A 63,658-nucleotide genomic window follows, 5' to 3' on the forward strand; every position below is an offset into this window, starting at 1 on the left:
TTTATTTAATTTGAGAACTATGAGCAGTGGAAGTTTCTCTGTCAAATTTGTTTGACTCTACTATTGCTTTTCCTGCATGCATTCATGTTTTGCAAAATGATGTAGTGAAGAACCTCAGCTTTTCCCTTCAAGTTTTCCCTACCAAAGTGGGTGTGGAAAGTGTGATTTCACCTGTTGAGACTGTTTGTAACAACACATTGAGGCCGCAAACCACTGGTAGGGTAGTTTGTTCATGAATACCCCAGTAACAGTAGAAGCATATCATTGGACTGGTAGTTTCTCACACCACTGGTTCTCTCTTATAAAACTCAGACTAAAAATCTCTTGAAAGGGATGTACATCTATAACTGTAGACAGTAGCTCACACATGCACAAAGCCATGGACCTGTGCCCACAGACTTCTTCCAAATGCCAGTAAATGCCCCAGTCTATGTGCATCTATCTTAGAGTTACTTCTGTAATATTTTTCAAAAGTGAAAATCCCTGTGAATGCTGGTTTTAAATCAATCAGCTATAATTTTCAGCCTCAATAGTGGTACAGTGTGATAGATACAAGACATTGCCAATCCAAATTGAATTTCTTGATCACAGTTGACTGTCTCAGACAATGCTGTGAATAGTAAGAAAACAAAGCATTTCTATTTCACAGTAATGCCATGGTATTTTAATGACAGTAAGTGTTGTTGCTGAGAATCCTGCATTTAAAGCTGACTTCATGCAGTTCCATCCAAGGATACGTTTTTCACATCATAATTATCTAATCATGCATTCATTCAACATGAACTTTGTCTTCACATGAAAAGATAAAATATTATTTGGTTTAAAATAAAGGGTGGAACTGCAACCATGTATTTTAGTCTTGCTCACAATAGTAGCGTGCAGTCATGCTAGCTCTCAAGAGGAGGCACAAATTAAAAAATGTGTGTTATGAAATGCATTTCATGTGAATAGATGTTGGAATGGCACAGTTTCACCTCTTGACTAAACCAAACTCATTTAAATGAAACCGCATATATTACAATGGAGAAAATATTAGCAGAGTATCAAATTCAGATTATTACCTGCTGTCCTACAGAGACTGTCTAAAAATGAAGGCTTCCATTTTCTTGTTTTTTCTATTTCAACCAACCATTCATTCTGTTCACTTTTAGGAATCACGTAGTTTGAGAAAGCTGCAATGGGGTGGTGGGTATAGCTCACAGATGCCTATGGGTGAGCTAGCAATGCGGAGTTCTTAAATCAAGAGAGCAGATCTTAAGAGCAACACTGCGCATTACAACCTCTGCATTACACAGACTGTGCTGTGACTGCAGGGAAACTGCAGGGTGAGAGCATACCAGAGGTGCAGCCCTGTTTACAAGCCCTTTGCAGTACTTCACCGATGTAAAATATAGTTAGATTAGAAGGAAAAAGAAAATATATATTACCTGGTACCATATTAACAAAATTTCCAACAGCAGTGCATTTTTCCAAGGGTTAGCAGACTCTGAGATCTGCAGTGCTTTTTAAAGGCAAGGGGAATCAGCTGAGGCATCTGAGGTGGTACAACAAATAGCTATTTTGGGGATCTGTTTCCCCCTTCTCCCTACCCATATCTGGGAAAGCCAAACATCAGTTCTCACAGTAGAAGTCCCACTTCGTAAGCTTTTTTCTGCCAAAAGGAAGCACATCATGCTATCTATCCCTGTATGACCCTGAGTCCTGTTGTATATGCTAGGTAAGAGCACAAAGGGTTAAACAACAGCACTTTCTGAAGCCTCAGGTGCTCAACTTGCCCAAGGGCAATATGGGAGAAACTATCTCGGCCAATGGCCTTTTATGCCTTCCTCCTCATCTACTTACTGAAATGTTTTTCCCTGCTGCTAGAGGCAGTTAGGCATGATTTTCCATGCACCTGCTTTGGGGACTTGCACAGCTCTGTAGTCGGTCCAGCTGCACAGGGGAAAGCTGGAAGAAACTTGGGTTGCATTGTTTACATTTTTAAAGCGTTCATCAGAGTAGGTGAGATCAGATCCTAAGAGCGAGTGAGACCATATAATGGCTGACAAATGACAGGAGCCTTTAGGAAGGAACGGACTTCCTTACAAGGAGGAAACGATGCAGACAGACACTGCTTTCTGCAGGGGAAAAAATGTGTCACATATGCAAAATTAGAAGATGCCTAGGGGAAAAGACAAAGTTGATATCAGTGTGAGTGGCATCTTGGGGAAAACCCCAGCTGACAGAAGGAGGCTGCATAGAGGGACAAGTGCTGGGAACTACTAGACAACTGACTGGCACATATGTGGTTTCTGGTGATTAAAATAAGCCATTTAAAAACAGACCTGCTTGAAAAGCAAAAAAAGTAAATGACATTATAGCGGATGGAACAGCTACCAGATGGTCCTGTTAGCAGCAGCTACTAGATTTTGTTTTTGTTTTTTTAAATACACACATGTACTCACACGAGCAAACGCTCATGGGCCAAACCGGACTGTAAAAGCCATCTGGCACCTCCTGCACACATTTACTACCCTGCAAAACCTCATTCTCTCTGACATTATCTGTGGTTAGAGGACTAATTCTTGTTTCAGCCAGGCAACTAGGCTGCAATCTGGAGTAGGAGAATCAGAGGGCAGGGAAACAAAGCGGAGAGCCATGCTTCCAAGAGGAAAATGAACTTTACGTTCTCTGTTTCTAACATGAGCAATAGGATGGTAAAAAGAAAATTCTGCTCATTCTTTGCTATAAATCAGAATGTATAAAAGTCCCCACAACCGTATTTTATACACGGCAGAGCTTCAAAATCCTTTTCCAGCTAGGATATTTTTTTCAGTTACCCATTACTTTCTTGTCTTCTCCAACACCTGTCCATCAGGACTTCCTAACAGTTAATGACTTTTCAATTCCACTTGCACTTTAGGAGGGCTGAGAGCACCTCTTGATGTACCCTAAAAAGGAAACAATATCTGTCACCCTGCAAAAGTGGCATTTGATATGTCATCACAAAGCATTAATAAAACACACTCCCATTACATCTAATGCACATCCTTTTCTTAAACGTTCCCCTTAATGATATGCACTTTTAAGGGAGGTCATTCTGGACATTATTTTCATAAAACAGTCAAAGCAGTAAAAAAGAAAAAAAAAATGCTGAAAACCTATGTGATGTTGTACTAGAGAAAATATCCTTGCCCTGGGGTCTAATCTGGCAAGTGACTCCAAGTGACTTGATATTGTCAGAATTCAGCTTTATTAGGTAGGCTCCTTAGCTGCAATGCAGAGTTGGGTGTTTTTGGTTTGGGGTTGGTTATTTATTTATTTATTTACTTACTTACTTACTTATTTTGGAGTAAAGAATCTAAAAAAGAAGCACAAGCAAACTACAAACTTCAGGTCTATAAGCAAGCATCAACAATCAGTAAAGAACTAGTTTCAATCAAGCTCTATGTCTGCATGAAATGTTACTTGCCTATGCACTCACAGATGAGATTTCAAGATGAAAAAGCAGTGCTCTAACACAATCACTCTACTAAAGCCCTGGCCCCAAATGGAGACATAACACACAGTACAGAGCACAAAGTAATGTTTAGCCCACTTTTACCTTGCACTCCTTGAAATTCACTGGCAAAGCTTTGAAGTTGTGGCACTGAGGGACACAGTTTAGTTGGCATGGTGGTGATGGATGAACAGGTGGGCTAGATGATCTTAAAGGTCTTTTCCAGTCCTAGTGATTCTATGTCTCTGTTTTAACTATGTGAGCATGAACTAGGTCTTCTCTGTAGGGCACCTTGACAAAGCCTGGGGCACTGCAATCAATGTCCAAGGTATAGCATTACCATACAGACCACCTCTGAGGGCAGGGAGCCTCAAATTTATGGAATTTATCTACGCAGAATTGTCCTTGCTGTTCTCCATCAAGAAAACTCAAGTCTCTTAAATTGTGGCTGAGGGCTTTTACACAGGAGTGGCACGTGTTTCCATTTGTTTTCAGTGTTGTGAAATGGCAAAGTTGAACTCTGAATTAGGAGGTTACAAAATCCATGAGTCTTCAAGGTAAGAAGAAATAAACTCTTGAAGGAGATGGTGGAATCTGCAAGTTCTCCTTTAAAAATCTGCTAACAATCTGTAGCAAACTCAATCCAAAGTGTTCCTGGGAGAGTACTACATCAGGTGAAATGTTATAAGGGGCAAATTATTGCCATATATACTACTGTAAAATTCATTCAGGTTACAAATAAAAACCCAAAATGCTCTGATCCCAAAAGATGACACCTCTATAGGTTTCTAGTCATTTTCCACACAAAAGCACTCTGGAAAAGCAAACCAAATAAGCTAATGTGAAATCTAGGGTGGCTCACTGGGATTTTCATAATCCCTTCCCCTCTCCCTCCCATGTTAGATGCACTGTTTTGTGCTTGAAAACATCTGGTGAGGAGGCTGATCCACAGAGCCTCAGCCCACATCCCTCCAGAGGTCAGGGACGATGGTTCGGCCCCACCTCTGGCAATGTGTTCGAACGTAGAAATAGCTGTATTTTGTATGATTGCCACTTGAATGATTATAATCAGGCTGACAGAGTTTTGGTTTATAGTAATAGAAACACTAAGCTTCTAGCATTGTAATTCTGTGGGTTTTGCAGAAACACATCCATCCTCAAAGGCCTGGGCATCAAGCTAACAAATTTTAGAGCAGAGTTCTGAATTCTATAGGACAATCTGAAACTCACAACCCCTTCACATTTACTTACAATGTCTTTGATGGAATTTCGCTCATGGAAGATAGCTCTTCAAAACTTCTCATTATAAGACTAGAAGATGACAAATGTATTTCTTGTTCTAATTCCCGAGCAGCTGCACACAAACATGTTCATGAGTCCGACTGTAATTTTCCAGCACTTTTCCAAACCCACTGTAATCAAAAAACAGGCTGGATGTCTCACTTCTTGAATTGATATCTCACTTCTTGAATAGTAACCATTCTGCTTAAAAACAGTGCCACTAAGAGCACGCTATCAAATTTGATGTATTTTAATTATTTCTGTTCATTGGGGCCCAAACAAAAAAAAAAACTTTGACAGTACTGTCACAGGTAACTGGTCATATGAATTAACAACATTCCTCTGGATTTGTAAGTTTTGAACAAAACTAACTATTGGGCTGTATTGCTAGTCATAAACCATTAGCAAGCCCAATGAAAAAGGTGAGATCTATGAGACTCTTCCTAAGGACGATACTGTCAGACACACCATATCTCTGCATGTGCTGTTCTTCCACTCCTGAATTCCAGGCTACCCTATATGTCACCTCCCACTGGCCTCCAGGTGCTCTCCCTAAAATAAGATATACACATCCACAGCTGTCCGAATGCTTATGCAGGTACCTGTCTTGCCTTTTCTGCTTGCAGTGACAAGGTGCTTCTAAAGAGGGAGGAAGGGGTTAAAAGGAAAACAAACAGAATCTCCATTTGTCACCTTCCCCATAATAGCTGGAGAGTTTGAGCAGAATATGCCATTTGCCTCCGTGACAGGTTAATCCGTTTATTATTCACCCGTTTAATGAAAATGCTGTGTCTCCATGCTAAGAACAAAACAAAATCCCCAACAACAGTGGTGCTCTTTAAATTATATTCATAATCTTGGACAATTTGTCTTCAAATTCAGGTTTATATTTGAACTCCAAGTTAGAAGCAGGAAACCTATTTCTTTCGATTTTGCATTGTTGCCTCTAGCCACATCTGTGGAATGTTTTCTGGTTTTTGCAAAATTATTAGCATTTCATTACCTGCTTCTGCAATAGCCATGTATCTACAGTGAAAAGGTCACCCAAAAGTTAATGTACCTGATGCTTAGCCAAACTGCTCCTCTCTGTGATACAAGAATATTCACAAACCTCTGCAAGGCTCATCTTGCAGCATTTCCTGAACATGCTCCAAAAAGAGAGTGGGTAGTAGCCACTGAGCAAATCTGCTCTCTTTTCCCAGGTAATTGACTCTACTAAGCCGTCTGCAAAAACACTGATCTCCTGTTCCCAATGGCAGCATTTCTGAAAGAAACCTACCACAGTGTTTTGAACCAGACACAGAAGTTTTGTGACCATGTAGTACAGTACAGAAAAATTATAGTCCCTTCTTGTCTTCAATTCTTCTAAAGAATTCCCTGTCTCCAGTGGAAGCACCTCTTTTGGTGCGCAACATACTATTTTACTCACAGATTCATCATTTTACGATCAGATTCACTATCCATTTAGGTAGTATGCCTGGATCTTTCTCTTCTTCAACACTTTTCAACAATAAAAACCTTAGGTACAGAAGAATTACACAATACTGCAGTTTGATCTGTGGGATTTCATGCCATTCCTCTTACTCCAGTCCTTATTTCCACATTATATCCTTTTTCTCTATGAATGGAGCCACCACTCAGCTCTGGTCAGACAGCATGTTCCCCTATGTTTTGTTGAAGGTATTCGTGGAGGTGTGGAAAAGCACCGTGAGTAGTATTTCATTCTCTCTCCTCATACTTCCTTTACCACCACTGATGACTGCTGCTATGTTCTGGATCCTTCAGGTATTCCCTACTCTAGAACTTTCACTTTGGTGCTGTGCTAAATGTTTGCTCTTACCAAGGAGGGACATCAGAGAAGTCCAGAAAAATCTATTCTTAGTGAGCCTGTTTTATTACTCTTCACTTTGCCATTCTTAGGTCTGAGTATCAGAGAAAAATCTTTGGCCATTTATTGCACATTTAGTTGGAGCTCACAATTTCCTGAAATGCCTTTGTGGAACCTGACACTGACTTGAATATAAAACACTACAGTTAGATTTTAAATCTGATCTACTACCTAGACAGAATAACTGCACGAATTGCTGGAAAAGGATGTTTAGAGGATTATTGTTATTTTTATTCTTTTTTTTTCTTATTATTTTTTTAAGGGAATGTTCTTGCACCAAGGAGTACATTTAAAAGAAAAGCAAAAACCATGTGAAAGACAACGGCAGCTGTTTGGGGGTTGTTTTCCTTTGTATTATAGGAAAATTGCTCCAACTAAAAAAGGGATGATTTGTCTTTTTACTCTTATAGAAAGTGATTACAGCATTTGATGGCTGTAGGCGAACTAGAAACAGAGCAAGATACATGAGTTTAAGGGATGTTAATTCAACTGAATGCAAAATCTGCTAAACTCTGTGGTGTCTGGATTTCGTTTACTGATAACCAGAGTCACTAGTTCAAGTGAACTGTGATTTGCACCTACATAAAGTACTCAGTTCAAAGAATTCGTTCCTAAAAGAAAGAGACCATGTTGTCCGATACTCTTAGTTCATGATTACGTGCATCTTTCTAAGTCAGTTATAGGTTATTCCTGGGGTTGTGGAGGGGGTCTTTCTGTTTCCTTTGAAATGCTCTGATATCACTGTAGTCCAGAACAGGAAAGGAATTTGGGATGGAAGAAAAGTCCCTTCTCCATCTGCCTTACCAAATTCTAATCCCCGTCTGTATGGAGGCCTGCCTAAGCCTTCAGCCAGGGTCACCTTTTCCATGGTTTTCCCAGTGGCAATATGAGATAGCCCATAGGATTGCTGAAGGTTATTGCTGTTCGAAATATACAGCTAGATTTGACCAGGTTTGAGCCTTGAGGCACTGCCTGATCTATTTGCAGGATCACAGCTCCTTAGGCTCTGGTGAGGGACCTATGAGATCAGACTAGGCCACTCAGAGCCTTATCCACTTGGGTTTCAAAACCCTCCAAGGATAGGGACTGCACAACATCTCTGTTGTCCAGGTGCTGCCACAGAAGAGCAGGTTTTCTAGGCCTGGCCATCACTCTGTTTTAAGTCAGCAAGTATTCCTACTTTAATCTGTCTGCTTAGAAATCATCACATGGCACCCAAGGAACCTGGAACAAGCACCTAAGTGACCAGATGGAAATTACAAGGCAGCAATTGCAAAGCCTTAAGGACAATGCAGTGCCAAGTGCATCTGCAGGTATCTAGAGTGTCCCTGGCTGACAGCATGCTGTTAATGCACAGTGAGCCCAGGAGACGTCCGTCAGGTATGAAGCTTCCATAATGCACGTTCTGAGCAGCACCTGTCTCTGCATCACAATAACCACAGCAACTTCACAAAGCCACTGCTGGACTTCTCTACCCGAGCAAAAGCAGTGTTCCATATTCTGCTCTCAAACAACAGACATAATCAATCTGTGAAGGTTCATTTCTTCTGGGGGACTGCATGCCCTTAGCATAATTGTTTAACTTAGCTGGAACTTAATTTCCCAATAATCCTCATCAAATTTTCTTGAATTGTCAGAATACAGACCGTATTTAAACAGCAGATTCAGGGTATAAGTGATCCAGAGCAAATGATGGTTAAATAATAGAAAACTTTTTTTTTTGCTAGCCACTCCAATGCACAAGCAAATACAAGGTATTTTAATTTCTTTGTGTCCCACAGACTGCATGGCTGAAATCAAAATAACTTTTGGGAAAAGATTTACTTATGTCTCATGATTTCAAAAAGAAATTCAGATTTCCCACAGAGCTTAGGCACACACATCAGTATTCATTCATTTTCATATGAAACCATATGCTGCTGTACATTTTGGCATACAAAAGAGGTCTCAGAATGGGGCAGGAGAAGGGGATGTCGATAGTGAGATAACCTTATACAGAGCTGCTGTGCAAGACTGGCACTTACACAGCAGACAGCTCAAGGACTTGCTGACCTTGGGTATGATATCGGCCAATCACTCCACCAGGAACAGACACTGCATGTTGGATTGCTTGGGCCTAAATAAGTGAGGCAAAGACTTAACAACAGGCATTCAAATTTGTTTACTTTTTCTTGTTTGTATAATCAGATTCATTTGAAATATTTTAACAAGTCACATTAAGTCTGGGTGCTAGAGCACACAAGTTTATGAGGTCTGGGCACTGGCATATTTAGTAATGTCTGTGGATCACATTAAAAAACTGTAATATACATAAATCGTGTTTTGATTTGGAGTTGTGGGAGTTCCTGCTCGAAATTGAGGGCTGAGGTTTGGAAAGGAGCAATGTCTTGTACAGAGATAGGCTTCCTGAGCTCCGCTTTTAAAAATACTTTGATGACTAAGGAAGCACTTAAATGTTAAAAGAGATTTGGAAGGAGATGTTATCTAGCTCCCAGTCAGCATACCCGCTGCAACAGCTATCTGAACAGTTTGTGTTTGCTCGCAGAACTTTTCCAAAGTTCAGACGAAAAGGAGATATTGCCACCTGCTGACAAAATGGAGAGTAGCAACACAGGCTGGGAAATGCAGTGAAATCCAAGCTCTGTTGAAATCAAGGGGAATTTTGCCATTTGCTGCAGCAGGATCTTAATTAGCCTGGACAACCAAACTAATTAGTGAGGAGAAAAAATAGCTGACATAAAAAGCAACATATTCAGCCAACAGGCCTCAAACTCTGTCAGTTTCAGCTAGTATTGATCAAGTGATGGGAAATATCTGCTAAATCACTCTGCAGTTTGAGGGTCCTATTTGAGGTTACCAAGCACTGCCCACTTACTGTGCTGGGGGCACTCTGCTCAGAGAGGCTGCAAATGCACCCAACGTGGCCATGGCTCTGCTAGTGAGTTCAAGGCCTGAGCTACATTACAACTATTTCCCAAGGCACAGAGGGTAAAAATGGGGAGATGGGGTCGCCATTCAGCTTTCAAGCAGTATGTTCCTCCTCACTAACTACTGCTGGAGTACCACATTGAAGGGGGACCTTGAAAATGCCTCAGTCACTGAAGCAGTTTCAAAACAGAGCTCACATCTTCCTAAATATAGAAGCTCATCACTTCTGTGTCAATCCATAGTAAACCAGATAAGCTTTCCAAGAAGACAACTTCCTAGCCACAGATGTCAGATAATCGCTAGTATATGATCTTAATGGTCTTTCCAGCCTTAATGATTCTATGATTCTATGATTCTGACTTTTTCACAGCCCCGTAAACTCCTGCATAGACTCATCCTAAGCCATTAGCACCTAACCCCTGCATCCATCCATGCCACAGGAACTACAGCCAACTTCTACGTGTGCTAAGGCATTCCTTCTGTTCTCCTGCCTCTCTGCCAAATGTTTTTTTCTCTGTGCCTGAAGCACAACACAGTTTTTTCCTCCTCCACAGTGGTAAACTGAATCAATGAACTGATCCAGGCCACAGAGAAGACTTCTTTAACCTGGTTCACTTCAGTGATTTGGCTTTTACCAGTGACCATCAAAAGATGTGATTTCAGATAAAGTAGTGGTGCAAATGGAGAAATAAGCAACTTGAAATAGAAAGAACTCATGAAACTCCTGAGGTCAGCTTCAGTGCCAAAGCCAGCATATCATGAAACTATGGGATCAAGTGTTTGTGGCTGCTGTCTAATAGTCTGAAGCAACACAGTAAGATTTACCCTGCATTTCCTTTGGGTGAACAGAGAGGCAGAGGCTATTAATAAAGCATTTCAGCAAAAATGCTTTAAGATAACACAAAGGGTAAATTGGGTCAAGTTTATATCACTTATATTACAGTATTAATCTCAAATCCAAAGGGAAGTGAATGAGGAATTGCAATGCCATGAGCTTCACACTTGTTAAGCAAAACCAGGAGTACCCAAATTATCAGAAAACAATTTATTCTTGTGCAAAAAAAATACATTTTTGGAATAATGCTACAAATGAAAAGAAGTTCTCTGTGCTCTCTAGGCACAAGAATATGTACTAAACCTGTCGGCTTCTTGCCACTACCAGCTTATTCCTGACTTTTTAGCAAGTCATTTATTTTGGAAAAGTATGTATTAGTCATTCATTCATCCGCTCTCTTGCTTCCTCCTGCCCTCTCAGCCAGGGGACTTATCACCCACTAAACAAGCTGTTGATGCCTGTCTCTGAATTGCCATTTTGGTGCAAGTGGCACACAAATCTCAAATTGGCCATTGCACGTGTTTTTTATGAGAGCCTAAAAACTCTGCCCACTTCAGAGAATCTAGCCAAAATGTGTGAGTCACACATAGCTGCACAAACAGAACACTTTGCCATGTCAGTGAATTTGGGGCTGAGGAAGGTTGGATGAGCTCTGTGGATTACCGCCTGCTCCCTGTTGCAGGGAATATGGGAACACTTTCTTCAATAACAAATTTAAGTTTTCAGGCTACAGCCATGAATATATTCCTTTATTTAGATACAGGAGAGCTTCTTCTGAAGAACTGAAAATAAGGTTAAAATACACTTAGCTGTTGAGTTATACAAGTATCCCCAAGGGAAGACTTCAAAACAGCCTCTTGGAGAAGTCATAAGGAAAACAAGCAAAGGAGAACTGTCATCCTGGAAAAAACATATGATGACAATTGCTGCAGACCTGAAGGAATGGAATTAAATGGTCCTTGTTTGAAAACCTAAGATATAAGACTGAAAAAATCATACACCAGATCTGAGCATATATGATGTCATAATAAATAGGGTTATAATAGACATGTAAATACTATCAGTATAGACAGCAGCATAAACAAACAGTTTAAAGTTTGTTCCTTTATGTCAAACTGAAGGACCTGTGGAAGGACAGTGAGGTGAGAAAGCACAAGAAAGTAAACAATTGAAAAGTTTTAATGAGTTTTGCAGTTCTTAAAAAAAACATGAAAGACCACTGGAGATTTAAAAATGAACAAAGGCGAGATAGAAAAGGAAATCAGGTGCGTGCTAGAGGAGATAAGAGCAGCATGCAGCCCAATAGCTCATATTTAACGAAAAATTTCATTTCATTATATTTAAACCTTGAAGACAAATTTTGCTCTTTTGCACTATCACCATATGAAGCCTAAAAGTAAAATTGTGCTTTGAGACTTTAAATAGATTGTGTCTCCCTAGCAATTTTAATTAGCATGTTTCCGTTTATACAAATGTGTCTGTGGGGAGCTGGTTTGAAGAATGGAAGAATAAGCCTAAACAAATATATGGAATAATTTCCTCATCCATAATTTTTGTTTCTTTTGTCTGCCTATGAGAAAAATGATCCAAAAAAAGTATAAAATTTGAAATTATCCAAAATCCCTGATCGTTTTATGAAGTATTTACATGCTCATAGTTTGCTCACACGCTAGTGCAAACAGCCATCTCAAATAGCATGGCAGTTACACAGAGCAGTATTTCAATAAAATGTGAGAAGCATGTTCCAAGCGCAATTAAACTGAAGTTAAAGAGAGAAAGGGGAAAAAAGAGAAAAAGAAAGGTGAACAGGAAGGAAGCAGGGCAGGAAGGAAGCAGAGCAGGAAGGCAGGAAGAAAGAAGGGTAGGATGGAAGGAAGCTTAGGGAAAAAGGAGGAAGGAAGGAAAGTTCTTTGAATACTTTTAAGACTCTCTTTCTGCTATTTTGTGGCAGGAAAAGGATTTGAGAACAGCTCTGTAGAGGAAACAGCTGTGGGAGCCCATTCCCTCCCCCCATTTACTCTGTTTTAATATCAGAGGAGTAATCTATAATACACATCCCAGGAGAATCTAGAAATACTTTTACCTACCCCTGAGGTTTGGATTGCTTGTGTAATAAGTTATTTTAATCTATCCCTCAGGCAAAGTGAGAAATTTGGCATATGGCAATTCTGTCCTTCTCTCTTCTGCTATACGTAAAGTCCCACTCTGATTTACATGCTTTACTGTACCAGCACAATTAATGGAACTGCAACAGGAAAAGTCAAAGCACAATCCAGTGCTATATATGTTTTTCAGATTTCGCAAAGTTTCAATATTATCAGCTTTGATAGAGTTCTGAAAGATTCTGTATCTTTCTCCTCACTCCCTTCCTCTCCTGAGACGTTTATTGCAGGCTTTCTTTTGAAGAGATTTATGTTATGTTGTAGAGAGTTTTAGTTTATGGGGAGTGTGTACATCTTATTTGTGATCATCTTGACTCCTTAGAGTCTTTTCAACAAGCACAGAAGCGTGAAATGGTGCCTCAAGACTATTCAGAATTTTCACTGAAACAATCAAAGGCAGAAATATATTTTTATTAAACTACATATACTTACATACATAATGTGCATACATGCATATACAAAGCTTTCCAGGGTAATCTTTGTGAGGGTTCTTAAATAAAATTGATTTTAACAGTAACTCTGTATTCAAAGCTGAAAATAACCCAAGCTCGTATCATGAGTGGAACACACCTGTTTGGAAGCAAAAGCCTTCTGGTACCAGTTCTGAGAAGATTCATGATGACCTTTCTCTTTATTTTAGAAAGCAAGAAGGAGACTAGAGCATTCTCATCCAAAATGGGCAATTATTCATTCTGTCTCAGCAGAGCAGGAAGCTAGTGCTTTTTACATTAATGGACAGAAGTAGGTAGAATAAAAACTCTGGAAAATTTCGAACTACTTTTTCTCACATGAGAAAACAAACAGTCCTGGGAAATGACTTAAGACTTACAGAGAATCAAAGAAAAAAAAATTCCATCCATACTTCATGTTGTGACTGAGAAAACCATAACCATTTTGAACCATTTTCTTTGATGTTAACGTCAAAGATGGAAGAAGATTGAGAGCGGATTCTTCTTCAAGCGTCCTTATAACATGGGAGCAAGGAGAGCTCAAGCTGCTGAGGAGAGCAGACAATTACCAGCAAATGGTTTCTATTTAAATTCTCTAAACATTTAATTGTTTTTTCTAACTGCTTTTCTTGCAGTTTAAATTCTGAGATATTTTGGTGGTGATTGAGCAAGCAGATACTTCTGCTCTGTGACAAGTTTCCACTGTCACATAACACCATACAGGAGAGATGGGCATTGCCCAAAATCTTCTCAACACTCTCCTGATAAAAACTTGAAGAATATGTCTTTTAAGTTAATATATAGAAGGAATTAAAACTGTCTTTAAGTAAAATGTACAGCACAAAAGATCCTGTTAAAAGTTAAAAGAAGTGACAAGATCCTGCAGTGAATGATGCTTCTAACTAGAAAAATAAATCTGTTGCAGTGCAGCACTGCTCTTAAGAATTGCTCTTACAAAAGAAGCTGTATGCTTGGTGTTAACACAGTCAGTGAGGTGATGGTCAATTAACGTGCAGCAACAAAGACCATGGGGTAAAATAAAACAAACAAAAAAAAGACCAGGTTGGTGCTACCTGAGGCAATTCCTGCAGAGGAGGTTGCAGATGAAGCTGTCTTTTCGTGTGCTTGGCAGGGGCTGGTGGACAAGCCAGCTGGGTGCAGCAGCCTGAGGCTAGTGGAGGGCTGTGCTTCAGCAGCCTGTCCTTCTTCCAGCCAGCATACTTAAAACAGGAGAAAAAGGCTTCTTCAAAATTGTTTTCCTCATTTGCAGCCTCAGTAGCTCCTTTTTACTGAGCACAAAAATGTTTTGTTTTATAAAAATCTCACTTCTGGGGCAATATTGCATTTCTCCACTCCAAAAAGGTTTCAAACATTCTTAGGAGCAAGTGAATGCAAAAAATACCTTAGGTGTGTTATTCTCGTACACATTCACAAGAATAAACTTTAAAAAATACTCACTTCCTACTCTAGGATCAAACATGGAACACTTGAATGTTTGGGACTGGTCTTCACAATGCTGACAGTAATCTTCCCTGAGTTTCAGTTTTCTTCCAGATAAATGAATGAAATAGAAAACCTTGCCTTCTCCTATGCCTCCTGTGCACTGGGGAGTGGTGTGCTAGCTGGGATTCTTTCCCCTTGTCTGCCTTCTACATCAGTTCCTATTCAGAAAGCAACTGGTCTCTGAATACATTCAGAGCCAGTTATCTCCATATACAATATATGCTGGCAGACTCAAGCTTTTCTTCATTTATTTTCTTCCTTTTTTTTTTTTTTCCCTGGATAACAACTCTTGGACGATTTATCTTTCTCCAGCCCCTGCCCCATAACTTTCAAAACTGCTGGTCAATTTTAATGAAGTCTGGCAGAAAACTGTAATTTCTTAAAGACATTAAATTCCTATCATCTTTGTGAAAATCAATAGGTGAGAAGGAAAGATTTGGAACAAGTGCCTTTGCTGAAGAAAGGGTACCAGCCTCGGCAAAAGCAATCACCCAGTCAGGGTGCATGCCAACACACATCTCCTTGCTCAAAGAAAAATCAAGCTCTGTTGGTGCTGATGGAGATAAAGGAGTGCTTTAGAGCAGTAAAGCTGGGAGCACAGGAGAGACAAGAGGATGGAGCATTTAGGACTTAAATGTGTTTAGAACTTGATGTGAAATTAGCATTATCATTTCCGCAGTTTTGTTGAAGATTTTTTTCTTCATATCCCACCTTATTCAGAATGAGTTCCGAGGGCTGCACTTGGCCTTGAAGTGTAATGCTTATGGGTCCCAGTCCTCTGTTCAGGCCCACCACAGCCTCATGGACAATGCTCCGCTCCCCTATCCCTGCTCGGTGGAGAGCAAGGCCAGGATCTCAGGCTCAGGTACCCAGCAGTTCCACACCCACACTAACAAGTGGGCTGGGAACAAGGACACACCACCGACCGCATCTTACCCACAGCCCCGACCCAGAGCCAGCAGGACACTGTGTCCTACCAGGTCCCATTTCCTACCAGCTCTTTCTTTGCAGGCTCCCAAGAATCACAGCAAGAGATCTCAATTGCCCAGCTGTACACTGAACCAACTAGGTCAGCAGTGACAAAATAACTCGTCTTCTTCCCTCTATCCAGCCCCACCTCTCCTAAAAGAATGCTGTTGGAAGATGACTCACAGGCCCTTTCTTTTCTGATCTTACGTCACCTCAACACAAAAGAGCAAGCCAAAAGACCAAACTTCCATTTTCAATTTTTTTTTTCCTTCTTTAAAATTCTGTTTTTTAAACATTTTCAATTTTCCACAGAAAACACTTTTTTCATACTAAATATGATAACTCAAATTTTCCCTTGAGGATTACAACCAAGGTTGTAAAAAGATGGCATGAGCAATTTTGAGCACCCTATTATTTAGCAGCAAAGTCCTGCTTTGATCCATCTCCCTGCTGACTTCAATGGAACTGCACTAGGTATAAATTAAAGCAAAATTCAGTCCATCAGCTCTACTTTAGGCTTCATGCATTGCATTTAAGCAGTGCTTCCACCTTGATTTCACCTTGCTGCAGTCAGCAAAGAATGCTGATATAAAAGGTATCATGCTTTTGTGTATCCACTCACTACGCTTTCATGTTTAAGCTATACTGTTTTACCTTACTGTTGAAATTACACTTAGGCAAAAGCGAAAGAGTGTATAATCTCTTGTGCTCTCTCTGGAGAAAAAGCCTCTATTTTTCTTTGTCTCCCTATACACAAATAGAAGCACATATTTTCCAGTCAACAACAAACAGCAAAGTAAAACATCTATTACAGGGAGTGCAGTCGCTCCACTCAATCTAATATTTTTCATGTGAATGGTGAAATAAAGTGGTATTTCTTCAGTGGGCAAGAACCTAGATTTAGACAAAAAAAAAAAAAAGATATACTGAGATCATCAATCAAGTTAGTAGGAGTTAGATGTCCAGTCCCTTAGATGCCAATAACAATCCCAGCCATATTGCATCAATTAGTCATTGATTACTTGTGAAGAAGTAAGAAAGCTTTAGTGCTTGTCTCCCTTTCCTTGTTACCGTGGAAGAGTGCATCGCAAAGTAACATGTCATAAGTCACCACTGCAACCACGTAGATGTGTGCTCCCCTCATGGACGGGTCAAGACTCCATCTGCCATTGAAGATTTCTTTCATGTAACAGAAAAAAATCAAATAACTGTGTGAGCTAAAGCTATTTATGACAGTAATCTTTTTTGCTCTCATATGTCATCCGTTAAACATGCTCTACTCATCTTTGTCACAAAATTTTGGGTTGATGAAATTCTTTTTTTTGGCCTTAGCAGAGACATAAAATGAGAACAAATGGAAAAGAGGCTTAGCTGTACCTGCAAAATAATGTACTTTAAAAGCATGATGTGCAAACTGGATGTCATGTTGAAGGTCTGAAATTGAAAAAAAAAAAACACTACACTTTTAGATGCAGTTACAATCAGAAGCTTAAAGTATTTTTACATCTTAAAAGCTATATAAAAATGAGTTCATTTCTCTTCACATCAAAGAAAAACTATTTTAAAATGTAGTTTTTTGGAATGTGACAGAATTTTTTTAAACTTTAACCAGTCAACTTTCAACCAGCAAATACAACCAAAAAATGTTAGTTACTGAACATGAAAGCCTTGGTATTAGTGTTGCACATTTCAGTTTATCTATTTGACTAGCCACTTTGAGGAGCTACAACGTGCCCTCTCCCTTGAACTATACTGTCACTGACTTCAATCACTCTGTTCAGTTGGTGCATGAGGACTAGGATCTCATGCAGTTTCAGGATTTTTTCTAGGAATCTTTCAGAAATGACTGAAAAGTAAGAGAGGTGTCAGCACCAAGGTCATGATGGGCTGGTTTAAATAAAAGCTTTTGTTCAACATTTCAGAAATTGTTGTCTGGCCACTGTTTTAATTTTTCAGCCTGCCAACAGCTTGCCTTTGGACAGACAGCCTCCTACTGTATAAAAATACATTTGCCATTTCATTCAATAATACACTTAAGCCAGCAAACTTCAGTATCTTTTACTCATGCCTTATTAGTCAGCACCAGATGAAAAAAAAAGTGTTTATATGTGATAGAACAAATAAAAACACTAATAACACTTGTGAAAAACACGGTTGTGAAGGCAGAAAAAGCATTTCAAGCATGCTTTAGTAAACAACAGTTTATCAAAACGTTTTTATGCAGAAAGTATGACAAAATCATATCCTCCAGATTTGGAAGTCCAAGAACACTTCGCACACCAAGACTACTGACGCACTTGGGTATCTATCACATAGCATCACAGCTAAAGATGCAGCACATGTCCTGTCTACATTTCAGTCTTAAAACCTGAGCACTTTATGCAGCTCAGCTGAAGCCAGATTTGCCTTATGGATGTAGCACAGAACCTCAGCAATACTGAGGCACCATTTTTATGGTGTTTCAAAACAGGTTTTGGATTAGACTCTGATTACTGGTGTTGCTCACAGATGTAATGATTTTGACTTTTTGTATTAAGTCCCCCATCAGCAAACATAAGAAAATTGGACACTTTTTTAGCCAGATAATCATGAAATATAAAGTTTATGCATCAGGGATGCACATTTTTACAACAAATCAATTCATCACTGAAGGCTCAGTGGTTTATTGTTCCACAATAAACAATACATAAGCTACACAACAAAAGAAAACAGCCTCACAAAATGGAGCAACAATGATAACACAGATGGTATAAAGCACAGACGTTACCACATATGTAGAAGATGAATTGAGCAATTCAGTTGGGGTGAATTCCTGGCTGGTGTTAGGCAGCTTTAGAGATTTTACTATCCAAGAATCTACTCAGGTATTTCAGTCATTCCTGATGAAACTTGAATTCTTCTGAACAGCTCCTTCTTCTGTGTATACTTATTTGTAAAAAGACTACAGTGATTATAAAGATTGTTTAATTTAAGTTATTGTTTTATTATCAAGAGGCTTTTAGTTTCTGTTACAGCATCTTTGCAAAGGACAATGTACAGCTGGACCCAGACAACAACAAAAAAAGCCATTGTCAGCTAGCATTTAAGATTAAAGTTCTGAAGTGTTGGATTACTTAATTTGGTAAATAAAATATCTGGAAAGCCTGCAACAGCGAGTAAGTTGTGTGTAACCGGGGATGGTAGGAAACTCATAGCACATAACAATCACATTAAAGTGTTGAGTGAATTAGAGCATGGACTGCTTGTTACAATAGTGTCAGACCAGTGGGCATAACTGAACCTTGTTAACTCTAAAATTCCTAAATCTCATTCATGGATTTCTGCTCTCTACTATTTTATGGCACACTGATTAACACAGCTTGAGACGAATACCACAGGTATTCCAGGCTGTGATGTCTTATGTGTGAGTGGTATGCTGTTCAGTGAAGCAAGTATATCACTTGTGCTGTTAAAAGGGTGGGGTTTTTTTCTTTCCATTTTCTGCATTATTCTTATTCTTTTGTGAAAAGAGAAATATATGGATGGATGTATATAAATATAAGTTGCACTGCTTTTTCCTAACAAAAAAAAAAAAAAAACAACCCAAAACCTAAGATGTTGCTAACTTGCCAACAAAGTCTGAATTTTTCATCCTCTATCATAGTCACACACAATTTCTAAAGTTAGCAATGCATTTACAAAAATGACGCCCTTGACTTCTCCACTTTATTGCTTACTGCTACATGACCTTTAGTCAGCAGTGACAGTACTTTTCTTTATTGAGAAAAGATGTAACAGATACAATAGACCTCATGCTGGCATATACCAGTAGGCACTGCACCAGGCTTCAAGCTGCAGACTTCACAATGCTTTTAAACTTTGGTGCTTTTGTCTTCCAGGAGATTCCAGCTTTTATAAATTACTCCAGTAATTATTACTCCAGATAATACTATCACAATACTCTTAAAACACTTGTCAGATTTAGTTCATTCTATGGAAATCTAAATCATCTAGATAGAATCATAGAATCATTAAGGTTGGAAAAGAACTTTAAGACCATCAAGTCCAAGCCTCAACAGATTACCACCATGCCCGCTAACCTTACCCCTCACTGCCACATCTCCACATTTCTTGAACACTTCCAGGGATGGTGCCTCCTCCACCTCCCTGGGCAACCTGTTCCAGCACTTCACTACTGTTCCAAGAAGGATGTTTTCCTAATAGATATAACTTACCTTATAGTAGGACACCGAGAGACAAGCTTTACACTTCTAGCTTGCTTTCGAGTCTGCAGTAAGAATCCTGAGACTCCGGCCTTTACTGTCAGACAGATTTTTAGTGACGATTAACGTTTGTAGTTGAACGAGATCTCCACTCATCACATTATAAAATTTGTGTAACAAGAACATTAAGAGTGTCAGAGACTGCCTCATGAGACTGAATGAGTACAAGTCTATGAGGTTGGATGGCATGCATGCCAGGGTTCTGAAGTTGCTGAGCCGCTCTCCATCATATTTGAAAAGTCCTGGCGGTCAGGTGAGGTCCCGGATGACTGGAGGAAGGGTCATGTCACTCCCATTTACAAGAAAGGGAGCAAGGAGGACTCCGGGAACTACAAGCTGGTGAGTCTCTCCACTGTGCCTGGGAAAATCATGGAACAGATCATCCTGGATGCATGCTTGATCACATGAGGAATGAGCGTGTGATCTGAGAGAGCCAGCATGGCTTCACCAGGGAAGGTCATGCGTGACCAATCTGGTGGCCTTCTATGATGGAGTGACGGCATTGGTGGACAAGGGAAAGGCGACCGATGTCATTTACCTGGACTTGAGCAAGGCCTTTGACCCCACCACATCCTTATCTCCAAACTGGAGGAATGTGGATTTGATGGCTGGACCACTCGATGGATGAGAAACTGGTTGTAAGGCCGCAGACAGAGTGGTTATTAATGGCTCTATGTCCGGGTGGAGGCCAGTAATGAGCGGCGTCCCCCAGGGGTCTGTCTTGGGACCGGTGCTCTTTAACATCCTTATCAATGACATCCATGATGGAATCAAGTGCACCCTCAGCAAGTTTGCTGATGACATCAAGCTGAGTGGTACGGTTGACACAGAAGAAGGAAGGGATGCCATTCAGAGGCACCTCAACAGGCTGGAAAGGTGGGCCCAGGTGAACCTGATGAGGTTCAACATGGCAAAGCGCAGAGTTTTGCACTTGGGCCAGAAGAATCCCAGGCATCCATACAGACTGGAAAGAGCGGTCCTTGAGAGCAGCCCTGTGGAGAAGGACCTGGGAGTCTTGACAGATGAAAAACTTAACATGAGCCAGCAATGTGCCCTTGCAGCTCAGATGGCAAATGGTATCTTGGGGTCCATCAGAAGAGGGGTGGCCAGCAGGGAGAGGGGAGATTGTCCCCCTCTACTCGGCTCTTGTGAGGCCCCATCTGGAGTACTGTATTGAAGCCCCCAGTACAAGAAAGACAGGGAGACAAGGGGAAATGGTTTTAAGTTGAGGGAGGGAAGATTTAGGTTGAATGTCAGGAGGAAATTCTTTACAGAGAGAGTGGTGAGGTGCTGGAAAAGGCTGCCCAGAGAGGTTGTGGATACCCCGTGCCTGCAGGTGTTCAAGGCCAGATTGGATGGGGCCCTGCACAGCCTGGTCTAGTATTAAATGTGTAGATTGGTGGCCCTGCATGTGGCAGGGGGGTTGGAGCTTCATGATCCTTGAGGTCCCTTCCAACCCTGGCCATTCTACGATTCTGCGACTTTCACATTTTTTATTTACTGGCTTTGATGTCCTGATTTACTCACAGTAAGTCAGCCTACAGATCACTAGCCTGCAGTTTATGCTAAGTTCAAAGCAACAGGAGATATTCACTGACGTGAGCAGTCAAGAAATTTAATTTTCAACAGTTGTGACTGTAATACAGAGAAAAATAAAGGTAAGTAAGTAAACTGCAAACAAGAGACAGCATGAAAAATTTCCATTAAAAGAAAAAGCATGGGAATACTGTAAAATCTAAAGCAAATATGCTTGAACTACTTGTAATACTGTCACCCAGTAGCATCTAGAAATCTTAAAGAGCCAGAGTAAATGTTTACACTTGCTAGGGTAACCGCAGAGGCAAAAGGACACGCAACCCTCCTCACATACCGCAGCGGCAGCTCGGCCACGTTCCACCCACTGCCCCTCAGGCGGCCCCGGAAGCAGCGGTACCGGAAGCAGCACCCCCAAGCCCCGCCCCCAGGCCACGCCGTGGCTCCGCCCCCCGCCTGAGGGAGGAAGCGCGCGGCGCTGCCCCCACCATGATGGCGGCCAGCGCAGGAAGGGGCGGCGCGCGGGGCGGAGCGGCGACGGCGCCGGCGGGGAGCGCGCAGCAGCGCGGCGGCGGACGGCAGGCATGGCGAGATCCCCGCAGCCCCCGCGCTGCCCGCGGCGACCGGCTGCGGCTCGGGCGCGGCCGGGCGCTGCAGGCTGCGCGGGCGACGCCGCTTCGACCCCTCTCCGGCCCGCTCCCCGCCGCCGTAGTCGGATCGGGGCCTCGCAGCGGCGGCCCGCCGGTGGCCCCGCCCCCTCCGTCCCCTTAAAGGGCCCGCGGGTGCCGCGCGCGGCTTTGCTAGTGCTCGCCTCGCGCCGATGGCGCCGCTCTCGGCTGCGGCGCTGCTTCCCTTCTGGTCGCCTCTCGCTTCCTCCCTCCGTTCCCTTTCGCTTCCGGGGTCACAGCCGCTGCGGCCGCCGCTCGGGAACCAGCCCCGTCCCGGGGCCCGGCCGGGAGAGCCGGCCGCCGCGCTCCCCGCAGGCCGCGCCGTCCCGCCGTCCCCATGGCCAGCAACCCTCAGCCGCAGCCCCCGCCGCCGCCTCCCCCGCCGCCGCCCCCGCAGCAACAGCCGCCGCTGCCGGGGACTGGAGCCGGCGCGGGGAGCGGCGCGGCGGAGCCGGAGCTGGTCTCCATGATCGTCAGTCACCTCAAGAGCCAGGGACTCTTCGACCAGTTTCGCCGCGACTGCCTGGCCGACGTGGACACCAAGGTGCGGGCGGGCGGCGGTGCCCGGCGGGCTGCCGGCTCCGTTCCCCGGGCGCGGGGCCGGGCGGGAGGGAGGTGTGGGGCGGCCGCGCGGGCCGTTGGAACTCGCGCCTCCTCGGCTGTTATGCGGGGCGAAGCTGAGGCCGCGTTCTCGGAGGGCGGCGGTGCGAGCGCGGCTGTTGGTGCCGAGCCTTTCCGGCAGCGCGCGTTAAATGCGTTACAAGCTCGTAGCAAGCCGGGAACGGCCGCTGCCTGCCGCGGGCCGCCGTGAGGCCTCCGGCTACTCCGGAGAGCTGCGCGTCGTCCAACCTCTCTGTCCTCTTGTGCTTTGTTGTTTTGTTTTTTTTTCTTCAGCCTGCCTATCAGAATTTGAGACAGCGTGTTGATAATTTTGTTTGCAACCATTTGGCCACTCATACCTGGAGTCCTCATCTCAACAAGAACCAGCTGAGAAATAACATTAGGCAGCAGGTTCTCAAGTAAGTGGTACTTCTGGGGTTTCTGTTGGAATACACTTGTGTTCTGTGACAGCTAGCTGAAGCTGTAGGTCAGTTGTAAGCTGCCTGTTTTCTTTCAAGGGACTTCTAGATAAGCTTATTTTTTTATTATTATTATTTTTTTTTTTAATTTAAACAAACGGTGGTATTATTTTAGTTAGCACTTTGTCATCAGCGTTACTCAGAGTTAGGCTTCAAATGTTATTTTGACTGATTGGAATTTATCCGGTGATGGAAGGCTTGTTTCTGACTTGGGGTGTGACATCCCAGCTCAGGATAACCTTTGCTATTTCTTAAAAATAAACGCAGTTGCTATTATCTGATGTTGAAATAAGGATAATAAATAGAATTTGACAGATAAAGCCCTGCAAAGTGCAAATCACAAAAAACAAAACTGGATGTAAATCTGTCTAGAGGGAGAAAAGCTGTTGTGGGACTGCTCTTACATCAAAATGATGTCATGCACTTATCTAATGCTTGATTGTTTCATGTTCCGTTAGTTTTAGTTCTTAAAAAGTAGTCATAAGAAGCATGGGGAAGTTTCTTTAAGTAGAGTGAGTTTTGTGACTGAATTGGGTCTCATACAAAGGATTTGTGAACAAATGTGTTCAGTTACGATTTAGTGACTTTTTGTAACTGGTACAGAGAGAGAGATCTGGGGATTTCTTAATCCAAGCAATGGTGTCAAAAGATACCGTTGTGTAATCTTTTATAAAGAGGGGTCTGGAGAAAACCTTAAGGTAAGAAGTTCTCCATTGTCACTAATTTTGTTACTTAAGATTAAAGGTGTTCTATAAAGCTGTACAAACTCGTAGTTGTTGCAGTGTATTGTGTGAAAACTGAATTGGAACAATGGAGGCTGATTAATCTGTTCCTCATGCTGTCGAAAATTTATTTATTTTATGTCATGGGAGTTGATAAGATCAGATTCCTTCTTAATGTTTCTTCCAAAATATGCTTTTACAGTTAGTTAACATTTGTAGACATAACCAGTACTGACATAGCCACAGGTTGTACTGTTGTGTCATTTCCATGCAATTGGATCACTTCGTTTCTTAGACTTTTTAATTTATAAGGTGTTAGAGCTGTGGAAATACAGCTGACTAAATACACACCTGAGTGATGTTCAGAAAACATTAGTGCTTCACTTAAAGTGTTTAGAAGTGTTTGCATGATATCTAACTGAACATGTCATTAAGACATTCTCCAAGAGTCATTTTCTTATTAACTATGAATGTAACTTTTGTTCTAGGTCTGGAATGCTGGAATCTGGAATTGACAGAATTATTTCTCAGGTTGTGGACCCAAAGATCAACCACACATTCAGACCTCAGGTGGAAAAAGCTGTCCATGAATTTTTAGCAACACTGAATCACAAAGAGGAGGCAGGCCCCAGTACAGCTGCAAGTGAGGAGAAAACAGACACGTCTGTTGCCGTGCAAGGTATTCTACCTCTTCTGTTAGCAGTCTACTATCAAAAGTTTGTTTTCTTTAGGAAAGGGATCATTGACTAGGTTTGTTGCTTGCACAGAATCATTGGTATCCATATTGGCAAGCTGAGCTCCAGGCAGCGTGTGATTATACTTGTCTCTTGCTACAATTATAAAGTTAGAAGGCAAGAAAGATGTCACCATGTATCACTTTGTCACTTCCACTCAGCTTTACAGGGGATCAATTTACTGTGGGGAGGAATGTTGGTCTTACTGGCCCTGTAAGTATTGTATGGTCAAATGAAACATAGCTGTACGAAAGGAATGACTTAATTTTTTTATCCTTTGGTAGATCCAAAGGGGTTATCTGGAAGACATTTAATTCTGTTGCTGTGTGCTAAGATTCTCTCAGGAACTTAAGTTCTGCTGCAAATCAGCTAATCCTTAGTTTGTCTATAAACACATCAGTTTATTTGTTTTTTATTTATGTTGCCCTGTATCAGCTTCTAAGGGCTTTGGCAGGTATTTGTCCATTCTTTCTCTTCCTAAGAGACTCCACTGCAGTTCATTTAGTTGTAACCAGACCCTTTATTTAAATCCTAGCTCTTTTCCTGTGGGGCCCGCTTCCTTTAAAGTAAGTGGGTTAACAAGCCAGCTGCACCTCCCTGTGCTAGTCCAGTTAACCCCTTCTCATCAATCTTCAAATTTCATTTTAAGAGAATAGGAAACTGATATGTTCATTTGATAGCTCTATTATTTTATAATCAGTACACTGAGTTCATTTCTGCTGTCATTTATGAAGATATAAGGGGAAGAGATGTAGAATTCTTGTGGCAGTACGCTTTTCCCTAGCCTACTGATGATAAAGTTGAGCTTCCTTCTCATGGACCATTCTTGCTGTTTCTTGAAGATTGTAACATCTTGTTCTTTATTTTTTTTAATAACTGAAATCTCTAGATGCAAAGTTATTGAAATATTTTGGTTAATCTTATTTATCTTAAATGGAGTAGTAGTTAATTTTTCTTTTGACTTTCTTAATGTCGTTGTCATTCTAGCTAAATGGCTACTTCCCTTCAAACATTGCCATCATGGAAAATGGTAGAAACTAACTTAAACTGTTTTCTTTCTTCCTGTTCAAGGTGTTTCTACTACTGCTCCTAGTGGTAATGTAGCTAGTGATGCAATGTCAATTTTGGAAACAATAACTTCTCTAAACCAAGAAGCAAGTGCTGCCAGGGCTTCTACAGAAAACTCAAGTTCCAAAAACAATGACAAAGCTGCAAAAAGACTGTTATCTCAGCAGAGTGTTGATGGTGGCACTGAGAGAAACATGGAAGACATGCCAGATAAAGAAAAAGCAATTTCTGATTTTTCTGGAGAAGGGGCTGAAACATTTGTGAAGTGTGAAGATTCAAATGAGCTTCCTTGCCAAAGTGAAGAAACGAAAAATTCAACAAAGGATGCCAGTAGTTCATCTGTTACAATTAAAGATGCAAGTAAAGAAATACAACAGGATAGTGAAGATCAGAAGAGTAAACTAATAGATAAATGTGAAAAGAAACCAGAAGGTGATAGGAGAAAAGAAAAGAAAGAAAAACTTGACAAGAAGAAAAATGATGATGCTGCTAAGTCAAAAGAAGAAAAACAAGTGAAAGAGTCAGAACCAGTGAAACAGTTAGTTCCAGAAAAAAATAGCAATAAACATAAAGCATCTGAAAGTGCTAAAGAAGGTATGGTATGGGCAATGCTTGCTCTTAAAATATGGATATGCTAAAGTGTATTCAGGAGCTGAATTAGAAATGTGTGTGGGAAAATATGTTTTCTGCTAGTTCTGACATACTAGCCACAGTTAGCTCATGGCTCATCTCCTTTCACTGAGGTACATGAATCAGGAAATGTAGATCTTTGATTCTTCAGGCATTTTCCTCCTTAGTCGTGTTATTCCAACAAGATCTCAGCAGTTTAAGGTGTTAATTTTTTTTTCCTTTGCTATTTCTTATTCTTAAGACTTTGTTTTCAATGTTAATTTTTTTTTTTGTAAGAAAAGCTTTTCAAATACAATGTGCTGTATTACAGCTTCTCTCTTTTTCTCCTTTGCAAGAACATACATCACTAGATTCAGATACAGATGTACTCAGTGACATCACTGTCAGCTCTGTCCATACGAGTGACCTTTCTTCCTTTGAAGAGGAAAGCGAAGAAGAACCTGTGATTTCTGACAGTACTGAAGAGGGGGAGATCACATCAGATGGTAAATCAGTTAGATTGTTAATGGCAGTGCTAAAATTACAAGAAATAGTATGCAACTCTTTTGTAATTTGAATACGTTCTCTAACAAATTTGATGTTTTGCAGTATTTTGTGTTTACCTGGGAGATTTTAAATTTGGACTGGTAGTATTTGTGCAATCATGAAGGATGAATAGAAGACATATTTTGAGTCTCTTTTTTTGTAATAGTATTATATATGCTAAATGTTGTCACTCTTACTACAGTGTATAATAGAGAACAGAACCACTTAAGTGATGGATATGAGGCTTTGCAGTGAGATTTTTACCTTCCTTTTTGCCAGAAATGTAGCAAACACTGGAGTGATTTGTTAGTTTTCCTGCAGTACTGGATGTACTTGACTTTGCTGACTTTGTTTTCAGAGCTTTAGATTTGCTTGTATTTTCAAATTCTACTTGGTTGCAGCAGAAGAAATGTGAATTGGTCTAGCTTTAAGAGTTGGGAAACACTAAACCTGTTCTCTGGCTGGGTTACATTTTGTAGTTTTCTTTGTCTTGAGCAGACCACAGGTTCTTAATGATTTCTGCAAATATTACTCTGAGCGTATCTTTTCTGGTCTAAAAATACTCTGTAGAAGCACTCAATTTCTTTTATGTTCTCTAGCTTTGATTTTTTCTTTTGATGATAGATTGCATGATGTGAAAACAAGCCTGAAGTATGTTTCAAGGGTGTAAATGCTTCTTATGGTATGAAGCATAAGTGCTTTTGCAATATCTCTGATAGTGCTGATAAATAAAATCTATTTCTGTCTTACTCAAATAATGCTACATTAGTGTAAACAAGTATGTTCTGTTTAAGTATTTTCAGCAAACCTATCTAGTTGAAGATTTTAAATGGTGTACATATTTTTGGCATAGGAATGAAGCTTAGTTTAATACTCAGCAGAAGTAATATTCTGACACAGTCCTGGAAGTAGCTAAATACTATAGATATAATGCAACAAGGTTTCAGGTACAAGGATTAAGCCCTTCATTATAAATTATTTTCCTTTTAACATCTTGAAAATTTTTTTTAAGCTGAGCAGCATACATAAATTAATATACGTTCCAGGTTTCAGTAATTTGATGGTATTTTGAACTTTAACTATGTTTTTGAGGAAAGTAAGTTAAGTTTGGGGTGGCTTGTTTCTTCAAAAGTGATGTTGAAAGTACTGCCTTAATTTATCAATCTCTCCGTGCACTTAAAAAAAACTTTTCAGATGAAGAGGAGAAAAACAATAAAAATAAGGCAAAGCCTCATGCGAATGAACTGAGCGATGGGAGAGCCAAGCCGGTTCGTCATGCTTATGTTCGTAAGCCTTTTTTGTACTCCAAATACTTCAGTGATTCTGATGATGAACGAACAGTAGAGCAACGTCGCCAGTCCATTGTAAGTTTGAGTTTTGTTACTGCTCAGTGTCTTAATTCCTTAAACTTTCCTCCAGCACCAAAATTTCATTTCTTACTTGGCCCTGATTTGTAAGGTGGATTTTAGTTTTGTTTTTGGTGTTACCCCTGTTCCTTTTTCAGACTTTAACCAGTATTGCATGATATAGAGCAATGCACTCCACGGGAACACTCTGCTGGGTGTAGTTAAAAAGGCTTCTGGTAGAGGTAAAAAACTAGAAAATGAAACCACAAAAAAAAAATCCACGTGTAATGGTTTTGACATCTTTTCCCTGACTTTCAAATGAACAGTGCTCTGGTGTTAATAGAGTTTACTAAGTACATACAAGCTCTTCACAGGTGCATTCATTCTTGCTTGGGTCATTAAGTGTGAAGATTAGGAACTGCTACAGACACACACACACACACACACAAAAAAAAAAAAGTCCGCAGTGGCTTTAGTACATGTGATGAGAACTTAAGTGGAAGAAGTAGCCTTCATCTACCTATGGTCTTCCTTCAGTGTGGTTTTGTGTAGTGTGGGCCAAGGATTTCTTTACAAATGCATTTCTCACTGTCCCTGAAGTAGTTGTAAAATTTCTGCAGGCAGTGAGAAGAGAAGTTTAAGTATGTTTCTTCTGGAAGAAAGCACACAAAGCAGGATTCAGTTGTTCTTTTAGACTTTCTGTTATGTCTGAATGCATGTTGCTTGTAACATAGCATTCTTCAATCCAAGCTAATGCTGGGGACTTGTGGGTGTTGAGTAAGATAGGGTCTGTATTTTGTTTATGCATTTGAGGTTCATAGAGCTGAAAAAAAAAAAAAAAATAGTAAATCAGTTAAACCTACCTCCCTTTAATTATTTTATATCTGGGGGAAAAAAAAAAGCTGCAAGGAAACACCTATAAACTATGAGGTTTTTTCTGCTTTTTTTTTTTTTTCTTTTATGTAAATACTTATATAAAGTAGATATGCTTGTTGATTAAGAAGTGTTGGCCTCTATCTGCTGTGTTGAGCAGCAGTGTAACTCTGGGAGTCAGCTAGTTTCACCTTACGGGAGTGTTAGAGGATTCCATTTGCTTTGACGTAAAGCTTTCAAAGTACTATTAATTTTTTTCTTTGCCTCAAGCCAAAGCATTCTGTTTTCTGTATAATTTCTGTATATCTGTAGAATATTCTTTGACCTAATGATAAATTGTCTTTTCTTCCTTGCGTATCTCCAGGCCAAAGAAAAAGAGGAGAGACTTCTAAGAAGACGAATGAATAGGGAGAGACTTGAAGAGAAACGTAAACAGAAAACTGCAGAAAAAACAAAGTCCCTGAAAAGTGGAAGTCAAAATGCTAAAGGTATGAATATTTTAATTTTTTTTTTTTTTTTTTTTTTTTTTTGTCCTGTTGTGGTTTAACCCAGCAGGTGGCTAAGGAACCACATAGTCATTTGCTCACTTCCTCTCTTCCTATTAAGATGAAGGAAGAATTGAGTGGGTAGAACTCATGGATTGAGATAAAACTATATACTGAGAGAGAGAAGTGATGCAGAAGAAATTGCTTACCATCCCCTGATCAATGCCGAGCTAGCCTCCAAGCAGCAGCGGATCAGAGAGAGAGATGAACCCCCACCCTCCTTAAAAACTCCTGCTTGATGTCATAATGTATGTGATATCCCTTTGGCCAGTTCAAGACAGCTCTCCTGATTCTGTTCATTCTGAGCTTGTTAGGCCCTTTGCTGTGAATAGCCTTGGCTCTGTACAACATTGTTTAGCAGCAACTGTAAACATCAGTGTGTTATCAGTGTTGTTCTTCTCATAGAACCAAAATGTAGCATCATACCAGACACTTCGAAGAAAGCAATTACATCCCAGCTGAAACCTAAGACAAGATCTTATTTCAAGGGAAAATAAGGGTAAAATGATGACAATGGGCCTTTCTTCATTTCTCTTGAAAGTCCAATGTTTGTATAATCTGATTTCTTGTTTCAGTATATACATATTTAAATTGCTGGATTATCCGTGATTATATTGCTTGTATGCTCGTATATGTTAGTTTTTATACATTTAGTGTTCTACAGACATAATTATTTCACCATTTGGGTATTATATTTCAGGAAAAAGTGGCTTGAATTTGGAAGAACCATCAGCAAGAAGTCTTGAGTCAAAAGCTACTGGTACCAGCATTAAGGATGTGCTTAAAGAACAGAAATTCTTAGAAAAAAAAGTAGCTTTGAGCAGAAAAAGAAAAAGAGATTCAAGGTATTTGTGTATTTAGTCAAATGAAGTGAAATCTTCAGAAATTTATTTTTGTAGATTGAATTGTTTCTTTTCAACTTTGCTGCTCACCTTACTTATTTAAACAATTTCTTTCTAAGATACTTGGTTAACGTTGTTACTAATAAGTATAAAGTTATGGCTGCTTAATATACAGCAACTCAGCAGCCTTTGTGTGACTTCTTATGCACAGAATAATAAAAGGACATGAGAATGGTCAGCTGTTAGATGTTTGTGCATCTAGTAGAAAAGAAATGTGTGATGTATCTCCGTTAACTTTCGTTTTTGGAAGTGGCAGAGTTCCTAGTACATACTTAACGTTTTCTCTTCTGTCATGTTTGTTTTGTTGTTGTTGTTTTTTTCAAGCTTTTCATTACTACATTTTCATTCACTTACCTTATTTCTTGACCTCATTAAGGAAGTAAGATTTAAAAAAAAAAAACAAAAAAAAAAAACACACTTCAGATCAATAGTAGTGAAGCTTAATTGACTGCTTGTGTATGCTTTTTATAATTTGCATATACATTAAAGAAGAAATGCGTTACACGCTGTCATGCTGGAATGTGCTCTGCAGTTGTTCCAGAAGAATGACTTTACTTGCTTGATGTGAACATCACATTTAACTCACTCTGATCTTTAATTTCATATTTTCTATTTGTACAAACATGCATAGCTGTCTATGTACATGTGTAGATATAGTAAATGAGCCATATTTCTAAAAGATAATATTTTTACAATTTTTCTTGCTTTTAAATGGAGAGCATTAGGTTCTTTCTTTTTTTTTTTTTTTTTTTTTTTTTTTAAGAAAAATGTATTAACTGTTTTACAGGGACAACTGTACTACTAATATTGTCATCCTGATGTTCTCTGATTTAAAGCAGTGTTGTCCAGAGGACAAATATGAAGTCAGTACGCATAATTTGGACAAACTATATAGTCATAAGTTTTGTAACCATGTTCTCCTTCAGTATTTCAGTGTACATTTATCTCGTCTTCAGCTTTAAGAGCAGAAATTTTACTAAGTCATGTTTTGAGTTGCTGTCTTTTTTTCTGATTGCTTGTCCAAATACTTGTTTCAGGCGTGTTGAAGACAGTTGGAAAAAGAAATATGAGCCATCTGAAGATGATTCTAAGGAAGTGCAAAAAACAAATGAGGTATGTGTCTCTAAGGCTAATAAAATTAATTACAAAAAGAAATACTATTATGAGCTTTTTAATTGCAGTAATGCTTGTTCATACATCCATACCAAACTGCATACTATTGCATCATTTGTTCTTATGAATTGTTTTTTTCATGCTTCTAGTGCTCTAACATTAAATCAATTTTGTTTTCTGAATTCTAGTAAACGCTAGGTTGCATTGTTTATGTATTTGGTGCTGATTTGTTTTGTACTGGAAGGAGGGGATTTGAGCAATATTCTGTAAATTATGTTGTACTTCACAAACAGCAGTCTGTCTTACATGCAAAGATTTGATAAATTTGATTTTCTTGAACTTTTCCTTGGGAAGTTGTAACAATGTAGTCTGACTAGTAGAAGACAATTCTTAAGTTGAGTTTTTAGCAACAAAGTTATTACCAAGAAAGTGACAGGCGGAAGTTTAACTGGAAGTCTAGAACTACCTGGTATGAGTTTCTGGATTTTGTTTAAACATTGTATCAGATTTTTGAAGCGACTCATGGAATATTTGAAATGGTTGTTGTCCATTTAAAGATATATTTAAATTGTTTTTAAAAGGAAAGTTCACTTTATAAAGAAGTTCAAGGTCAGGCAGACTGTTAAATTCTGTTTCTTTTGGCTTTTTTACAATAGCAATCAGTTGAAATAAGATTTTTTCTCATCAATTTTTACAATTCTTATTATGATAAGGGTTCCCTACTGCATTGTTTTTAATTTGCCTTCAACAATTGTCAGTCATGTAGTGAAGGAACTCTGACATCTGCCTACATATATTTAACTTTCTTTTGCAGACTTGTGAAAAAAATTCTTCAAAAGAATTAAAGCATAACCATGGCAAAACTGAAACCTCTAAACCACTTCGAAGACTTTCGGAATCAATACATTCAGCTGAGGAAAACAAAACTGATTCTAAAGTGGAAAAAGAACATAAAAGAAAAATTTCCACGTCTCTTCATACTGAAGGAAACCAACAGGACATTGAAACAAAGGACCCAAAAAGACAACTGGAAAGATCAGAAGCCAATACTGATGAACTACAGAAGCAGAAAACCATATTCAAAAATGAAAAACACCCCAAAAAAGATAGTGACACAGAAATTCAACATATGAGAAATGCTGCCAAAAAAGAAGCCAAGTCTTACAGAGATAAAAATGAAAAGGAAGTAACGGCATTAGAAGATAAACTTTCCTTAAAGCATAAATGTAAAGGAGATAATATTCATAAATCAGTTGAAGATGTTGAACTCCATTCTTCTGAGAAAAGTTTGAAAGGAGAGGATGGTGCTCAGAAACATAATCAACAAATGAAGAATTCCTCAGATGACAAATATGAAAGAAAAAGTAAACACCGAAGTGAACGGAAAATATCAGTAACTGGAAAAGATGGAAAAGGTATTTCTGATTCCACTTTAAAAGCTGAAGAGTTACTTCGTAAGGAAAATAAAAAAGACAGGCATCTCTCAACAGAAAAATCAAGAGCAGAATACAAATCCAAAAGATCTCTGAGTGATTCTAGGCCGCAGAAGGATTCTATAAGTGCCTCAAAGCAACTTGCTTCTGCATCGCACAAAAGAAGTGAAAGTTACTCAGAAGAAAAACATGAAATAAAATCCACTAACTCTGACTGTAATTTGAAGCAAGAAGATGGTGTTCATAAAGACAGACGAAGATCTAAGAGCCTTGCAGAAGACAAAATTTTATTGAAGTCTAAGTCAAAGAGTCATAGTAAACAATTGAAAGCATCCGAAACAGAATTACAAGAAAATTTAGCAAAACAAGATACTAGTCAGAAACTGGACAAAGATAAGCACATGGAAGAGAATGATTCGGATAAACAACACAATTCCAAAAATGAAGATAAAATATCTGAAGAGAGCGGTGCTGATTTTGAGTTTGAAAGTGGAATGCAGTCAACTCAGGGATCACAAAAAGACTCCAGTCACAGAGTTAAGTTACACTCTGGAGAAAGAGGATCTGTAAAAGAGAAATGTAGAGGTGATAAAGATTTAAGTAACTCCAAACTAGAAAGAAAGTTATCTGTTGAAAGTCACAAAAGCAGAAGCATAAAGCACGGCAACAAGGAAATAAAGAAAAAGGAAGAATGTGCCAAAGTGGAGGATAAAGATATGAAAGAAATGGATGGTGGACATGAGAAAGTAATGGGCATCACAGTGACAGTGGATAAAAAACAAAGTAAAAAGGTATCCTGTGAAAACAGAAAAGGCAATATATCAAACCACAATTTGCTTGGAGAGGAAAAGCAATCAGTTGGTGTAACTGTAAGCAGCTCTCTTCCTGTTCCTCAAAAGTCGAATATGAATAGTAATGACATGTGTTCTGGTCATGAGGGAGAAGTGATGGAACTTGATTTGGATGAAAAAAAAGTACAAGAAGAATCTAAAATGGAAGGAAAAGACATTTTAAATTCAGTCCAAGTCACAGATGCCAAATACACAGCAAAAGAAAAAATCTCTTTTGCAAGTAAGGAGTTAAAACACACTTTGGCAGATCTTGAAGCTTCTGAATTGAAGTTTCTGGCTGCAGTTGAAAAAGCTAATAAACAAGAAGATATCCCTAATAAGCAAGCTGGTGCCTTAGATGCTTTATCCAAACAAACGTCAATGGATCAAGGACTCCATAAAGAAGGAGCTTATAAAATGGGTATTGTATCTGGAAAAAGTCATGGAATCTTACTGAATGCTCCCAGTAAGGACCGAACTTCAGAAGACAGCAGAAAACCAAAGAATTTTAAAACTGTGGTAAATTCTAATTCAGATAATGTTCCTTTAGCAATTAATTCTCCCAGAAAAGATGCTGCTGATCCAAAGTCCATGGATATGGAGATCTCTGATTTTACACATTTGGGTAGTATGTCTAGTACATCTAAAGAAGAATGCCGTAATTCAGATGGGACTACTTTGTTTGAAGATGACGCAGCTTCAAAGAATGATGCAACACAGGTTATATACATGGAACAAGAAGATAGTTTAGTGTTGAGTTCTATTATGAAAGGTGGTGATGACAGCACTAAGACAAACAATATAGAAAAAGATAATGGAACACCCCATTCTGATGAGCAAGCAATGGAAAACAGTGCAGCTGGCTCACCTAGTCAAGATTATGACAAAGCATCAAAATTAGAAAGCACTCCAAGAAGCAAATTGAAAATAAAAGAGGAAAGCTTGAGGACTGTTGTGACTGAAGACTGTGGAGATGTACCAACAAAAGCACTTCTAAAAAAACTGAAAAAGAAAGAAAAAGAGTGCTTAAATACAGATTATTCCACAAAGGGAGAAAGAAGCACAATGATGGATAATGTGCAACAGAATGAGATGTGTGATACTTGTAATGTGATGCAATCTTCCTCTGTGCTAGCATCTAAAAAAGATCCTGAAGAAACAGTCAAAGACTCTGTTCCAGCTACTGGGCAAGAAAAGAATAGTAGCATAAAAGATAAAGATGAAAGCAGTGCTGTAGGTACCAGTGCAGGAAGCAGTAAACTTAGTCTGTTGTACAGCAGTATACAAACAATTCCAGCCACTCTGATAGGAACTAGCACAGAAAAGATTGAAAGCACTGTAATGGCCTCTAGTACAGGAGAAGAAAGAGCTGAAGGTGCATCACGTTCTGAAAAGGGAAGTGATGCTACAACCACTTGCTCAGAAGAAGAAAGCGAGATGGCATTAATCTGCACAAGCATAGAAGCTGACGAAGGTTTCACAACAGGCTTATGGGTAAAAACTGGTGAGGGGAGTAGTTTCATTACAGGAACAGATATTGGTGAGTGTACAGTTACAGCAGCAGAAGAAGGTGGTGGCAGTGTCGTCACTGAAGGATTAGCAGAAAGTGAAAGCTTTCTAACAAGTACAAAAGAAGAAGAAAATGATGATTGCACTATGGTTGATGCAGAAGAAAGCAGTAAGGATTCAGTCAATGGAAGTGGAGTAGAAAATGAAGATAGTGTGAATAGTGCTGGAGCAGAAGAAAAAGATGATGCTGTAACTAGTGCGGGCTCTGAAGAGAAGCGAAAGACCTTGACTTGTGTAGGTGCAGGCAAATTAGAAAGTTCTGTGTCCTGCTTAGGTGAAGTAGAGAGTGATGGTGCCGTAACTAGTGCGGGTACAGAATCAGGTGAAGGATCAACAAGTGGTGGCAGTTCGGGTAAATTTAGGGGCAATATAAGAGCTGACCAAGTAAAAGAACATGAAAGTACTGTGACTTGCACAGGTGCAGAAGAAAGAAGTCGTAACTTCATTATGTGTTCAGTAACTGGTACAGATGCCCAGGGAGAAGGTTCTGTAAGTGGGGCATGTATTGCAGTGGTCGCAAATAACAGTGCCACAACTGGAACTACTGGTGACAAATGTGAGGATACTATAAATGGTGAAAGTACAGTGACCAGCACAGGCATAACTCCAGAAGATGATGCTGAAATTTCAGTTCTCTGTACAGGACTAGAAGACAGCAATGAAGGTTTTGCAGTTTGTTTAGATACTGAAAAATGTGAAAGTGCAATGGACAGCACAGGGACAAAGGAGGAAGCTAGTATCACTATAGTCAGCATTGGACCCTGTGATGATGAAGGTTTTGTGACTAGTACAGGCTCAAAAGAAGAGGATGAAGAAGGTGAGGGTATTGTGACCAGTACTGGAAGGGGAAATGAAGAAATTGAGCATGCTTCTACTTGTACAGGAACAGAAGGTGAAAATACACTGATTTGTATAGGTGCAGAAGAAGGTGAAAGTTCCATTATCTGCATAGTTGCTGAACAAATGGAAGCTGAGTCAGGGCTGGCTGGCACAAATGTAAATAAGCTTACCGTTGACAGCATGACAGATGTAGAGAAAGAAGCTAATTGTGGCACAAACTGTAGAAGTGCTAAAGGGATAGTTGAAAGCAGTGTAACCAGTGCAAGTGCTGATGATGAGGATGCTGTGGCAGCATGCATAGAAAAACATGAAGGTACTTTGATTCCCTTAGATGCTGAGGAGTGTGAAGGCCCCATGACTAGTGCTATGACTCTGCAAGATAGAGGTCAGCCTGGTGCTGAAGGGCATGAGAATCCCATGACCTTTGGCAGTGGAGCACTTGATGGCTCTATAAGTAGTGCCATTCCAAAGGAAGATGAAAATTCTCTTATTCCTGCTGACAGAGAGGAAAAAATTAAAGGTGATATCATCTCTACCAGTACAGTGGAAGGAAGTGATGCTCCGTTACATTCAGCCGTAGATACTGAGGATGGTCCACTTACCGTTGCAAGAGCAAATGAAAGTGGGGAAAGCTCTATGATCTCAGTCGATGCTGAAGGTACAGAGGTGCCCATGCCCAGCACAGCTACAGAATTTAAAGAAAGTGTGCTTGCTTTTAGCAGTAAACAGGACAAAGATGAGTGCACAATGATTTCCACTAGTATTGTAGAAGAATTTGAGGCTCCTATGTCTAGTGCCACTATTGAATACAATGGTCAGCTCCCCTCTGTGAAAACAAAAGAAATAAATGAAAGTAAAGTGGTTTCTGTAGGTACAGAAATATATGACGTTCCCATGCCCAGTGCATCCAGTGCAGAAGATGATGAAAGGCATCCAACTGCTAGCAATAAAGAAGAAAAAGATGAGTGTGCTATGATTTCCACAAGTGTTGTGGAAGAACAAGTAATCCTGATGTCAGATGAAGTTGCAGAGGAGACAGTTCAACATATCTCAGAAACAGAATCTAAAAATGAAACAGTAATGATCTCTACAAGTACAGCAGAATGTTTTGAAGCTCCTATGTCTAGTGTAGCTGTACAAGATGAAAATAAACTCACTGCTTCAGAAACAGAAGGGAGATATGAAGCTGCTGTGATCACCACAAGTATGACAGAGGAATGTGAAATAGTACTCATCAGTGCAGCACCACAAGCTGAAGATCAACTCCTTGTAGCAGAAAGAGATGAAGAGGATATCTCTCCAAATGCATCTGAGGAATGTAAGATTGTGGAGACCACTGCTACTGTAGATGAACAGTTTGAACTAGCTGCTTTCAATACAGATGCAAGAGGCAAAGGTTCTGTGATTTTTGTGGGAGAATGTGGAGGTCCTATGCTGAGGGTTGCCACCAACAGTGAAGATCAGGATGCTGCTTCAAGTATAGGAGATAAAGAGGAAGGAGCAGTGATCGCTCTGAGCACAATGGAAGAATGTGATAGTCTCTTCACATTTACTGTCATAGAAGAAAGTCAACTTGATGCTGAGAGTTCAGAAGTAAAAGACAAAAGTGAGGAAGTTTTTAATACTGCTAACCAAATTGAATGCATCCTATCAACTGCGGGCCCAGAAAAAAGCAGTAATTCTTTGCTTGTAATTGGTCAGGAGAATGAGACCCATGAAAGTGTTGTGAGGGGAGCATCAATAGCATCTCAGATGACTGTAGACAGTGAAATCACAGAGGCAGATGAAAATTCAGTCAATCTCATGAGTGTAGATGAAGCCCTTTGCGTGGAGATTAGTACAGAGACTGCTGTGAGCCCAAGTCCTTCCTCAGAGGTAAACGAGGATGATGAGCAAGCTGAAGATGTGTTGCATGAGGATGTTGCATCAGAACTCTCTTGCGTCATTTCAGAAGCATCAGTAAAAGGTGAAACATTAAGAGATATAAACTGTAACTCAGACGTGCTTTTAGAAAGTGACTTTTCTGAAATAAGGACTCCGTTGCCTGGGGAACGGTCTCCTTCCTTAGTTTCTGCAAATGAATTAACTGTAAATAACCACAGTGAAGAGACTATAGAAGCAGAATTGGGGGAGAAAAGTGACTGTCCTGTGTTGCATGTAGAAGAGCTATATGGCAGCGATGATAAAATGAACTTGGTTAAAGTAGATGATTCAGGAGTTGAAGTTACTTGTCAGAAAACTAATACAACCTGTAATTCAGGTAAGGATTTCTGTGGGGTTTTGTTCTCTCTTGAGTTTATAGATATCCTCAATAAATGCTTTTTACCATGACTAGAATTAGCAGTAACTTATGCTGTTCAGATATATCAGACTTCTTTGTAGTTTGCCAAATACTTGCTAATTATGAATTAATGAAAAATAGTTAAGCATGTAATTGTGTCTGTATTGGTGTGACTAAAGAAATCAGTATCCGATATGTGTTGAAAGAAATGTTACTGGATTGCAGAATGGTTACTAAAATGTATCAACTTAAAATTATGAGCTAATATGTTGTTTGCAAGAGATTTCATTACCAACGTTCAGAAATTCAAAAATACTTTTATAGGAAGGAGGATATATTTTATTTAGACATATGTTCAGCAGTTTAAAAATGGCAACTTTGTAGTGATCTTTGAAAATCAAGAATGACCATCCTTAATCATAACTGCAGATTTTCTCAGGAGTTCTTATATTTAAAAAAAAAAAAAAAAATTACTTCAGTCTCTTTATAGAGCCATAGAATGGCATAGGTTGGGAGGGTTCATCTAAGGTTGAAGTTCATCTAGTTCCAATCCATCCTGCTGTGGGCTGGGTTGCCACCCACCACATCAGACTGCCCAGTGCCCCATCTGACCTGGCCTTGAAAGCACTGCCAGAGATGGAGCATCCACAGCCTCTCTGGGCATCCTGTTCCAGTGCCTTACCACCCTTTGAGTTTAAAAAAAAAAAAAAGGGAAAAAAAAAGAACAAACCCCTAATGTCTTCTTCCTAATGTCTAACCTAAATCTCCTCTCTTCTATTTTAAATTCCCCCTTGTTCTGTCATTATCAGACTACATAAAAAGTTGGTCTTCCTCCTGCTTGTATGCTCTCACTTCAGGTACTGGAAGGCCACAATGAGATCTGTCTGGAACCTTCTCCAAGATAAACAAGTCCAACTCCTTCAATCTGTCTTTATAGGAAGGGTGCTGTTGCCCTTTCATCGTCTATGTGGTCCTACTCTGGACCTGCTCCAGCAACTTCACATCCTTCCTGTACTGGGGGCTGTGGACTTGGGCTCGCTTACTTTTACTTTTACTTTTTACTTTTTACTTTTACTTACTTTTACACTGAATTTTTGAATTATTTTCTTGCTGATACACTAATACACTTGAAATAGTCATCCTTTATGTTACTAGAGGAATTGGGCAATGATCCTAAATGCACAAATATTTTAAGTCGGCAATGATTTTAGGTATCTATTTTAGATAGAATGCTTGTGATAGCATATGGCACTAAGAATACGTTGGCACTAAGAACATCATGTTTTATTTCTAGTTCCATTTTTCTTAGGAGGTTATTACTTCAAGTGAATTTGCATGGTTGCAAGTTCCTTAAAATACCACCTAACGAGCATTCTTCTGTTTTCAGCCTTTCTTATTCTCCAGATTAGCTGCAACACCAGGTTTAGGAAATAGTAAATTCTTTAAAGATCAAGTTCATTGTAAATTTTGGAGAAACTAAATGGTAGAAGAATCAGTAGAGAAATGTTCTTATCTTTGTGTACACCAATGGGAATGGACTGCTATTCATATATTTATTTTAATAGGTTTTTCCTTTTCCTGTTTGACTTTGCTGTTGTTTCAAAAATGCACTAAAGTTTTATGGTGTAAGTTTGGGTCTAGTTTCTCAAGGGTTGGTTGTATTCTCTAGTTGCCTTTGCTTATAAAAAAAGGTGCCCAAAATAGTTGTATAGATCATACAGAGTTTGTGTCTGCATGGCTTGTTTTTCAGATGTTGAAAGCATGTAGTTCCCATACAGAATTAAATGGGTGGGGTTTTAAGGTTTTGTGAAACAACCATCACTGACAGGAGGTACTGAGTCTATGGAAATTGGATAATTTCAGTGGTTGTGGTTTTAGAGCTTATGGGTTTAGACCTAATTGTCACTTAAAGGAAAAAATATTATTCTTAGTATTAATTTGTACCTGTGGATTCATTAATACAGTAGTAATTTGCTATTTAGAATTGGGTCAGAAAATCTATTGATGTTTTTGAAGGAAAAGCATGGAAATAAGGCAAAGTCAGAAGTCATTAGTAAGCTGGTAAATCCTGACAGCCTATATTCACCACTTCTTGTATTTAAGGAAAACAGAGAAATACGTGTGTTCTTGCAGATGCTGAGTTATTCTTTTGAACTGGTTTGCTGCAGACAAACTTGCTGTAGTTTCCATTGCCTACAAGATGAGGCTGTCTTCGCATGTTGTGTTCATGAGATGATGCTAAAGGATGGTGTTCTACTGTAGCTGAATACAGTACTGAACTAAATACAGTGTAATGTAATTGAATAATTTCAACATGTTTGTATTTCATTAGGCAATAATGGAGCTTTACCAAAGTTGGCAGAACAACTAGAATTTGAAACTAACTTGAGAGCTGAAGAGGTATTTATGATATTTTAAATTTCTTCACTATTTCTTGTATGGTTTTAATTTCTAAGATTTCTTACTTTATTTTATTTCTTTTTTTTTTTTTCTTTTATTTCTGTTCAATAAGAACTACATTTCAAAACTTTCAAAGAGTCATTTTTTTCAGAACTTTCAGCTGTATTCTTTTAAACAATTGGCATTAAAGTTGTGTGATGTCCATGTTATTCTGTGGTGGAACCAATTCCCTTCCTTAGCTGTGTTTTCTTCTATGACAGTGACATCCAAGATTGCTTTTCATTAGAACTAGTCATACTGTATGCTTGCTTGTGATCTTACTTGTAAAAATAGTTATATATGCCTTAATACTTATGTTTGGCAGTCGCTGGTTTAGTGTTTTGAAGTGGTATACAACAAAATGAATAGACGTGCATCTTTCGCTTGATTCAGAGTATGGTTCAGAAAACTCACAAGCATCTCTAATAGGGCCACCTGGGACTTGCATAGGGATGCTGCCTTCAGCTCCAGGACAAACCACTTCAGTTTTTCTGAATCAAGCCTGAAGTGCATTTCAGGAAAACCTGAGTCATTTTTGGTCTAGTGGGGTTTATTGATTTGAGTACCCCTGGCAAGTGGCTGTACTGTTTGCTGGGATAAGATGGTCCTACAGTCATTACGCTCGTATTCACATGGCGTTGTGTTCGAGTTTACAATGTCTGGATTTGACTTAATGCTACGTGGAGTTAAGTATACTTATCTATGCATTTTTAACATATAGCTGATCTACAGCTTGAATTAAAAAGGGAAAAAAAGACCCAAGTTGGGAAGGCTTCACTACACTTTGTTATGCTTTGCAGTTCCATATTTTTCTGTGTATGTGAACATTTCTATAATACTTATAGTGATTGGAACTCCTCTCACAGTAGGAATTTGCACCTTGAATTCCTGAGGTTTCTCTTGAGATCTGGTTATATTAATTTGTTCTTACTGACCAGCTTTAACTATGAAGTCAAGCTCATGGTATTACATTGTTCAACAGTAATATGACTAATCTTCGTCAGTCTGTTATTAATATTTGTATTACTATCTTAAGAATGCTTTTGAAGACTTACACACCATAAAACAATAGTCATAATTATGTGAGGGAGGGGAATTAAATGTGTTTGTACTAGATGTCTGTCATATTTTTTGTTTCCTTTCATCTTGTGTTTAGCCACCACAGCCTGAAAGTCCAAAAAGTGAAGAAGTATATGAGGATCTTCGTATTAAGGAGCTACAGAAAGGTGATTCCATAAATCTATTTCTAGATTTGAAAAATACTCTCTCTAGAGAGATTGAAGTAAAGCCTACAGAAACCTTTTGTGACAGGCTTCTAGGAGTTCATGTTGCTTTGGAACTCATTTGCATTTGGTCTGCAAGAAGGAGGGAGGTGAATATATCTTCTACTAGGAAGTTCTAAAAGAAGGTGGAAAGCGTTGAGTATTTAAAAAAAAATAAAGTAGACTGCTAATGTTTTATTTGACATTAATAAATATTTGAGGGAGGAAAAAAAGTTTGCTCAGCTGAGGTACAGAGACTTCCCAAAGAATGACTTGCTTCTTTCTTACCTAAGAATGTCCTTGTTTCTGGTGTTGTGAGAGGTGCTTTGGGGCTGTGACAAAAGTGCTGTATGATCAAGTCAGAATTAACAGGAAGATTTTTATTTATGTATTTACTTGTTGCTGTTGTTCTGTCCTGCTCTCCAGAAGATTAAAGTGTTTCTGGTCATCCACTGAAGTAAGTAGGTAGTCACCTCACTAGAAATCTCAGTCAACTCTACATCTCTGCTCAGTAATTCCTTTTCAATGCATAATGTTATTCTTAAATGGAGGAAGAAAAGAAAAAGCCCTCCTTCCCAGAAGCACATTATTTTAAAATGTGTTGCAGTTGTTTGGCTTTCTTATTAAAGCAGAAACAAACCCCTGCTTTGTTCCCATCTTGATGGATTCTGTGCTCCAGATGCTTTACAAAGATGTTTACAACACTACCAGATGAGAGTTAATCTTCAGTTGGTGGAGTAAAAAGCAAAACTAAAATGAATTCCAGGAGGTACCAACAGTACTGCTGTATAGAGTCCGAAGAGTTGAAAGATGCATTTCCTATTACAGAATGTTGCTGAAAGCATAATTTGAAAGGACAAACTGTAAATCTCAATTGTAAATTTTTACATGTATACCAAAATAACTGTTTACCAAATAGGGAACAAATTGAGTAAGGTGATACACGTGTTGGTGTCAAGTTTTAGATTCCTTTTTATTCTTGAGGTAGGTCAGATAGCTAGTTTAATTGGTCTGAGCATATTCTTTTAGGTGGTAAGACGTGCTCTGTTCACAAGAAAGAAAATGTAAATCCTGAGAATCAATCAGAAGAATGTTGTCTTGGAGAGACCAGATCCAAAACTACAACCAGTTTTCCTCTACTCTGAGATTTGTTCCAAGGGCCTGAAAAACTGCCACTTTATATCATGCAGTCGTGCAGCAGACAATACTTACATTTTAAAATGCGCAGATTGGACTGGCTGTGATAATCTTGTTCCATGTAAAATGTTTAACAAAAATCCATTTGTTGTGTAAATCATCTTGGTTATGACACACACAGAAGAATAATGCTTCGTAGCTCTTCATGGAGTTTTTTCTTTCTCTTCCACCATACAATAATCTTTTATTTTTATATATATACGTATATGTATATATACATATGGCCCAACGTACGTAAAAGGAAGTTGTTTAAAAGACAAATGTGTGTCCTGTCATGAGTATGAACAGCAGACACAGTAGTTTAGTAGTCCAAGATTCCTTGGAATGTAAACAAATCATTGCTGTTTGAGTGGGTAGGATCTAGCTCTTCATTTGATGCTGCTTTAAAAATTGAAAAGATATTGTGCAACTATGCTCTATAGCTGTGCATAAATTGTTTCTAAAATATGAAGATGTAAGAAATGAGTACATGTTATATAAAGTTGTACATAAATGTTTCCATTGTATTGTAAGTTTGTGTTCTTACTCAAATGAAAGAAAAAATGTTTGGACTGTTTCAGCAGCTTTTTAAAGTAAAAATATTAATTCAGTTTCCTATGTGAATCAGATCTAAAGGATTTGTAGAGTCTTCTTGTAGAACAACCTTTTTATGATTATTTTCTTTTGTACTTACATGAAATAGCTTTAAAAGATGCAAAGGGCTCATTAGTTACTTCTAATTATTTTCCAGATTCATGTGGTATGTAAGGGTACGGCTTTGTTTTATTAGATCCAATTATAGGACAATAGAGCTTAGCAATCTAGTAACTTCTATGTGCACTGTATCACTGGAGTCACTGCTACGGTTATGCAAGCATCAGTTCTCTGCCAAGCCCATTGTTACAGCTTAGTTTTCAGTGTATTTTACTTTATCCTATGATGTAGCATCTAGATTTGTGATGGACAAAACTATGACTTACACAAATGCTAAACTAAATCTGAACTAAATCTGAGATTTTGAAGTTGCAAGGTATTTCATAGGTCCTAGTGTCTCGACTGATTTGTTTTAGCCTTAACGTGATTCTCAGCCATCCTATGCACTGGAAAATCGTATTCTTTGTTTTTTGTCAAATATGGTTAAAGAGGTGATTAATGTGCTTGGATGAATCATTTCCAGTAGTGAAAATAAGTTGCATAGTTAGTACTTTAGGACCCTTCTAGGGAGGCGAAGTAGAAAATACTATCATACTTTGCTATTGCTGAGCATTTCTGACTTTTTTTTTTTTTTTTTCCCTATTTTTAATAGATTCACTGCAGAAGAATAGTGCTGTGGAAAGAGAAACTATTCACGTAAGATTTATTTAATTTACTCTGTTTATGCTGCTTTCTTCTTGCTTGCATTTACTTCTATTTACATTAAATATTCTTTAAAAGAAAATACTGTTTCTTATATAAGCAGAGCCTATGTATATTGAGACTGTGCAGCTGTATACGTTGATGCCCAATTACTCTTTTGAATTTAGTAAATAAATCTTGTCTTATTTAACAGTCTATGACTATTCCACAATTGTTAGCTGATAGAAAAGCTTAATTGTCCTCCTTGAGAACAGAGAACAAAAAATAGGGATTATACTGGGGACTTGAGTCAGAACTAGAAAGCTGTTGTTTTGATGCAGTCCACTGTAGTCTTAAAAGAACACAGAGCCTGTAATTATAATGAGGATGATTAGGAAAGTTGCAATACCAAGTTTTTCTTAGGGAGCAGAAACAAGATATTGAACACAGATGACGAGTAAAAAAAAGAAAAAAAGTCTGTGATTTCTTTAACTTGAATTTTAATTTATTAATTTAATTTATTAATTATATATATATTAATTTTGCCAATTAATATGCCTATGCTGGTTGGTTCTGTGTTGGTTCTAGCAAGGTATCAGTTTTGATCCTGCATGTAGGACAGTGTCGTTACTTTAAATCTGAAAATATTTTGTGTAAGTTGCTATGATGAATTGCTTTTACAGCACACGGTTGGATGCCTAATTAAAATTAAGCCTCTTTTCATTAAAAGGATCAATTAAAAATTCTGAAAATGTGACAAGTCAGAAGTTCTTTCATGCTAATGGTAACATTGTTTGAGTTCTGTGAACAAACTGCTTTTAGAATATCACTGCCTTCCATTTTGGTACTTGTTTAATTTAGAAGTAGCTAGTAGCAATAACTTTTTTTCCCTTCTGTGTTTACAAACTTAATTGTGGAGGGGGGTGGAGGAGGAAAGGTGAGGAGTTATATTTCTTTGTATTTTATTCATAGGTGGAAAACCTGGACACCCAGATAGCTGAAGAGCATCAACCTAGGGTAATAGAATGTAAAACTTCAGGAATAATGGATAAAGAAAAATGTAAGTGATCCAGATCTACGCAAATGTGTATAAAGCCTTGCTCGTACAGTTCTCTTTTGGAGGACAGAGGCAGTAGGGAACTCCAAAATCCTTAGCAATTCCTTTTTTTTTTTTTTTTTTTTTTTTGAAAACAGCTCAATATATTTGATGCAACTTAATGTTTCTATCAATGTATGGTGATAAATTCAGTAGTACACAGAGGAGTTTTATAGTAGCTTTTTAATCATAGAGGGAACAATTTACTTTTAATGTATAAAATATTTACTAATTTTATCATTAAACGAAAAAAAGAACAGAGGTGGAGTATAAAGCTGAAGAAAGCTGATCATCAGGGAAATATCTAGCCATTCACTGAACTTTGTGAGGCTGGTTTTTCCTACTGTTAGACTGGGAGGACTGACATCTTTGTCTAGAATCAGGAGAGAAGGAAGGTAGTCCATTGAATAGCCTAAATATTTCAGTTAATCTATTCATTTAGACTTTCTGTTAAGATAATTGTTACGGGTCTATGTAATATCTATTCAACCTCTGCTCTTAACTGCAGGAAAGACTTACTGCAAAAAACCTTACTATAAGTTTTTGTGCTTTTTTTGTGCTTTTTTTTTTTTTTTCTGCATCAGAACAACAACAACAAAAAAGCATGAGGCTAATTGATATTATAATTTCTGTGATAACTCTTTTTGTTCTGCTCCTAAGAATATTGATTTCTTAAAGTGTGTGATTGGAAACCATGTGGTATTCATTATAGTGTACCTCATAGCACTACCTGCTTTTTTTGGTTGGTTTGAAGATAAGATTCATGTTTGAATTTGAGAGATACCATATCAAGAAATTAAAAAAAAAAAAAAAAGCAAGAAACATGGAATTCTTTTATGTAATTTTTTATATTCCTTTACCAAGAGAGGCTAGCCTAACTTCCTGTTCATAGCTTTGAAATTAAGATGTTGCTTTTTGATTTAAAAAAAAAAAAAGAATTCTTTGCAATAGTGTGCTGGTATAAAAGCCATATAAAATCTGACAGGTGAACTGTTTGAATTGTTTGTTTTTACAGCCAGCCAGCTGATTGCTCAGGATGTAGGAACAGATAATGATCCAAGTCCGTGTTCCAGAACAAAACCTAGTAATATGAAGGTATTTTTCGAGAATGTTTTTCTTTTTTAATTTTGTGTAATTTTAACGTGGATAAGACTTCAGTGTTTATTTCTATAGCAGTTTATTTTGGGAGGTGTTTTCATTTTTAACTATTAATTACTCTTACATCGTGTTGAATAGAAAATGACTATGGAGTGATAACTCAAGTTTTCAGGAAGTACTCAGGAAAAAAAAAAAGGTAGATTTGGTGTTCTATGAAATGTCTATATAATACATCTTTGATGCACTGTGGGCCAATTTGCACTGTAGTTAAGAGCTTGGAATCATGTGAAGTACCACAGGGTTCCAACTGCCCAATAAGTTCACCATCTTGATGGCTGTACTGATTTAAGATCTGCAAAATGTTATCATTTTATTATCATACTTATCATTGCATTATCATACTTGACCTGAATTCTGTATTTGCACTTCCCCTTTGAGTCAGAATAGGTACTTAATGAAAAATATCTCCCTTTTAAGACAAGGTGCTGAATGTTTTACTTTATCTCACCTATTGATTTTGATTAAGGTTATCAGCATCCAAGTTTTCAAGAGACACTATAAAATCTTGATGAATAAAATAACTGCTTTTTTTCTGAATGCAAGTAACTGACTGTAATCTTTAATTTGTAGTAAGATGCTCTGTTTCAAAATAATGCAGGAAATTACTTCATGTGATGCAGCTGAAGTCTCCGAAGAAGTTGTTGTAACACATACACCTCCTGCAAATGCTGTGGAAGAAAAAGGTAATGAAAGTGAAGAATCTGCAATTTACTGACCCTGTACTTGAATGCTAGTATTATTTGAATGTTTCTGAGAGCAATGAGAAATCCAATCCCAGCCAAATAGTTGCATAAGTTCTGTAGTTGCGTTCTGTTCTTGCTATCAAATAATGCATTGTTCTTAATTCCTTTAATAGTGAGAGCAAATGTGATGTTCCTGCTGTGGAGGTAGCTTGACACAGATAAGGAGTTATGGGGGATATCATGCATCTGCTGCATTGTGCAGTCTGGGAAGCCACTTGCAAGTAGACAATTGGAAAAGGATACAGCAAGTTCAGGACATGGGCAAGAACTTCTAACTCAAACCAATAATAAGAGGAGAGTTGTTCTAAGAAAAAATCATGACAAATGCACTGTCAAAAACAGTTATGTTTGTTTATGTAGGAAAACCAACCAGGAAGGAGTGTACGAGTTAAGCTGTTGTAGTTTACTTTGTGAAAACACTTTTTAGAGAAAAAAAAAAAAAAAAGTGTTGTGGCCACAGTGCTAATACTGACTTGGATGTAACTTCATTCTGTCTTTCTGTTTTGTATTAACAGTTGTGTGCTCTCTGTTGAAAAATCTTTAACTGTTTAGCAGTAAGCTTGTATCCTCATGTTACTGTTTCAGAGAATGTGTGAGGAAATTAAATAGTTGTTTGTTGAACTTTGTTTTAACTTAAATTAAAAATCACTTCTGAATCATCTAGGGTTAAGGAGGCATTCTGGCAGTCCAACATACTGTTGCTATGAGATGGATGTTTATAGGGAAGTTGAATTTGAGGCCGTAGTGTGATACAATACTTTTAGTGCAGGATTGTGGCCTGTACCTTTTACTCTGTCTAATAAAATAAAGATGCACAGTTTATTTTTTTTTTCTATGTGCACGTGAAGATGAACTTGCCACTGAGCAGGAAATATTTGAAAAGACGAAGCAGAGTCTAGAATCAAATGAAAATTCTGTAGAGGTGAGTGGTCTTATTCATGTTAACAAATTGAGATAATGTTGGTTCAGACAGAAAACAAGTACTTTGTATTTTGCTGACAGCAATACTACAGTTTTGATTCAACCAGTGTATAAATAGCTGTACAAATTTTGGTGAGTTTTTTTGCTACTCTAAAGTGCCAAAGGCTCTTGTAATTATCTGTCACAAAGCATAAACATGCACCGTAAGGCGTCAGTGGTTGTTATTAACGTAGCAGTAACTTCCTTCCTGCATTTAATGGTGCTTACAAATTGTATATAAAATAACTGTATACAATTCTATACAAATCATGTTTCCTGGAAGCTTCATAATTGACGTGTGGACAGTTGTATCACTTCATCAAATCCAAGCTGGCTCTACGAAAATATTACCATTCAAAAACTTTTAAGCTCTTTTTAATTATCTTTTAACCATATACTTGTGATATTCTGCAGTGGTTGTTGTAAAAGTCTGTCTGAACATACTTTGAGAATAAAATTGTTATCTGAGTCTAGAAGTGGACACAGTTATAGAAACTTGTGGTTTGCTTTTTTTTTTTTTTTTTTTTTTTGCCTCTGCATTGAATGTGGAAAAGCTTTTAGAAGTTTAAATTGCCACCTATGTGGGCTCAATGTTTGAGTCACCAGTAGGGGGATCAGGACACCTCTAGATTTCTGTAAATGCTGAATGAAGCACTTAATTCTCTTTCATGTAAAGGGGAGCAATGGTTTTGTTATTGGAAACAGTCAGACCATCTTCATTACTTGTAGGTGTCCTTAATACCTTAAGCTTCAGCAGCTTCAAAGTAGGGAGCTTTTGTTTTTTTTTCTCCTCCTTCAAACTAAAGGCCTGATGTATGTAGCAAGCTTCACAAATCTGTGCATTGAGATAATTAGGATACTGACTGTTAAATAGCACTACCTCAGCTGTTACAAGATGTTGCCTATACTATCTAGAAGAAGAAATCAGACTGGGAGTTCTCTTAAGACTGAAAAAACACAGTGAGATGTACAGGAGAAGGTTAGAAGCATTTGTTAAATGAGGTGATACAGCTGATAGGGATGTAAAAGGCATGTCTGAGGACAGCCACTGAGAATTTTGCATAATCAGAAGTTGACTTGTTTCTTTTTAGCTTTGTCAATGAATTTTATGAAAAGCAATGTCTATTCGTACAAAACCTCTTTCACCTAAGTTATGTCTCTAAACAGACAAGCACTATTTCTGCTCACATCACATTATGTTGACAACAGTCTTTATACTATATTGCCCCAATACTGGACATTAGTTGTAGTAACTGAAATACTTTACTTTTACTTTTTATAGGATAATCAACCCGTGATAGTAAAACGGAAGAGAGGAAGGCCTCGTAAACATCCTGTTGAAGATGTACAGCCTGGTGATGGTGGTAAGTAATTCATAACACTTGTGTGGAGAAAGAGTAAAAATAGTAACATTCAAGTTCTGAATTCATATTTCTTCCCTCAGGTGGGGAGTCAAAAGCTGATATGAGCACTGGCAATGTAAGTGCCTTTATTTTGTTTGAGTGCATTTAAGCATGAGATCCGTTATTCTGTTTTAACAGGTAACAGTGTTTCAGAAACATTCTGTAGCAAGCTTGGTAACTGAATTCACACTATAATAAAACTATAAAAACTAAATCCTGTTCTAGTAGAGTTTACAAGCAAAATATACTATTAAGTCTGAACATGGCAAATAACAGGATTAGTCTTAGTACAGCATAGTTACACTGTCTAGCAGTATACTTGCAAGCAGGATGAAATTCTGATCACATGCACATGTCTTTTAGTTTGTGCTGTGAATAAATTTGACCTAACGTTCAAGGATGACTTAATGTAGAAAATTTAAGGCTCTTGTCTTTACTGAGCCTATTGTTGTAACAGCATATACTAGCTCTTAACATCTTTAAAATAAACTTGTGCGATCTCCATTACACTGTGTATGGTTAACTCATAAGACAGAGATATGCTGGTAGTAAGTTAAGCACTCCTGAAACAACTCAGTCTTCTAAAGCTCAGCAGTATCTTGATTTCTTAAGCTATGAGCCATAAGTCACTGCTAAATAAGTAAGTATTCTGTTGAAAGTGCTTCTGTAGTCAAGTTGGGTTACAGCGCTGTGATCAAGCGTGGATTGAGCAAAAAATTCTTGCATAAAAAGAGGTAATGATTAAAAAATAAACAAAGAAATTATATTGAAACTTGTGTGTTCTGCATGCTTGCCTGGTAAAGCACCTGCTGGTTGTCAAAAGTCTTGGGAATTTACCTAGTCTATAAATATCAGGTATTCTTCTCCCTATGTTTATTCTGTCCATGCAGTATTTCAGGCAGCCTGTTCAGGGTCCTGTCCCTTTTGCAGGTCTGGTACAGTTTTGTGTCTGAATCAATTTTCCTAATCAGTATCTTTCAGTATTTCTTCAGTGAAATGTGTTTCAGTCTTGTTTGTTTAGTTGTCCCAAATAAAAATTAGAGTTAACTTAAAATCCCCTCTAGAATACGTATGCCTTTACACAGTGCTGAAACTGAGTTGTCTTGTTCTAGTTAGCCATTTTAAAGGTCTTATACTTCCCACTGATGATGGGTATTTGTACCAGTCAGCTACAGGCTGGCTTCAGGAGGAACAGTATTTAGCCTTCATCTGAGAAAATGGTTCTGCAAGGCTGCATGCTGTCTTTGCAAGACAGTCTTCTCAGGCTGCTTTGAGAATTGTTACTACTTCAGAGATGGCGTAGACATCTTAGTGTAGTCGTTCAGTGATTAAAGCAATTGGATTTTATAACAGTCATCATAGGAGATCATGTGGTTGTAACTGACTTTTTCTGTGTTCTGAATAAATACAAAACTCTCATGGCTGTAATTTGTAAATCTGTGCTTACATAAAATGACTGCGCTAAGCTTTTTGTATCACCAAGAATTAAGTTTTTTTCAGCAATGTATTTAACTGAAACTACTTTTAAGTTAGTGTCTATTATTGTAATGACTTCCTTTGTCAATTACTCTGTCAGGTTACTGAAACTACTGTCATTTCATTTGTTTGGAGGGTAACTAGGTGCAAACTTTCTGCCTGTTGATTAGAATGTTCATTTTTTTTCTGAGACTGCAGATATATGCACATATATATGAATGAAGTTTCCGTGTTTATGTAATATAAATCTGGGCTTTTCTGATTTGTCGTCTTTCTTTTTTGTTTCTAGCTGCAATTTCCTACCTCTGCAAGTAGAGGGAAAAGTCCTCAAAAAGGTAAGCAAACCATGAGAGAAATCCAAGGGGGTGATCTAGAGTATCAGATGAGTCCTTCTTAAATATTGTGTTTTAAAATGCGTATCAGAAAGAAATCTAATTATGTTCAGTTAATTACATTATCTGTGGATATGAATTCGAAGAGGTAAGTGGTAGCTTGAGGGGATATCTCTTTCTCCTATCGTAACTACTATAAAATCGTTAATAAGATGATTGCTTAGCTTCCATTAGAAATGCTTTTATTGTTATAAACTGAAGTCAAATCAAAAGAGACTTTCCTATTTCTCTTTTTCATTCAGACACCTGTCATTTGTAAGGGGTAAAATAGTGATGAATTTTAAGCAGTGTAGCTAATTACGATAAGTGATCTGTACTGTGCTGGTTGTTTAGGTTCTTTTTAGTAAAAGCCATTCATGAATATATTTTAAAATTCACTCAGGAAGCTGAAAGGAAGTTGAAAAACACCTTATAAACAAATACAAACACTCATGTCCTTTTAACTGGAAGTTGTTCTGCACACGGCTGTACAGTAGATGCATTCACATGCATAATGGGAAGTGAAGTTTTCAGTCAGTGGAACTCATACAGTTGGAAACAACTGATTTCTAGAGGCAGCATCCTAGCTTAACAGTTCTCTTATGTAATTAGTAGTGGAAAAGGACTTCTGTGGAGAACTCTTCCTGTGTAAGTAGAAACAACTGACAGTAGGCTTGAAACCAAAATTATTCTTGCACTAATTGCTGCTGGTAAGTTGATATGGCTTTTGTTATTATTATTGCTAATTGTTTTCATACTCAAAGTAAAAGTACAGCCTTTTCACATATGAGGAGAAGATTGGGTCTGTTAAGAAGGACGTGACTTGTAGTTAAATTGTCACAGGGTGTTTTGCTATACATTTGCTAACATTTGCCAGGATTTTAAATACCTGCCTTCAGTACATGAAAGAATTAATAAATCTTTTTAATATGTTAATTAGACTTATTTTGTGTAAAACACTTAATACAGTGTACTGTTCTTCATTTTACTGTGCTTCTTCATCAAATAGTTGCATGCTTGTACTTTATTTCATTTGTTTCTGCGTAAAAGATTTTCCCTGTAATTTGGACAACCTAACTTCAGAGGACCTGTGTGTGAGTTAAGAATATGTCTCTGCTTTGAGACCTCTGTCAATTTGATGCACCAAATTGACATTCTTCTGTATTTGCTCTGTTGGTCTAAGCAGAAATGAATTTAGAGTTTTTGGCCTTATTTTCAGCTTTCAGAATCAAAAAGAGACAGCAATTTTGTGGCATAAAAAAGTGTTTAAAAAGATGGTGTAAAAACCTCCATGTTATTTAGGATGCTTCTCTCCTTCAGTGACTGGGGATTTTTATCACTGCGGTATTGCAGGTAACTCTATCTGACAAACTTGAAACTTTATAAAATCATCTTTCTTACCATGGAGGCCAGCTTGGGACAACGTGCTTCATAGAGTACATAAAATTATTTCAGTATGCACAAGCCAGTCTGTAAGAAGCACTGGATTGAAAAACCAGGCTTCTTCAACAGAGAAAGTTAACTAATTTGTATGCCAGGTGTTAGTCAGGATTTAAATTTAAATTTTAAATTTCCTTGTTGAGCTACAGCCATCTTGGTGCTTCATGGCAGACACAGTAAAGAATTAGCCCAGAGGAGCTTTATAATTTCTGATTTTAGAGACTTTTCAGAACTGCATTGATCTTGAGCAGTAGGATCACATTTTGAGTTTAGCTGTACATTGAGCAAGGACTGGTCTAGATGATCTCCAGAGACGCCTTCCAAGCTAAATCCTTCTTGATTCTGCTGTTGGTTGATAGATATCTAACTTCTGCTTTTCCACTTAAAAAAAGAAAAATAATAATATTAAAAAAAAAAAAAAAAAGTATGTGCAACAAAGCAGTAAATATTGCATCAAGCATATAAAGGCTTCGCTGCTTTAAAAAAAAAATAAAAAATCATTGTTGTCGGTCTGTGTGTATAACAAAATGCAAGAAAGGCAAGTTCTAGTTTAGGAACCATAGATGTTTTCTGACTTTCTGTGATGCTTATGCAAACTTGACAACGTTTGAAAGAATTCCTTTTAAAATTGCTTAATAAAAGATTTGAAGTTCAGGATTCAGTTTTGTTCTTTCTCTTCTAGGTACAGACATATCTAATAAGAAAGAAACAGCGAATGTAAGTGCAGGAGATTTAATTTGTAAGTCTGTACGCAGTATGTAATGAAAAATGTCTGTCTTATTAAAACTGTTCTTGTCTTGTTTGCTTCCATTTTATTTCTTCAGGAAGATGAAGCTGGGAAAGCAGAGACGACTGTGCGTAAAAGGGGAAGAAAACCCAGGCGTTCTCTGGTTCAGGCAGAGGAAACTGGTAAAAAGAAGAAACTCTGCTGTTCCTAACAGAATGAAAAGATATTACTGTGCCTTTCTGTATACTGATAGCAATAAGATAAGCTTTATTCAATTTTTCCTTTCTTGAGGAAAAATCATTGAGTTACAGCTAGTGTAAATATTATGTAAATATGTGTAAATTGCTGTAATCTCATGTCAAAATTGCTACATCCCAGATGCTTCCATAAAGCCTCATGAATTTTCTATGAATTCTGGCTATGAGCTGCATAAGTAAACTGTTGCAAATGTGTTAACAAGATTAAGTCAAACAAGTGTGAATTAAAAACATTGAAAGCATAAAGGAAATGGAAAATTACTTGCTTAAAATGGGATTTGTGAATAGAATACCTTTTCTAAACTAAGTGTCCATATCCTTTTGGAGGGCTTTTGGAAAATTATAGCACATGTGTAAAATTTTACATGGACAGAAATGCTGGAGCCAGAAAGAAAACGTCGGAAATTAACATCTTCTGAAGAGGAGATAAGAGAGCAGGAGGAAGGTGAGGAAGAAGACAATGAGGAAGAAGATGAGTCCACAGCTAGACCAGCCACAAGACTAGAGGCTCAAAGGTAACTCATTGTAGAGGCACAGATATTTTTTTTGCTACGTTATTTTCAGTTGTGGATTGAGCTTTTCTTTGCAATTTGTTTTGATTGAAACTTCCCATATAAGGTTGGATCTAATTCTAGCATTAGGAGATTTTCCTTTCAGTAACGAGGAATGGAAAGTCTTGTTAGAACTGGAGTTTTTGTCTTTGTATGACAGAGGATAGCTGTTATTCTAATTATGAATAACAAGCAGAAGAGGCAATGTTTTGCCTCAATTCAGCATTGCTAGGAGATGAGAAAGTGTTAGGGTAACAAAAGACAGGCTTAAGATGTCAGAAGAACTGATCCTGTGAGCAATCTTGCATCTCGGTGATGTCTCAGAAAATGGGTCTGAGCACATTTAACTAACGGGTTAAAAGGGACTCGACTGCAATTCACCATTTAGCATTTGGAGTTGGAGCAAGGCAAAAATATAATTTTTAATGTCAGTTTCTTTTTCCACATATTAGCCCAGGTAAATACATGAATATGCAGTACTCTAGGATTTCATTTATATTTTAGTGAACTGCCGGCTCAGGAGAAAAAAAAATCAAACCGTGAAAGATTAGTGTGATACCAAGAAGCCCTTCTTTATCTGTAGTTTGTGTGCAAAAAGGCAGGCTAAAGAAGTGTAGCAGAGGTCATCCTCTTGACTAAAACTTTGGAAGCTTACCACTTTGTGAACAGCAGTTCTGTTGCGGTCTAACCGTTAACTCTAAAAAGGTAAGACATTAGTATTTTCATTCCTATTGCTTGTGAAAACATCTACTTTGTATTTACAGATGTTCTTGTTGGTCTTGTTTCTCAGATTTCCAGTGCTAACTTTCTGGCTGCAACAGAACAAAGCATCTCTATCTGAAAGTGCCACAAATATTCTGTGTTTTATAAGTAGCATTTGGGAATATTTAATGGAAGGAGGTGTCTCTTTATTTTCAGCTTTACTTAGGTCAGAAAACCTGATAATTCAACAGTCTGGCTTGTGAACTATGAAGTTGATTGCCAATAATCACTTTTTCATGTTTTTGAACTGATGAATGCTGAAGCCATGGGTGTTTACGTAGCAGAATTGTTGCAGATTTTGAACTCATTTTTTTGTTGTTCCGTAAATACTATCAATAACATGGCCAGTTTTGATTTTACATTTGCTATGGAGGCACACAGCTCTGCTTGTCATTTTGTGTCTAAAAGCATGCAAATGGTATTTTTCCACCATTTCTTTTGGCAACTTTGATTTATATGTTGCAAATACTGTTCAGTCTTAGTTTTCTGCACTTGGAAAAGTATTTTGTTATACACATTCATCATTCTTTTTTTATTACAGAATGCAGTCCAGCAAGCCAACCACTCGTGCGACTTCTAAAGGCAACAGTCCGAGTTCAGTTTCTCCCAGAAAACAACAGAAATTATCAGCAAAAAAGAGATCTCCAAGTGATACAAAAGTTAACAAATCTCCTCCATCAACACAGTAAGTATGAAAGCTAAAACCACTTTTATTATTTGTTTTGGAAGCAACTACATTTAGATGTAAAATGCTAGTTCAAAATCTGAACATCAGTCTTGCTTTGTTCTGTTCTTTTGTGTTATATAAAAGCTTTCAAAGGATTTTCTTCTGTTTACGTTTTTTCTTCCTTTCTTTAACATTTGCAAGACTAGACTGTGTGTGTGTGTCCTTGGAAAGTTCTTAGTTTCTTTTCTGAAAATGCTGTTAAGCAGTATTTTAAATGAAGCTGTGGTTCTTTCCTGAAAGTAGGAGGTGGGAAGAGCATCTGTAGTTCAAGTTAAAGCAACATATGTCATTATTCTAATGCTTGAAGATATCTCTAAGATCAGGTGATAAGAAAGGAGGAACTTCTGAATCCTTACAGCAGTGTACTTCCATTTTTCTCCTTCCTTGGTACACTTATTAATTTTTGAAGTTGAGATCACTATTAAAATCCCAAGGGATCAACAAATGCAATGCTCAGTTGCTGTTTGTCTTGTAGTTTGTAGTCAAGCAGGCTATACATCAAACACATTGTTGTGATCCATAGTGGAGACAACAGTGTTTTCAAACAATGTCTGGAACTGTGGCAGATGTGCATCATGCATTGATCAGCTGCCACAGTTCACCTGACATTAATTATTTAGCATTACTATGAACGGGCAAGAGTTTAAGCTGTGCACCTGAAAGAGAGTGGGCTTATATAGATGCTTAATTGGAGGTAAGGGCACATGACGTCTGCCCTTTATTCCTTTTATTCCCTCTCGTGCATGCAAGTCTTAAGCTGCTTTTGCTCTTTTTCTGTCTTTGTGTGAGGGAGTAGCAGGTAGAATATAGTTAACTACCCTGTTCTGATTCACACATCATTCCAGAAGAGAGGAGGTAGGAGTGCTCTGGCCCCATATTCTACATTTGAAGCACTCTCCAACATGCAGAGCTAGTATGCAGTACCCTGCTAAGACGTGATGGGAGTGTGCAAGGTCTCCGTAGGGTCTGTGCAGCTCTATGAAGATGTAACAGTAAGCTTTCAAATAACACATCCTCATAATTCATCAGACATGAGCATTTAAGCCCATCATTGAAGCAGGATTGTGCCTGACCACCCTTCTTGTTTTCCAGCTGTACTATTGTTAAAATAATTTCTGACTGTATGTGTGTACGTATGTATTTATTTATTTTAGGCAAAAGGTGCAGTCTACAAAGCGTAAAAGAGAAGGCAGCCCAACAGCAGTACGAAGAAAAGGCCAGCAAAAAACAGAAGAGACACCAGTGAAGAAAGCGAAGCGATAATCTCTACCAGCTGGTACTGTTTGTGGAGGAGTCAAAAGGAGGAAAAAAAAATCTGTGCTTCTATTTTTTTTAAAGCAAAGGGATTTGCACGTGCTTCTTTCAGAGCTCTAAGTTAATCGACGCAGTACTTTTAAGTTACATTTTAAACAGCTTTATAAACTATTGTTTATACAGAATATTATGTACATTTATTTCAGATGGAAAAATAAGTTTACTTTGTATCTGAATGAAAAACAAAGCAGTTATATATTTTATCACTGACTTGGAAAGTTGGGGATACCCAATGTGACATGCTAATGCAGATGCTTCCAACTCCTGAGACACCCCTGGCCTACTAATACACTTTGTACATAAACTTGTAAAAATAGGTTGTATTTTACTCTGTGTATGAATCTAATCAACAACGGACATCTTATTTATTATATGGAAAGCATTGGTCTGTAAACTTTAGTATATACTGTAGGCTTTTTTAATTATATATTTTACATTCTATGCAGATGTCAGTAGGAAACTTCACTCCCCCAGAGCTGTCTAAAATCTGAAGTTCTCTAAAATAAACTCAGACAGTTGGTAAAACACTTTTTCGCATGCATCGCAGTAGGTTAGCGTAGTGAAAGCAACTGGGCTCCTTTCTCTTCATGCGTGAGAAACAAGAAATTTAAAGTATGATCTTAATAGATTATATTTTTCATTTGTGATTTTACTACCAACCTGTAGCATTAGGTCAGGTTTATTTGAGTCAGCCAACTCTAGCCTGAAACGGAGCAATTTTATTTTGCAACTAAACACCCGTTCTTTCAGAATTTGTCTTTTTCAACAAAGAGGGACCCACTGAAATGAAACATCACTTCTCCTAACTATAGAGCTTCAGCATTTTATGTTACGTTTTATACACAGGTATTAAAAATTGAACCTGGTATTATTGCCAGAATCTTTTTTTAATGTATATTAACTCTGGTAAGAGCAAATGTTCAAGTGAAGTTGTATATAAAGTTCAACTTTTCTTATGATCAAATGTGTCTCTTGTAATGATGTGATGAGTTGCCAAACAATCTGAGATTATTTTAAGTGTTCTGTTCATATTCTGGTTTATAATTACAAAGGGTTTGGGAGGGTTGGAATTCTCCTTTTTTTTTTGTGGTTGTTTTCCCCTCTCTTTTGTGGGATGGTTTAGGTTTTTTTTTTGTTTGGTTTTGAACTTGTTGTAAGGCAGATGTTTCCATCAGATATTCTGCTTGGTTTCTTACTGAAACTTTTATATAAAAATTATAAAATGTTTGCCAAAAATTTGAGTTGCCATATTTTATTACTCTTTAACCATATTGCTGTGAAACTTGTTTTTGCAGATATTCTTGGTTGGAGCCATTTCTGTAATGAATGCTGATTCTGATTAGTGTCTTTAATTATTCTACATACGTTTATGTGTCAGGTCTATTAACAGCAGGGAAAACACCTAACAGTCCACCAAGCCTAGTGTGCTATGGAAGCACATGAACACAGAATGGCAAGCTGAGCTTTTTGTGGTATTTGTCTCTTCTGTCCTCCCCTACTGGAGCTTTCCCAGCTTTTATTTGGAGTCCTCTACATCTCTCCCAGTTTCCTTACGTCTGGATTCAGTAGTGAGATTGCTCTGGCAATTCCTAACAAACTGCCCACCGCACTGTATGTGACAGTCATTTCTGCTTCTCTCTTCCTGCTGGTAATGCTTCTCCTGCCACAGTGCAGACTGTATGTGCTTTTTTCACAGGCAGATCTTTTCTCATTGTTTTTGGTGATCAGTTAAGCCCCTGCTTAAGTGTCAGAGCCTCCTGACTGTCTTTTGCCTAATGAGTAGAGAAACGCAACCTTGAAGATCAGTGACATCTGTGTGGTTCAGAAGTTGGGCTTGTAGTCTGATGTGAGCCTTGGTGTACGTAAAAAAAGCAACTTTTACAGCACAGAAGGTTTGTAAAATCACTGTAAAATCGCAGCAGTTCCAATGGAGAATTTTTCTTTTTTTGTTACTTGGACATGGAGAAGGTAATATCCACTGTGCTGAAGAGCTGAGCTGCATTTGGAAAGAAGCATGGCTAAGGTGTTAGCTGCTAATGTGATTGTATTCAGTTGTGGAAGACCAATCAGGTGCTGAGTGGAAAGTAGAGATGGCAAATGCATTCTTACCCTGTGTTACTTCTTGAGAATTTGAGAGTAGAGGAAGAAACTGCTTTGTGCTGTGAGAGAGCAGTGGCCCTAAAGCGCTTCACAGTGCGGCTCCAACCTCTTTTGCCTACGTTGGTGTGAGAACACAGCTGCCCTGAGACCCCAATAAATTTATACAGTGCTTGGTTTCTTTCAGTGTTATAGGGCCTGTTTTTTCTTCAGCTCATTCTCCTGAAACTCTTTCATTTTGCTGGATGCTGTAACACCGAATGAACCAGAGAGACCTTGGTGGAAGATGGAGTTCAGCCTCCTGCTGAGTTTTACGGAAGGAGAACTTGTGTCCTGCTCACCAGCTCTTGGCTGTCTGTTAGCCAGAGGACTTGGCAAGCTGTCAGGATCTCTTCATATTTTCTGGCATGTACTTCACTGTCTTCAACCTAAAGCTCTATGGGTTTACCCACTGTATAGGTTTTAAATCACCTAAGTGGGTTGAGGGGGAATTGTTTTTTTAACTAACTGAAGGATCATCAGTAAAAGTTTGTTTGCAGTTGTCACTTTTTGATGAGGTCTGGCAGGCTTGTGGCTCTTGCAATTGATGAAATTTCCATCTAGAACCTGATCCAAAGTCAGTAGGTGCACTCAGCAGCTGAGGCAAGGCTTTTGCTGATGCTGGCAGCTCTATGAATGCCTCAGTTTTCTATTCCAACAGTGTCTCTAATAGCACATCTCCTTCTTAGGTATTTTTTAAAGCTGTGACATAGATCCCAAATACACACATCCACTGTTTCTTGCCTAAGTCTGCTTGATGCAAGTCCAATACAGGCTTGAATGACAGTATTAAAAACAGTCAAATTCTGATTCCTCTATCAAGTGCTGTAATGGGAAAAGAATTTTCTATCCCAGATTTCTGCCACTCCTTGCTTTTGGAAGAGGTGGTGGGACCTGTGTGGTTCAGTCACTGCCCCAAAGCTGGGATGTGCTGAGTGACCTCTCTATTTCCTTCCAAAGCAGCGTTTGATTTCCTTGGAGCTGTACCTGTTTATATTGTAAAGAGTAAATTTAGCTGGTCCATTTTAGCTCTCTTCCCATTAAAGCCATTCCATGTGAAATGTTTTTAGTTTTAAGGTGTAATGTAGACATCCTAATGAAGTAAGCTGAGTGCGCATTCCATAGTCTGTATACGTACGCCAAGCTCTTGATCTTGGAGATGCTTGATATTGCATCCACGATTATCAGTATTAGCACTCAGCCATTTCTCATACTGGTTCAGAAGATCTTCGTGACTTCCACAGCCCTCCTCTTGCCTGCAGCTGCATTTCAGAGGAAACTGTCCATGTCAGCCTTCTGCAAGTTTTGGCAACCTCTTAAAGATGCTGTGCTTGCTTCTTCCAATAGACTCCTTGTCCCAGCAATGGAGGTCACACTCCATTACTTCCATCAGCTTCTCAAAAAATCCAGGCCTGCCTCAAGCAGGTTGTTTTTCTACTAAAGCATGAAAGTTCAAACACCAAGGAAATTCCATTTGTATTCTAATCTTTATTTCTGGATTCTGATATTTCACCAAATCTCCTCTAAAGGCTGTTTCTGACTTAAACCCTTTCTTCAAATCTCAGCTTTTTAGCTCTTGCACTTCCTGCCTTCATAGGGGAAAAAAAAGTCTCAAAAGTAAAGCAAAATAAAAGTAAACACAGTTGAGGGAGTTACTAGATAACTTTATTTAAAGCCAGGAACAAAACATTTGCCAAATAACTTGAGAAGAAAAATGTGGTTTGAAATGGTCACAGTGTAGAAGGGCAGGAAAAGGTCTCTGGAACTGAGTATGCAATTAATTAGCTGAGGGGTGGCTTAATGGTCAGAGCAGCCAGTGCAAGGCACCTTTCTCCTTGTCTTCTGCCCCGTGACCAGTGCCAGTGCTGGGTTGTACGCTCACAGCCTGCTTGGTCAGGAAGCCTGAAAAGTTCTAAAGTTGCCACATCACTACACCAGCTGTTGACAAGGCTGTGTCATATGGCCGAGAAGTAGAAATCAGCCTTCTGTTGCAGCATAGGTTGGGGTACGTTTTGGTTGGTCATCCAGGTGCACCATAGGCTCTCACATGCGTATCAAATAACTATAGGTTCAGACAATCACAGAATAGCTTAGGTTGGAGGGAACCTTAAAGATCTCCTAGTTCTAATCCCCCGCTGTGGGCTGATTGTCACCCGCCAGCTCAGGATGCCTACAACCTGTCCAACCTGGCCTTGAATATCTCCAGGACTGGGGCATCCACAGCTTCTCTGGGCTTCCTAATCCCATGCTCCACCACACTCTGAGTAAAAAATTCTCCTAATTGGTGTGTAAATGCACAACGAGCTATGTTGTGGGTTGTATCCTTTCCTAGTGACAGTGCATTTGGGCTTCCTGTAAGAAGCACAGATTATCCAACCTAGTTAGGGATCCTTGTTATATACCACGTGTCAGGAAGAAGGCATACGATAGTTGAAAGCTGAAGACAATTTTGGAATGGCTGTAATTTGCTGTGCTGATCTCAGCAATGCAGGTCCTCCAGCAGGAATGACTTGCTGGGAAGAATTCTCCCTTAGTGGAATGCTTTAAATCAGATGCAGGAAAAGACTTTTTAGGGCTCTTTAGGAACTGATGCCCTGTTTCTAGCTGTAGAAGATAGGCTTGTGCTCAAGACTGAAATCAGATCTAGTGTCAAAACATCTGAATTTAAGCCAAATTGTTCCCTAAGTAAGGAATGCAAGCAAAGCATCACAGCTTTCTGTATTAGAAAGCACAGGTGCCTCAGGTGCAGTTCCCAGTGTTGAGCAAGCTGTGCTGGAAGCTGCAGCACTGACTTGCAGGAAATGTCTGGGATTAGCTCCTTAGGGACAGGCGTGTAGTGCTGGGAGGTGATCATAGAATCAAAAAATCATTATCATTGAAAATGATCACTCAGATAATGAAGTCCAAACATCAACCCACCACCACCATACCACCACCACCATACCATGTCCCTCACTGCCACATCTCCATGTTTCTTGACCAGCTCCAGGGAAGGGGATTCTACCATCACCCAGCACAGCCATGATACTCTACAGCTGCTTTTGTTTCACCAAGGATGGACCTTTGTTGGTCTTTCTTCCACGAATGCAAAGTAGGAAAAGTTCTTTTATGCTGCAGTGAGAGTGAGTTATTAAAAATAAATAGGTAGGTAGGTAAGTAGGTAGGTAGGTAGATAGATTGGTGGATTGATATTCCTTCCTGACCATATTTTATTGTGACATGTACACACGATGCAACATTTTCTGTTAACATTTCTTAAGATGGGTGGTTGTAAGGAATACGTGACAACATGGAGGAATACAGGAGAAACATGCTCACTGATCCATGGTATCCCGGCATCAATTCCAGTATATAAACTTAAAGATGTTAAAATCAAATAGTTATTCCTGCTTCAGTGCCCAAAGCAAGCAGAGATCTGGCGTGTGCTTTCCCCTTCAGACACCGATAGCTTCACTCTGCTTTCTGTATAAACAAGGGCTAAGAACTGTCCAGTAATACACTGCTTACTTAACTCCATTCAGCCTAACTCTATTCAGGCTAAGTAAACAGGCAATATGAACTGCTTTAAAATAATAATAATAATAATAATAAGCTGATGGGAAAGCATCTTTCAACTAATCGTGAACTCAATTTGCCACTTGGCCCTTACCTCAGCCTTCCTGCAGGCCTGGGGCTGTTCCCCATTCCCTTCTCAATTGGAGTTGATCAGACTCGCAACATTCCTCCTCATCTGCAATTCTCCCTCATCAAAAGTCATTCTCTGCAGTCAATGTCTCGCGTGACTTCTTGCTGCAGAAAAAGAAAGGAAAAAGAAAAAGAAAAAGAAAAAGAAAAAGAAAAAGAAAAAGAAAAAGAAAAAGAAAAAGAAAAAGAAAAAGA

At 38.5% G+C, this 63,658-nt stretch overlaps 1 protein-coding gene across 4 annotated transcripts; it reads left to right on the forward strand.

The window, feature by feature from the left end:
* The first annotated feature begins 22,293 nt into the window (after window positions 1-22,293).
* Window positions 22,294-58,607, forward strand: BOD1L1 (biorientation of chromosomes in cell division 1 like 1). 4 transcript variants are annotated; one of them, XM_042870905.1, is made up of 25 exons: window positions 22,294-22,500; window positions 22,851-22,975; window positions 24,246-24,436; window positions 25,563-26,153; window positions 26,525-26,674; window positions 27,909-28,078; window positions 29,298-29,421; window positions 30,179-30,323; window positions 31,418-31,493; window positions 32,308-38,425; window positions 40,779-40,846; window positions 42,042-42,111; window positions 44,630-44,673; window positions 45,631-45,718; window positions 46,770-46,849; window positions 47,511-47,595; window positions 48,504-48,577; window positions 49,898-49,979; window positions 50,060-50,094; window positions 51,784-51,829; window positions 53,988-54,022; window positions 54,130-54,214; window positions 54,663-54,804; window positions 56,144-56,287; window positions 57,484-58,607. In XM_042870905.1, the coding sequence occupies exons 1-25, from the start codon at window positions 22,294-22,296 to the stop codon at window positions 57,590-57,592; spliced, it is 9,084 nt and encodes a 3,027-aa protein (XP_042726839.1). In that variant the 3' UTR covers window positions 57,593-58,607. The 4 variants fall into 4 exon arrangements, with proteins under 4 accessions (XP_042726839.1, XP_042726841.1, XP_042726840.1 ...); XM_042870907.1 differs by having other exon boundaries at window positions 32,308-38,131; XM_042870906.1 differs by lacking the exons at window positions 56,144-56,287; window positions 57,484-58,607 and adding an exon at window positions 55,424-56,125.
* Window positions 58,608-63,658: the final 5,051 nt, after the last annotated feature.

Source organism: Lagopus leucura, unplaced genomic scaffold, assembly GCF_019238085.1.
Source record: "Lagopus leucura isolate 7727_CA_CO unplaced genomic scaffold, USGS_WTPT01 Super-Scaffold_100004, whole genome shotgun sequence".
Taxonomy (NCBI): Eukaryota; Metazoa; Chordata; class Aves; order Galliformes; family Phasianidae; genus Lagopus; species Lagopus leucura.

Bases quoted from the DNA above. Each gene is read 5' to 3' on its own strand.
- BOD1L1 (XM_042870905.1), top strand. From the start codon at position 22,294: ATGGCCAGCAACCCTCAGCCGCAGCCCCCGCCGCCGCCTCCCCCGCCG. The intron at 44,674-45,630 runs GTAAGATTTATT...TTTTATTCATAG, and splicing joins TGGAAAGAGAAACTATTCAC to GTGGAAAACCTGGACACCCA. The intron at 51,830-53,987 runs GTAAGCAAACCA...TTTCTCTTCTAG, and splicing joins AGGGAAAAGTCCTCAAAAAG to GTACAGACATATCTAATAAG.